At 28.4% G+C, this 60,906-nt stretch overlaps 3 protein-coding genes across 6 annotated transcripts; 2 read left to right on the top strand and 1 right to left on the bottom strand.

Annotated features, from left to right (window-relative positions):
• Positions 1-2,208: 2,208 nt before the first annotated feature.
• Positions 2,209-28,136, top strand: LOC135930094 (uncharacterized). The gene is made up of 16 exons (XM_065466880.1): positions 2,209-2,364; positions 8,424-8,605; positions 8,871-9,039; positions 9,479-9,610; positions 10,184-10,288; positions 10,487-10,865; positions 18,255-18,357; positions 18,842-19,037; positions 19,812-20,086; positions 20,185-20,459; positions 20,703-20,987; positions 21,134-21,589; positions 22,617-22,742; positions 24,321-24,437; positions 25,341-26,522; positions 27,248-28,136. The coding sequence occupies exons 1-16, from the start codon at positions 2,209-2,211 to the stop codon at positions 28,006-28,008; spliced, it is 4,899 nt and encodes a 1,632-aa protein (XP_065322952.1). The 3' UTR covers positions 28,009-28,136.
• A 1,869-nt stretch (positions 28,137-30,005) lies between these two features.
• On the bottom strand, positions 30,006-39,441 carry LOC135930546 (glyoxylate/hydroxypyruvate reductase A-like). 4 transcript variants are annotated; one of them, XR_010572806.1, is made up of 12 exons: positions 39,256-39,441; positions 39,074-39,208; positions 38,993-39,030; positions 38,817-38,950; positions 38,018-38,097; positions 36,380-36,470; positions 35,356-35,476; positions 33,032-33,099; positions 31,912-31,996; positions 31,115-31,159; positions 30,344-30,533; positions 30,006-30,185 (listed from the first exon to the last, which is right to left on the bottom strand). XR_010572806.1 is itself a non-coding variant. In XM_065467359.1 (11 exons), exons 1-11 carry the CDS (start codon positions 39,365-39,367, stop codon positions 30,099-30,101), a joined length of 996 nt encoding a protein of 331 aa, XP_065323431.1. In that variant the 5' UTR covers positions 39,368-39,440; the 3' UTR covers positions 30,006-30,098. The 4 variants fall into 4 exon arrangements, 2 of the variants coding, with proteins under 2 accessions (XP_065323431.1, XP_065323432.1); XR_010572807.1 differs by having other exon boundaries at positions 30,344-30,560; XM_065467359.1 differs by lacking the exon at positions 30,344-30,533 and having other exon boundaries at positions 39,256-39,440.
• An 8,659-nt stretch (positions 39,442-48,100) lies between these two features.
• On the top strand, positions 48,101-55,846 carry LOC135930096 (peroxidasin homolog). Its single transcript, XM_065466881.1, has 14 exons — positions 48,101-48,129; positions 49,023-49,222; positions 50,167-50,266; positions 50,638-50,876; positions 51,067-51,237; positions 51,288-51,452; positions 51,503-51,604; positions 51,676-51,798; positions 52,110-52,230; positions 52,808-53,020; positions 53,072-53,289; positions 54,079-54,241; positions 55,276-55,475; positions 55,737-55,846. Exons 1-14 carry the CDS (start codon positions 48,101-48,103, stop codon positions 55,844-55,846), a joined length of 2,154 nt encoding a protein of 717 aa, XP_065322953.1.
• The last annotated feature ends 5,060 nt before the right edge of the window (positions 55,847-60,906 follow it).

Raw genomic sequence — 60,906 nt, forward strand, 5'->3', positions numbered from 1 at the left:
GGGGTCTGGTACTCATTTAGAAAAGGGACTTCGCCTTTAAAAAGGTATTGTTGTCAGCGAAAATGAACGCTTTTTTATAAATTTAATTTTAAAAAATTAGCCTATTTCCTCCCGAAAATATTTGCCTGGATTTGCCAAGACCAACGATCTAGCTAAAACCCGATTAAAAACCGATATCTAAAGTCGGAATTCGACTTAAGTGTCCTATTTCAAATTACTGCCAGACAGATCTGGCATTCGCTAGACTTGGTCAACTCTCCCGCCAAGAAAATGATAGAAATTGTGATAATGGACGTCTTATTTTTATTATCTTTTTTAGGCATAAACAAGGATGATTGGGGTCAGCACCCAGCAGGAGTATCTATTATTACTCTCGAGCCTAGAATAGTGTTATTAAAATGCTCGATTCGAGCCGATTTTTTAAAACGGCTAACACGATATATTTACCCGGTAAAATATTGTCCAGGCTTTGAGATTTCTCTACTAAATACCCAAACTGTGCCATCTATGAACAAAATCTTCAGGCTTGCAGGCTCAAATCGAGTCTTAACAACAATAACCAAGAAGTATATGGTCGTAGTTTTTTTTCCTCGCTAATTTGCGTTAAGTGTTTATTAGATCGTAATTAAAGAAAAAATAAATATAATCTGCATACAATTATGAACATGGATTTATTTATAAAAACACATTTATGTTATATTATTTATCATTCTATATTAGTCAGTGAACTCGGAGGGAGTTCATTATAACAAATTTATACTTACCATCCGAAATCGCAAAATAAAAATAAATATTATTTTTTTGAGGCCTTCAAAAATATTAAGATTTAAAGACAGATCTTTTATATAGAAAGAAGGAATTAAGGATATATATAAATTCTAATAATTACTCTACTATTATCCCTTAGAATTTTTTTTTTTTTAAAAATATATATTTGAAAATTGATTTACTCGAAAGAGAAAAAAAATATTATATTCCAATGTAAATTATTCTTTTTTATCCTTGGAATTTCTTCAATTTTTAAATTTAAAAAAAAGATGTTTTTAATATACCTACAAAAATACAAATCGAATCGAATATTTTCACTATTCGTATTTTTGAATCGAATATTTCACTATTGATATTCTATTCCTAGGAATCGAATAATTCCTTATTTGTATTCGTACTTCGATTCGATTGGAAAATTAAATTCTTTAAAAAAAATATTTACAAAAATATTTTTGAATATTTTTTTTTGCCTTCCGATGAAGGTCGTCGTTGTAAATGGTTATTAAATTTATCATTCATTGATTAATTAAGAAATGTGGCTATTTTCAATCAATAGTTTTGCTATATCACATTTTTTTTAGATAAACGCTGCTCACCGTGGCTAAGCATAAGAATATGATTTGTTTTTTTATGGCTATTAATATTGCCTTAATTGTTCATTTAAATAGTTTGGACTCTTTTGATAATTAATAATATAATGAATCAAGTAGGAAGAAAGATATAATATTATCATTATTTCATTTTATGTGTTCAAAACTATTTTGAATAAAATTCCAAAGTGAATTATGTTTTTGAACATGTTTTTATTTTTAATATTTAAAATAGATTATTTAGAATTATTTTCATTAAAGATTTCGAAATTTTGTGAAATTTAATTTTTTTGATGTTTTTGGGCGGAACCTAAAAAGTAAGAAATTAATTATGTATTTTTATTCCCTCAGATTCGAATACCCCAAAAATGTAAAAAAAGAATATGGATTGGTCAGTTACTATTTTATACAAATAAACGGACCGAATACCTGCCAAACTAGTATCCGCACTACAATTTCTTAAACTCGGTGGCATTACCGGCCAAAACCCGAATACCGTCATTTATACCCGCTCTTATTCGTTATAGGTTATGCGCTAGTATCGCAACAGTGCTTACATTCTACCGTCAAACGATAACTGATTTTAAACTCCATCTCAAAAAATATATAAATAATGAGCGTTAAAAAGGCTCTACCCTCGGATGCCTTGTTGGTCATGGATAGTTACAACAGCTTATCGCTGCCGCGCAAGTTGGGCAGACTATGTTTGGGAGATCCCTTGCAATTCCTCCAGAGGATGAGGGGAGACGAACACCCTTCCCACTGTAAAAATAAGAAGAACGCCCAAAGCCCCAAGGGCAATAATCATTGTGCCACTGTAGATGGCTGCGGTAAAAAAAACGACGCGCCAATGTTGACGGGTAAAGGAAAGGACTATGATATTAATAACGATGTCACTCCCGTTACCGTTCTGACAGAAGAAATTGGCCAAAGGGGTTCCAAATTTCCTAGATTGCACGAATGCGCTCATTTTCATTACGACTACGTGGAAATCGGAGCCATACACGTGAGAAAAAAAATTTCAATTTTATTTGGGTTAAACGGGGGGAGTAGGGACCTTGCAAATTTTGCATACCTCGCCTCGAATTCGAGCTAACTGTGAATGACAGGGTGGTAAGTGAAATGGGATTTTTTTTTACCCCTTTCTCACTCTTATCGGAACCTTCTTATTTTGAAGTGTGAAATAAGTGACCATAGTTTGTTAGAGTTCGAACCTCGTATTTTCGCACTCTAAACCAGATTAGGTCATAATTCTTTTCCAGATTTTTTTTAAAAAGATATATCGATATCGGATATTTCACAATCATAGTGTCAAATATATCAAAATGGGCGATCAGAAATTTATTGAATTTATAGAGTTGAACCCATTTTAAGAAGATAAGGTACATTAGTTGAATCTAAATAAAAAAGGTTAATAGATTGAATAATGTAGGGTAATGGAGATTTGAAACAAAATAATAATAAAATTTATGTTTTCCTTTATTCATCTCCCATTAATTGTAAAATATACTAAATTAACATAAAAGATTATAATAAAAACTTATAAAAAAAATTAAAGTTGAAAAATAAAAATATATAAATAGAATCCTTTCCTAAAAATTGGAAAATATAATCATCTTTGAGATAAAAAAAACGAATAGTGTTGTTAAACGGCTCGATTTGAGCCGATATCTAAAAACAGCTAACTCAATATTTTAGCGTAAAATCTTAAGGCTTACAATAATATTTTTCTTGATAAAACATTGAGTTTAGCCGTTTTTAAAATCGGCTCAAAACGAGCCGACTAACAACACTAATCGTTATATATTATAAGCTTTTTATCAAAATTTGCATATTCATCCAAAATTATACGGAAACACAAAACTTATTTATTAATATATATACTTAAAAAATTATGAAATAAAACAAAAATATAAAAAATATGATAAAAACATCAAATTAGTATACAGAATTTATTATCACAAATGAGAAGACGTGGATTCTATGCGCTAGGAAACACATTTAAAATCGTTATAAAGAAAGGTTAAGAGGAGATTTTATGATAAGTAATAGCGATCGACCTCTATTTTTTTCCTCCATACTATTTTGTTGTTGATAATTAAAATAAAACGTCTGCCTACCACTTTTTCATTTTTAAGAGGTAAATTCTGAGAAATTTCCAGGAATGCACTGCACTTAAGTGGAAGTATATTCGTTAATATAGCAAAAAGGAGGTTTTCATCCACCTTTATCAAATTTTTGAAACTCTGGCTAAAAATTTTTTTAAAACACGCTCTACAGCTGAATCCTAGTTCGACTTATTACTAAATATAGCGCCAGTTTAGTTTTCACTAAATAGCCTAAAAAGTAATTTATTGAAAAAACTAAACAAAATTACGAAAAATAACAATGCCACCAAATACTTAAAACAAACCAAAATAGGGTGTCCTCTAGTTCAAAAGCTGTCTATTTTGTTTATTCGTTTTTTTCCAATATTTTAGTACCACTCACCATCCTTATGGGAAACATTAATTTGCCAATATTTTATTGCAAATTTTAAATATCACTTATCTAAAATATAATCTATCCATCGTTATTTCTAGCTCATTACCTTTTTATTTAATTTTTTTTGGATGCCCCCCCCCCTCTCCTTATTTTTACATTTGAAAAAACATTGTTTTACTTCCCTATAGTTATAAGATAACCAGGAAGATTGCCAAATCTCAATAATTGGTCGTAAATCTTGCGATTTAAAATATACCACATGTTTGCCTAATCTCATATTTTATTTTGATATTAAAATAAATGACACCTAATAAATTTACATCGATCAGAACCCGGAGTTATAACCGGCAAACGGGAGAAAACCTAATAAGTAGGTTTACACTGACTGTACTGTATACATATATTTTCCGCACAAATAACGGGTTAATATAGCCTAGTTTACGTTATTTCTTTTCCTTTATATTTGAAATTTTTTTTTCATATAAAAATTTATAAATATCTTTAGATAAAATAACTGTTTGCAATTAAGGTTTTTGTAAAAAAAAACATATTTTTACATTTTATTTAATGTTTTTAAAGATATGTTTAATGACTTTAATGTATTTGTATACATTAGAAAGACATATTCATGTTTTTAAGTTTTTAAAAATATGTTTAACTCGATAAAATAAATATATGAATCTGACGTTGGTCATGTATATTTTATTTACTTGCTGGAAAATAAATTAATACAAGTGACAAAACAAAAGGTTCATTATTGTTTTCAAAAAATGAACATCGCCATTTATATTATATTTCTATTATCTCAAAAATATTATGAATATATTTGATTTATATAAATTTGACGAAGAAATTTTTATGATGAAATTATAATTGTTGATATATTTTGAACAAGGTAAAAACACATAAATTAATATATATATATATATCGTAAGGGGATTCGGAATCTCTTGATTTTAAATCTTTGACCAGGGCGATTTAAAAAATTTTTAAAATCCGATTTAACCGGAAATGTATTTTAGCATGTGTAGAGTATTTACCCTATAAATTTCAGCCATATAAAAATTAATATAAATTAGGAGTAGTTCTAAAGTTTATGGCAAAATTGCCTGAAATTTTTAGGGTAAATAAATATACTCTACACATGCTAGAATATCGGATTTTAAATTTTTTTTAAATCGACCTTGGTAAAGGATTTAAAATCAATAGATTCCGAATCCCCGTGCCACAATGTATAATAATAATAATCTTAAATATTAAATAAATATTCTATATTTATAAGTAAATTTCTTTTTACATCACATTTCCTATCTTTTTTTTTTACTCCTCTTAAAATAGACTAACTTTATTTTTTGTTATTAAATAATGTATAATATACTTTATTATAAGTGCTATTATAATTGGTATAAATAAATTATTTATGATAAAAATATTATCCCAAATTATCATTTTTTTTTGTTCACTTAATAAAAATTTTAAAATTGAAATTTCATTCATTTATTTTGACTCGCCGATGCGGAACGCGTCATAAAATGATATAATTTTAAACAGCCTAGGCAGAATCAAGGCAGGAATTTATAAATAAATGTATTTTAACCAATTGAAATATTTTTTTTTCGATTTCCCTTTTGAACTCAATTACAAAACAGTGCCAAAATTATCTTAAAATAATCAAAATTTGAAAAACCCCGAACCGAAAAAAAAATATGGTCGAAGGTTTGAAGAAATTTTCTTGGAGCCGAGCTTGGCCTAAAAATACTACTTTAGTTATGGCACTCATTTCTATAAGAGGTGAGGGTATTAGGTTATGTTATAGTGTGCACAAATTGAGCGTCTACGTTTTGCCGTATTTTTTAAATAAAAAAACCTAACGTGTCCCTTGTTTAAATTGATGTTGTTTTTTTTATATTAATATCCGTCGATTCAAAATTTTAAATAAGTTCTAAAAAAAGGATTTGTCTTTGAAAATTATATTATCGTCTGCGTTCTTATTTCTTTAATTTCTAAATATTCCTTTTTAGTATAATAAGTAAGTTATTTATATTACATTTTAAATAATAATACAAAACGAAGAATAAAACAAATAATGAAAAAGCAACCCAGTTTGCGTTTTTTTTAATGGTTGCTAACGCCAAACCGTCATTTTGTTTGAAAGGCATTATTGGCGTTTGAAACGCTCAATTTGTTCGCAATATCATGCGGTAAAAATTATTATTAATTACTGGGTTTTTCCTTTACCCCGCATTTCACAGCTGTTAGCGCGAATTCGCCGCGAAGTGTACAATATTGTGTACCTCGTTTCGAATTCGCATTAACCGTGAACGCAGAATTAGGGACCAAATTTCACATCAAAGTTTTATTACGAAGATGGACTTTTGCCCATAATTCTTGTTTTTTTTTCCTGTTCTTCTTTCCGATAACTCCAAATTTTAATGTTTTGGGCATAATATTTGCGAATATTTTTAGTAAAATTTTATCATCATTTCATTGCAATGGCGCCCAACGTGGGCTTCTAATACCAAGACTACCCTCAGACATTTTTTTTTTAAAAACAGTACCTTCGCGGCTATTCAATTTGGAAACACTTTTGCCCAGCGTTACGCTAATTTCTCGTACGCAGCCTCCCATAAAAAAAATTTATGACTTAGTGTTATTAAATGGCTCCATTTTTAAAAACGGCTAACCAAATATTTTAGCCAAAAAAATATTATGCATGCCTTGGGAATTTTGTTCATAAAAGTTAGAAAGGTTTGAGGATCTATAATCGAAATCTTGAGGCTTTCGTAATTTTTTTGCCGAAAACCGTTTATGAAAATCGAGCCTTTTAGCAACACTATATATGGCTCCTTCTCAAAAAGTATTAATTTTTTTTCTACCCAATAACATTTTCTGTTTCCATTTCCATATAAAATAATTAACCTAATAACCGCCATTTAAATAATCATGTAAAAATTGATATTTATTATACCATAAATCATATATTATTTCTTTCTTTTTTTTTAGGACACACCGTTTTAAATTTTTCTTTGATTTCTCTACTTTTTTTTTTATATATATTAAAAAAAATCTTGATAAACTTTTCATAAGTTTTTCAATAAAATTCTCAATGAAAAAAATCAAAACAAACAAAAAAAATTAGTTAAATACAATTTAATAACAACTTTATATACTTTTTCTTATCATTTTTTAAAAGATCTCCCGAATCACTTGCGTTGCTAAAAAAGCCAGATTTGTGTCGATTTTAAGATTATAGCTCAAATAATATTAATTTCTACCAGCTATGAGCAAAATTGTAAGTCTTCCATAATGTTATTTTGGTTATATAATCTTATTTTTAACAACACTACTAATAACGCTAAGGCTGCACCGTGCCTTAGCTCTTCTCAATTCCGAAATCCACTCAGAAAAGCAACCTTGGTGGTCATCCTTTTTTTTAGTCTTAAATTAAATCACTTATTCAATTCAGTCGACTATTCAGAAATTTTTAAAAAGAAATTAGCCAAGATCTTCTTTTTAAAAAAAAATAAATAAGCAATATGTTCTATCTACATTTATTATTCTGATACTTTATCTCCCCTTCCTCTCACTCCTTACCTACTTTTACTTTTTGATTATCCCAAATTCAATTATATATATTTTAAAAACTCGAGATTTAGGAGTTGTGTGACATAAAGGTAGATCTAGATATCGTATATATAATACATTATAATAATAATTAAACAATTTTTTTCTTTTTTAAAAGCAAAGCAAAACTAGTTTTTGTTTTGAAAATTAGGTTATAAAACAAATCAAATATTTATATATATATATATATTTCTAAACCAAAAAAAAAAATTAATTTAAATTTAATTTCCTTAAAAAAAAAGTTTTAAAAACAAAAATCTTTGGGTACAATAATATTTTATTATATTTATATCACTGCTAACAAAAAAAAAGTTATAATTTTAAAGAATTATTATATTCTTAGCCGAGTAGGCAGCCAAAGTTTATATAAAGGTTAATAATTATAAAATAAAAAGAATAATAATATGCTATTCTTTATATAAGCATTAATGCATATGAAAATTTAAAATTCATTTTATGAAGAGGAAAAGATTCATGAAAAGTAACGAAATTTTAGGGAAAAAAAATATGATAAAAATGAAAATAATTTTAAAAAAAATAATAAAAGAAAAATAGGCGGTCAATATCATGGCACACAAATCAAAGATCCGCTAAGCCCGAATATAAATATCTGGCCGGGGCTTAGCCGGTTTGTGATTTTTCCTTCACAAAAAAAAGGATAATGCTGGCCATATCCCTTCTTTAAGTAAAAGTTGTAAGGTTTTTAAAATGAAGTTTTAATGACGGGTATTGTCTACTTCTCCTTTGCAGAGTTGTTATGATACTTAAATGCTGTATCTAGTTTAGATATATATGTATCGGTGATATCTTTATGTATTTAACAGATATAATTTTTTAATAATTAACCTATACAAAAATATAGTTCAGAATCGAGTATATACCTCTAGATAAATATAAAATGCGAATACTAATAATAGCAAAACCATTTTAAAATTATATATTTTTTTATATTTTCAGTTAAGTCTAATCGCGGACAACAAGTCAATCCACAAAAGCGAAAGGAACGAAGCCGATAATGTAACCGGCGCAATCGATTACGAGATTTTGGTCGTTTGCGGAGGTAGGTCATGGGTTCTCCGCCGAGATTTGAACCATCTCCACAAATTGGACCAAGATTTACACGTTTGCTCTTTCGATAGGTCAGTTCAATTTTTTTTTTGTAAAAAACATAATTTGTTAGAATCGAATTATAATCGCAAAAATTTATTTACCTTTGGGTTGTACTTTCTTTTTCCCTCCCGTCAATCACAATTTACTAGACCCATCCCGTGATGAAACATTTTCAGAAATCTTCTGCCCGGTCCATATAAATATTTTTGGAGGATTTGTCCTCTAGTTGCTATATCTCCAATGATTTGTTTTATCTTTAATCTTATTATATATATTTTTTCCCTCTTTTTATAGGCGTTACAGCGCTTTACCGCTAATCGGAGACATTTCTTCGGCAGCTGCCAATATCGGCGAGAATGGTCGCTCTAAATTTCGCCTTACCCTTAATCGATATTTTGGGAGATTATCTGTCATAGTCTGCGAAAACATCGTTAATTGCGTAAACGTGTTGAATTGGTTCGAAGTAATTAAAATGATTGATTTAGTATTTCATTCATTTGAGAAAATGTTATTTTGAAATGACTTATAAAATGTTAGCCGAAAATCGAGTTAATATTTGGCGCCATTTACGTTATTGGACACTAGTATGTGCGTCTACTTAGTCATTAACCGATAGAGATGTTATTTAATCTCTGCAACAGAATCTGGTAGTAGATCCACAAGAGGCATCGAAGCACCATAATTATGAGCTAACTGATCGCCACTCATGGGTCGGCTATAATATTTCCAATGTAATCATTGGATCCTCGCATTTTATGCCAAATATCTTTTCTGAAAGATGACAAGTTTTTAACCGCGCTTGTATAATTTAGGGTATTATACAATTCGCTTACATTCTTTTTTTTTCTTCCTCTCTATTTTTCTCATCTTTCAGATCTCTCTAATATCACTTATTTTTAAAGATGGACAACAAGGGAAATCACCTGCAAACGGTGAACGACATAAAATATCAACTTCTCAACACCCAGGCTATAGCGGCCGCCATCGTTACCAAAAGATACGCCGCCAAAAATTTCAAAGAATTGTCTCTCGAGGTTAATTACGATCCCACCCCCTTTTTTTGTGGCTTCTTTTAATGGCCGGTGCCTAAAATTTTTCCCTTCTTTTCCAAAAGATAGAATTCCTAGAAGGTAGTGCCAATATCTTTATGGCTAACGACCCAGTGCTTTATTTAGAAAAAACCTGTAAAACAAACTTTTCAAAATAAAATGTAATAGTAACTATACACAAAAGACAACGGTAAATATAACACAAGGGAAAACTATCCATGATACAATATAAATATTAATATAAAATTTCGTATTTATATGTAATGTAATAATAGCGGGGGGGGGGGGGTGGATTCTTACCATGAGGGAATTGCATTTTAAAACTATTAATTAAGTTTTAGCCAACATTTACGATTATCTTTACACTCGTCGTAATAGTAAAGTAATTAATCATTGGTTATAGTAGTCCACGTGGAACTGTTAGACACCATTACCTCCTCTAGGGTTTAAAAGCTGTTTGTTTTTGAACGTCAGTTTTTATTATTAAAATTATTTTCGAATTTTCCGTGAAAGATATTAAATTTTTTTTTTTATGTTGGTGAAAATAACATGCATTAGGTAGGCGATATAATTTCTATCACGGATATGAGTCTCGATTCATCCCGCCTGGCCGATTTGCGTGTTTACGACATTAACTGGTGGAAGGGGAAGAAAGGATTCAATGTATGTAAAAAAAAATGATACGCATAAATTATTAGTTTTACTTTTGCTAGAACCTGTTCCACTTTCTAGAAATTTTAAGAGGAGATTCTTGTTTCAGGTTTTAGATTTGACCGGTTTCCCAAACTTTTGCACCATAGTTTTTCGATAAACAAAAAAAAGGGAATTATAATTTTAAAACGTAAAAAAACTAATTACTAGGTTGGTTACTTCCCAAACCAATGCGTCCAGTTATACCCTCTACCACACGTAGACCCTTCTTACTCCGTCCGCATTCCGCATATCAAGCACAGGGGATCCTACGCGAACGACCATAACAATCCCTCCAACAAAACCAATCACGACCTCTACGAGATCTCCCCCCACAATTCCAGTCACACATCCATGAACATGAATATTGCCATGAACATGAATATCGGCGGCGTGAATACGAATAACGTGAGGTATCTGATGTCCCATTTTTTGCCTTACTTTTTGGAGGAGAGGCCAACCAAACCCCGGCTCAGGGCCGTGGGAATACTCAAGGAGAGAGTGTTTGGGTGCGATCTGGGAGAATACCTACTCAATAATGGGCATGATGGTTAGTTGGCTAGTTAAATAGTGTCATTTATTTCTATTTCTCTCTGAGTCTCTCTCTCTTTCATATTATTTGAATATCACTGGATATAGTTCCTTAGGCAACATTTATAGCACTGTTATCTATGCCTTATTTAACGCAGCGTTATTACAGCTGATTCAGTTTTAAAAACTAAAATTTAAGATAAAACTAAAATAGAGATAATTATTTTATATAATATCTAAGAAAAATGACATACCTTTTTATCGAATTCGCAATTATTTTTTTTTATCGGGGCATCTCAACATATGTTTTTCAAATTTTATAGCAGCGTTTTTTTCATCATAACACTTCATATTTATAAATTTACACCTATTTATTGGGCTTTATTGTAATAACGCAACGCGTGAACAAAACACGTCCTAAGTATAAGAAATCTGCAAAACCCGGTCCGCCCGAAATCTTAATCCACGGACCGGGCCGTTAATTTTTTAAAACGAATTAAAGCGGGTCGAGTCAAAATAATTTATAACAGGCTTTGGGGCAAGTCGAACATAAAGAAAAATTTGGGCGAAGCTTTCATATCATTTTTATGCACATGTTCTAATTATATAAGATTTCTTTATAAATTATAAAAACGATGGGTAAATTATAAATAAGCTATTTATTTCATGATATGATGAATTGAGAAGGGTGGAAAAAACTAGAAAGAAATGAATGGCACACAGCTTTTGCAATAGAATAATGATAAATAGATTGTATTAAAAAAGCAAACTATTTTATTGTATGATATGAGGTCCGTAAAGTTGACGGAACGACTTAAGGATTAATTGCCGAAACCTATGTCATTTTGTAACCCGTTAATTGATCTTGATATCGTAAACCGTCGAAATCAACCGTTAGTGACCTATAAGCCAAATAAAAGGTTCGCCTCTGCCAAAAACCGAAAATAAAAAGATCATATTTTGAAATCTCCGTGAAGTTGGTCGCACGATTGAAAGCAGTGCTTTGTTAGTGCTTCAATTCGTATAGTAGGCGAAGTTAAGGGGGAAAAAAGTTCTCTTAAAAGTCGATTGAAAGCAATAGTGACGAAACTTATATCATTCTTTAGTGCTCGGTTAGTAGAATAGTGCTTTAATCAGTTTAGTATTAATAAAGTAAACAAAAAAATATATGGAACTTTCTGAAATTCGAAAAAGAGAAGGGGTTTTTGATTTCATATAATGTCAATTTTATCATTTTTTTAATACTATTCATATTTTAATACCACCTAATATTTTGTAGTGTTAAAAAAAATTTGATTTTTTACCATAAAAATTTTTTTTAATTGCTGATAAGGTATTATTAAAATATTTTACTCCTAAACATGTACATATTATTAAGTGCTATTTACAATAAATTTGAATTTCTAAACATATCTGGTTTTTCCGCTGAACTGACAAGCCCCTTACCCCGACTCTAATCCTCGACTCCCCTATGATTCAATTTTTTGAAATAATATATATTAATTATTTGTAGAATTTTTCTTACGTTTAAAAAAAAAATTATTTATTTATTTTAAACTATAAGACCATATTTCTTTTTTTAAAAATAAATTAGGGCCAGGTTCGGTTGGACAAATAATTTGTATTTTGGATGGGAATTTTCGGCGGGATAAATGAATAAATCGTTAGAATTCATCCCGAACTAGATAAACTTTTAAATTACGGTCTTGGCTGGGATATAATTACCCAATGCGGATCCCTAATAGTAAAAAAAAAAGACAAAATTAAAAATATAAATATATATATACAATTTAGAGTAAAATCAGTATTTACAAAAAAAAACTTTTATATTAAATTTTGATAATTATAGTAGTTATTATTCGAATAAAGTTATACGATGTTTCTTACTCGTAACCGCGGAAGAATTAGTTTTTGGGCTCTAGTCTGGTGCTCAAAAATTTTAGCCTCTGGCTCACTCTTGTTATATTTGAATATCTTAAATATGTTAAAAGTTAGGTTATTTGTATATTATATTATTATAACTTTCCTACATTTAATATTATATTATGGAGGTCAAGCATAATATTAGAAGTTAAATTACATAATTATAAAATACTATATATATATAGGAAACAATTTAAAATAAAGTTACCGATTGTTTTGACTATGTATAATTGTAATTATGAAATGTATCTTACATTATTTTTTTCTGTAATATATATACCACGTCTTTATTACAATATCTGAACAAATGATATATGAAATATTTGATATTTTAATAATGATTTTTTAAATTTATTTTTGCATTATCCTTAGGAAAAATTCTCTGAGAATATGTCATCTGAATCAAGTGATTTTGTTGAAGGAAGTGGCAAAATAAAAAAAGATATATTTAAGATTTCCATGACAGGTGATGAATGGAATCAAATATATCCAAATGCCGATCAACCTCAGGATGAAAAGGGGATGGACCCATGTTTTCGAAAAATATATTTCGAATCAAATAAAAATACCTTGTTTGTGGGTATTTAAAAACCATTATGTTTATTCAAACTCAATATAACTAATAAAAATAAAAGCTATATGTAAACAATGTTCAGCTATGTTAATAATTAAAAAATTAAATACTTTGTGAAATATTAAATCTTAAAAATGAATTGCATAATAGTATTTATAAAAGACCGCTAAGTGGGATAAAAAGGGAAGAAGTGGCTAAGGAATTACAAACAGATTTAGCCTTAAACTGGCGTGTTAAAAAAGCCAATGAAATTATGAAATATGGTGAAGTAAAATCAATATATGCTTTGATAAATATTTTATGCACTACTGGTCACCAGAACAAATGATAATTTTTAATAAATATTGCCGATACTAAAGTATCTATACTACATACCAATAAAGATATAATGATTGATTGATTATGCTATCCGATTTAATGTTCGATTTATTTGAAACAGATTGTTGCACTTCTGTTGGACATACAAGGAATGTTCTAATTCACCATATTTCAAAGTTTCATTTGCTTTTTTAATACGCCAGTTTAAGGCTAAATCTGTTTGTAATTCATTAGCCACTTCTTCCCTTTTTATCCCACTTAGCTGTCTTTTATAAATACTATTATGCAATTCACTTTTAAAATATAATATTTCACATATAAATTATATATATGGTGAATTCCATATCAAATCAACCAAGGTTTCAACCCGACCCCTTTCAATTTTTTTTAAATTTTGCATACTGGTGGTATATACTATAACTAAGAAAAAAATGAAATTTTACCTCCCAAAAAGGCTTACCCGCTAAGATATGGGCGTTTAAGGCGCGGAAAAATGGTACATTTTTGACAAAAAGTGCCACATTTATTTTCAAATATCTCGAGAAATAATTAAGTTAGAAAAATAATTTAAATTTTATTATGTAGCTTAATAATAGTTCTTTAATATGACATAAAAATAAATATGATATAAATTTGATGAATGTCCAAAACCGGATGTATAAAACCGGAAATGGCCATAGAAAAAAAAAGGTATTTTTTTTTTCGAAATTTTTTTTCTATAGATAGATATAACACTGCTTTATATTTGTGCCAAATCCTAGCCTGGGATAAAAAAGGGTCTAGGAGTTATGACTCTTTATATGGCTTAAATTGATCAAAAATATCTTCATTTAATGAATACTTATGAAATAATGTTTTTTTAAAAATTATGTCTAAATGATAGGCCCTAACTTTTTTTTATTTTTAATTGTTAACATATTGTGAGTGAATAGATTTGCATTCTTACGACCCAAAAACTGTGTTTTAGCAGGTGGACCAGGTACACATACCATGTGTATCTGCACACTACACCAAAATTTTAAGCTTATTTTAATAGGGGGAAAATTAAAACAGCTTACAAACAATAATGATCATTATAATTATCCTCCAATAAACGATTATAAACATTGTATTGCACAAAGTCTTTGCAATCCTGCCCAGCCTGGATGTTACTTCAATAAATGTAAATTTTGTCCTGGATCATCCCAAATAAAAGAAAGACTTATTATATTATTTGATACGAATTCAATAGATTATATATCATTTAAACAATGGTTGGTAGTTGATAGAACTACGCTCGAAACGCTGACAAAATCAGCTTATAAATTCCTAGATTATTTAATTGAGAAATTAGACAATTTGATTCCACATTCATTTATAGCATCACAACAATCATTATTTCAAAACAATTTAAAATCTAATTTAAATGTTGGCGAATACTTAGTTATTGCTGACTTTTCGGAAAATTATGCATTTTTAGAATCAGTCCACTATTCACCCTTTTATCATTTTTTATCGTCAGGACAACACTATAAAACATATAAGTTTAGTGGTGATATCAGATTGCTTAAAGCACAATGCCTGTGCCTTTTATTTATTTCAAACTAAAATGACCTTATTTTTAAAAGAAAGATTTGATATATTGACCAAAATTTATTATTTTTCTGATTGGGGCCGTAATCCAATATAAAAAAAAAAAAATTTCATAAATCTCTATAATCATGAATGTGATTTTGGTATAAAGGCCGAGTGGCATTTTTTTGCTACAGCTCATGGAATAAGTCCGTGCGACAGTTTAGGAGGTATTACAAAACGGCTAGCAGCTCGAGCTAGTTTGCAACTGCCATATCAAAACCATATTTTGACACCAATGGATTTATTCGACTTTGCAACAAATAATATACATGGAGTAAATTACATTTTTGTAAGCAATAATGAATACAATAATATGGAAAATCATCTAGAAAGCAGATTTTTGAGAGCAAAAAGAATTCAGGGAACACAAAAATACCATGCTTATATTCCCCTTGATGAAAATAAAATTAAAGTCAAAATTTATACCAATTCTTTAGATAATTTAATATATGATATATTGTAAACATAATTATGAATTATTATATTATATGTAATTATGCATTTCAGAAAAATAAAGTTATAAATTGGTTTAGAATTATTTTGTCAAGTAATTTTCAGTCACAACATGTTAACAATTAAAAATAAAAAAAAGTTAGGGCCTATCATTTAGACATAATTTAAAAAAAAACATTATTTCATAAGTATTCATTAAATGAAGATATTTTTGATCAATTTAAGCCATATAAAGAGTCATAACTCCTAGACCCTTTTTCATCCCAGGCTAGGATTTGGCACAAATATAAAGCAGTGTTATATCTATCTACGGAAAAAAAATTTCGAAAAAAAAAATACCTTTTTTTTTCTATGGCCATTTCCGGTTTTATACATCCGGTTTTGGACATTCATCAAATTTATATCATATTTATTTTTATGTCATATTAAAGAACTATTATTAAGCTACATAATAAAATTTAAATTATTTTTCTAACTTAATTATTTCTCGAGATATTTGAAAATAAATGAAGCACATTTTGTCAAAAATGTACTATTTTTCCGCGCTTTAAACGCCCATATCTTAGCGAGTAAACCTTGTTGGGAGGTAAAATTTCATTTTTTTCTTAGTTATAGTTTATACTACCATTATGCAAAATTTAAGAAAAATTGAAGAGGGTCGGGTTGAGAATCGACTTTTTTTGGTTGATTTGATATGGAATTCACCATATATATTATTTAAAGTATTTAATTTTTTAATTAATAACACAGCTGAACATTGTTTACAAAAAGCCTTAATTTTTAATAAATATATATTAAAAGATACATAATGGTTTTTGAACACCCACAAACAAGGTATTTTTAATTGATTCGAAATATTTTTTTCGAAAACATGGGTCCATCCACTTTTCAGCCTGAGGTTGATCGGCATTTGGATATATTTGATTCCATTCATCACCTGTCATGGAAATTTCAAATATATCCTTTTTTATTTTGCCATTTTCTTCAAAAATCACTTGGCTCGGATGACATATTCTCAGAGAATTTTTCCTAAGAATAATATAAAAATAGATTTAAAAATCATTATTAAAATATTAAATATTTCGTATATCAATTGTTATAAAGACGTGGTATATTACAGAATAAAATAAATAATGTAATATATATTTCAATCGGGCCCAGCCCAAACCTAAAATTTTTTAAGCACCAGATGGATTCCAAAAACAAATTCTTCCACGTTACAAAAGTAAGAAACATCGTATACCTTTAATTCGAATGATAATCTACTATAGTTGTCAAAATTTAATGTGAAAAAATTTTTTATTTTTTGGTAAATACTGATTTTACTTCTAAATATCCTTTTCGTTCTTTTAGTTGCATATTTTTAATTTTATTTGTTTATTACTATTAGTGGTCCGCATTGGGTAATTATAGCCCGGCCAGGCCCGTAATTCAAATTTTATATTGTCCGAGACGATTTCTAACGATTCAATCATCCCGCCGAAAATTCCCACCCAAAAATACAAATTATTTGTCCAAAACCGACATGGCCCTAATTTTTTTTTAAAACGTAAGAAAAATTTTACAAATAAAAAAATAATGACCTCTTTTTTTTGCAAAAATTTAAATATATTATTTCGAAAAATTGAATCGTTGGGGAGACCAGAGTTAGTCGGCGTAAGGGGCTTGTCAGTTCAGCGGATTATATTAAAAAACCCGACATATTTAGAAATTTAAATTATGTAATAACACTGTTATAATTTGTATATGTTGAGGCGAAAAATATTTTAATACCCCCCAGCTATTTAAAATTTTTTTTATGATAAATGTGATTTTTTTATGGTAAAAATCAAAATTTTTTTAACACAACATTATTAGGTGGTAGTAAAATATGAATCGTTTAATAAAAAATAAAATTGACATTATATGAAATCAAAAACCCCGCTTTTCGAATTTCAGAAAGTCCTATAATTAGGGGAGACCAGGTATAGTCGGCGTATTATTTGTCAAAATCAACATAGGTCCCAAAATAATTGTATTTGAATAACCATGCGATGGCCCAAACATCTACCCAATCATATACAATAGTGGTTCAGGCTAGATACTCGGTCTACCTTTTCATCTATTTACTACATTTGTTACTAAGATTTATATTATCCCTGGAAGGGGGCGAAGGTGGTATTCCTCTTTACCTAGCATGAAAATACTGTAATCTTTTTTTTTAAAAAAAGAACACGTCAAATATTTTTAAAAGATTCTTTAAATTTCAGTCTCAATATCCACTTATATTCAGTAATATTGTCAGAGTTTGAAACCTTTATAATTTTTATAATCATCTAAATAATTTAAATTTAATATTTTTTCAATATGATCGTTTTAACTTTAAAAAATTAGTTAAAAAAATGAGTTTTTTTTTACGTTAAATAATTTTATATATAACCAAGTTCTGATATTTTCCCGAACCCCATACCTTTTTATTATATATATATGCGTTGCAGGGCTCTATAGTTTGAAGGTAAATCTTATTGTAAAATAAAATTATCGAAGTTCCCCCAATAGTTCAACATTGTTGTGATTGGATAGAAAGGCATGGCGTGATAGACGGCATATACAGGCTCTCGGGTGTGTCCTCTAACATCCAAAAATTGAGGTATTACTATTATATATATATATAAATTTGTCATTCAATTTCTTTCCTCTCTTATTGCTTATTTTTTATCTTTTACATCGTAACATTTTCAATTATAGACCCACTAATAATACGAATATAATAATTGCCTATATTCTTACAAATCGAATAGTTTATTATGCAGCATAGTATAAAAAAATATGCTGTATTTTTTGTACACTTCGCCGCGAATTCGCGCCAACTCTGAATGCATGGTTACTCTTCGAAAATTTATAACAAATTAATAATATGGGAATGTTTTTTTTAAAAACGAGGAATTAAATGCGATAGCACTTATACTTTTAGTTGTACGCATATCAAGATTTGCTCTGACATTAGCAAATCGAATGCTTTAATATTTTCGATGAATTCGATCCTAATAACGATTCTATCATCGCTTATTTTCTTTTGTTTATTATTTATCCTTTCTTTAAAAAAAAATTTTTTTTTCTCCTTCCAATCCCAGAAATTTGTTTGACGAAGAAAAAATTCCTCCTTCCTTAAGCACCGATCGCAAGAAAGATCCGAGTGGTGAGAGCGACGAGGGAGACTGCCAAGAATATTGTCAAGACATCATCCATTCATACGCTTCGGCCCTTAAAATGTACTTTAGGGAACTGCCTAATCCCTTGCTGACCTTCCAACTCTACAACCCCTTTTTGGTATAAATTAAAATACGCTTAAAAACCTATTGGAATTATCGATTTAAAGTTAAAAGATTTAAACTATCATGCCTTCATCAATTTGTAACTAGGGTTGTGAGAATTATCATTACGGTAACTTTCCCACTGGAATTTTTTGATAACCGGGAATCAACGGAAATTTATGGGAATTAATGATATTGCTTAAAAAATTTCATTTTTTATACTATATTTTATTATATTCAAGTAATAACAGATAAGTTTTGATGCGAATAATAAATATGATGAGAATATGCTTTAAATGTTTAGTAAAAATTATTAAAAACTCGATTTCACTTACTATCTGTCAGCAACCCTTTCAATACCATTATTCTGATATTTCAATTTCTGATGAACTATTTTCCTCAATGAATACGCCCGGGTTAAACAACCCTATTTGCAACCAAGAACTTTCTCAATTTTTAAATAATTTTTTAAGATATATAAATATAATTTAAATTGATAAATCTATCTCTATTTATAATTATGAATGGTTTGTTTCACAAATATCGATTTACAGTCAATATGCACTGCACTTATAATACTTTCATTTTTTTTGACTTTGTTTATTCATACAAAATCGGTCATTTTGATAACTTAGTTAACTAAAGTAATTTGGCATGATAAAGAAGAGGTGCCTCTATAGTTTTATTGGACTATTTGATCTCGAAAACAGTTTACAGTGGGAAACAGTAAAAAAATAATAATTTTTTTTATGGGATTCATATAACTAGTAAATTAAATATTAAATTTAAGGAAACGGTCCAGAAACTTGTGACAGACACTTTCGATAAAAACTTACCAAAAGAGATTTGCCATGACAACCATTCCTTCCAATCCTCTGCCAGAAATCATAACGCGTCGTCTGAATTGGTGGGAAAGCTTAAAAGCTTGACCCTTCAGTTACCCCCACCTCATTTTAGGGCCGCTAAATATTTATTCGACCATTTGCACGCTATGGCTCAAATGTCTGGATCCACCAATATGCATTGCAAGAATCTGGCCATAGTCTGGGCCCCCAATTTGTTGAGGTACTATTTTATTTTTTGTTTTTGTGTATCAAAATGGCGATGAATGGAAAAACTATAAATTACGTCATATTACTTTAATCTATAAAAAAAATATGAAGGTCCAGAGACATGCCTCCTTACAACGCTTCCGCTAAGATGCCTCATAACAATCTCCGCCGATCTGTCAATACACTGGGCGCAAATAACACTATGACGCGTGATATTTTACGAGGGGCCAGCGGACAAGCCCTTGTTATTGAATACCTGATCAAGTATTGCCACCAAGTATTTATACACGAAGAAGATTGCAATGGTAAAAAGAAGAGCCATTGCATCGAAGGGAATGGGATCTCAAACGAGAACAATGGGAATGGCGAGATGCGATATACCTCTAGTGAGATATTTTTATGTAGCTATTAACATTTTTTGGTGTATATCATTTTGGAACTTGTAAATCAAACTTATAGCAAAGTATCACATGGAACTTGATATGTTTATTTTATTGTAAATATAGATAGAAAGAAGGAAAGAAAGAAGAGGAAAGAGGAATATGCTTTACTAGTTGAAATGTGTTAGCTTATAAAATTAGATTCATTCATACTTGTATTTCATTTATATATATATATTTTTTATTTAGAATTATTGATTACTTATAATCGCGACGTAAACCCATTGCAGAACGGGAACCTCCATAGCGTCGTTACGAAGTCTCTAAAAATTGATCAAGATAATTCTCCTTTAGAGGTTCTACCCCGAAACTCCGAAATTGTTTGTGAAAAGATAAACCATTATGAGGATAATGGGGACGCCGATCACCGGCTTACTTCAAAAAATGTAAATGGGGATTCTTCCAATTCAGAGTCAATAAATAATAATGATGACTCGAATATCGTGAATAGCAACCTTCTGGAGGATGATGAAAGTAAATTTTTTTTCTTCTTATAGATTTAACTGAAGAAAGAAGGAAAAGTAAAGAAAGAGAGAGAGAAATTATTTTTATCCTAAACCCGGAGCTAAAATATTTAGCCCATATTAGAATGTGACTTTTATTTTGTTCTTTCTATAAAGTAAAAGATACTGCTGAAATTATTCCGTACGCAAATGACAAAGTCACGAAACAAGTAGATGACCACAAATCGATTGAAAACGATGAAGCGCGCATGTTACAAAATGGCGACAACTTCCGGAACAAAAGGATATACATAACCTTGAAAGATGTGGGTGGAGGGATCAAGGCGTTACCAAAAGATTTTCACACGGTCATCCAATCGGATCCTGCTAGAAAATTATTGCGCGACGTCAATAATAGTGATGGTTATCGTCGTCAACACAACGGACAACACGTGTTCGTAGATGATAAAAGAAGAAAGCATCATCATCAGCTGATACTACCCAGGCGAAAATCGGCTACTTTCTTCGACAATGACCCCGTTAATCGTGTCAATAATTTAAGCGGCTCGGGCAATTTGAAAAATCCACGCCATTCCGAATATGGTAGGGGTGAAAATGGAATAAGAGATACAGGTATATTATTTACATTTATCCCTCCAATTTTAATAAATATTCAAAACGTCTATTATTACCCTATATTTACCACAAACACGTAGTAGTTTATTATTCAAGTTAAAAAAACTCTCCCCCTTTAAAAATTCCTTTTCTCTCAGAAGAATTTACGGCCGATGGTTGGGAACCGTGATCACGGAGAGACATTTGTGGATCAGGTCTTCCAAAAAAAATATTCTGGTCCCCAAAAACGGAAATTATAATTTTTATTTTTTGAAATTTTATGCCCATTTGCACAAGCATTTATTTTAAAAGATAATATAACAAATTTTTTTTTTTAAGTTTATTTATTAAAATTATTCATAAATCTTACTTAATTCATATTCTACCACTTTCCCGAATCCAAATTTTTAATATGATGAACTTAGTATTATAAACATATGAGAAAAGATTACAGCATAAATATGATCGAAAAAAAATGCACTCCCACAAAACAAATTGTTATGGCCCTTCCTTTTGCCAAAAAATTGATATTATTAATCATATAAGTAAGAAGGGTAGCAAAGCATAAATAGGATGAATTGTTTATAAAAGACAAGAATCTTTAAAATGTTTTCTTGTGGAATAAATATCTTAAAGTCGGAAGGAAGGGAAGGACCAAGGTAAATATAATTTTTTTTTTCAATATATATTTTCTAGAATCACAGAAAAATGTCCTGGGACAAAAAGCACCCCGAACATGAAGACGTCGAATAAAAATATCCCAATTTTTCATCAAAATATTAAACTCCTTGAAAAGTTGAACATAATTTAAAATAATTACTCTCTTTTAAGCATTTAAATTTTTTAAAAATTAGGGTATTTTTATCCGGAGTGCTTTTGTCTAGAATACTTCTCTCCTGGTCTCTTTGTCTAGGACATTTTTGTCCGTGATTCATTTTTTTCTGGGATTATTATAAAAATAAGAACTATCGGAGTATTATTTCTTTTTGTTTTTAAAAGGAATATTAAAAAATATATTTTTTTTGTCACTATTTTCTTCTATCAGAAAATTGGTTGCCTTTAAAGCCACGAAATCATATAATACTGGAAGACATCTTGGGACAACCATACATTGCCTACAGCAATAAATTATCTCCGGTGGCCACAACGAATTTTAGCAATACCCAAACAAGTATTATTATTTTTTATTATCATGTCTATATTTACTCTTATAAAGAAAGTATACACTTTCTTTACTTTACTTATTTCATTATATTACATGATCTCAAAAATTCGTTTAAAATTATTTATACCTTTTAAGAGTTGTGTGTGTTAGAGAAAGAACTACTAGGTCGAGAGTAATTAATTTATTTAAAGATAATATATAATAATTCTAATTAATGTAAAACACAATTGATTAATAAATTTATTTTAGATATAAAATTAAAAATTTCGTATAAAAAACATAATGGTGATTTTTTGATTTTTATCGTGCTTTATATATCTATTAATAAAATATAATCTTTTTCTCAAATTTGAATAATAATCTTTCATGCTTGTATATTACAAAAATATAATTTTTATGCTTGTTCATATTACAATTCATAAAATACAATCCTTTTTCTTATTTTTGAATAATATTCTAAGCTACATCTAATAAAATATAAATTTTTTTGCTTGAATATTACAAAATAATAATTTGCATAATACAACACCCACGCACTTAAGCAAGTCCTCCACCTCTTTCTTAGTCTTTATCAAGGATTATATTACTGCCTCCTGTCTCTGACGATAATGATAACAAAGCATTATTATTAGTCACATAAATATTAGGGCATACGCGCATCATATGGTTTCCTCCACATGACCAGCATTCTATCTTTCTTTTCTTCACCATTTCTGAGTTCCACCTTTTATCGACCATCATTCGTTTTGTTGGTTCCTGTAAAATTTCTCCATATCTATGTTGAGCCTCTTCACGCGGCATTCAACCAATTCCTGTATTCTACTGAACCATCGATTCCTCTAATCTCTATTTTTATAATCCTATTTCCTACTCCAAAATAGGAAGCCATCTAAAACAGAATTAAACTTACCACATATTATCTTTAAACCTAAATCTGATTTTCTTTTAAAATTTAATCTTTATAAACTCTCTACATCTATGATTCTCATAATTCTTTCAGATTTGTTAAAACAAAAACAAATCCATTATGTATATCATTACCATTTATAATTCTGATTCTCATTATTGTCACTATATAATGGATTTGTGGATTAACAAGTGAAAATAATGAAAATCATGATAAAAAATCACCATTATGTTTTTTATACAAAATTTTTAATTTTATATCTAAAATAAATTTATTAAGTGTTTTACATTAATTAGAATTATTATATATTATCTTTAAATAAATAAATTACTTTCAACCTAATAGTACTTTCTCTAACACATACGACTCTTAAAAGTGGTGCTGGAGAGAGGAAAATATAAAATAATAATTTACATAAAACAACAATACCTTAAATTTTTTCAAAAAATAAATAAAATTTGATATAAATCACCACGTTTTCACATTATCGTTTCCCTGATAAAATTATTACAATTACATTTTTTCTCATAACACCCATCTGACTAAAGCAAAAAAAATTGACCACTATAGGAATGCATGGGTCATTTAAATATATTTATTTTTAGGTTAAAGTGAATGATAAAATGAACCCTAACCAATTAATTGAATTATATTCATCTCCTTAATTTGGCTTATAGAGAACGAGAAAAAGTCGCATTACAGACACAAGTCGGACGATTTTGACATCGTTTTCTTAGCGAAGAGATTGGCACGTAACAATATCATCCATCCCATCACTTCCGACACCGTTAATGGTATGACAAATAATACTTATTAGGAAAAGAAAATTTTTTAGGTCGTGTCCTATTTCGGCTTAAATTGGATACTTAATTGCTTTTTAGTATGGGCTAAAAAGTATTTGATCGAGGACACCGTTTATTTTAAGTATTTAATGGCATTTCTATTTTTCGTATTTTATTCTCGTTTTTTTTCTTTTTTTTCCTTTCTTTTTGTTGTTTTTTTTTTTTTAAATTTTGCATTTTGGCTATAGCCGATACCTAAAAGCGGCTAAATAGCCAGCTATTAAATATTAAGCCTACACAGCCTTAACCCTTCCTAAAAATAAAATTATACATTCTGTGAATTTGGTTATTAATTAAATTATAGTTACAATATTTTCGCTTTATTTTCTTTTCGATTTATGATACATAAATAATATCAAAATATCTAATTATATTTAATATGTAAAATGTAACAAATAAATTTTTTTATATATATTTGCTAATATAAGAACAGGTTTTACAAAATAAATCTTATATCGATAATAATCTTAAATCTTTTATATTTTAAAAGTTGGAAAGAAAGTGGAAATTAAAAGTTTAAAAAGATAATTGCCTGATGGAGGGAAGATATTAGATAAAAAACAATTGAAATTGCCCTTAAGGGTTTCCGTTTAAATTTTGATTTTTTGACGTTGAAAGGTTGGAGAGTCAAGAGAAAAGGGTTGCTAATATTTTTTTAAGCACAAGAGAGAAGGAAAGAAAGATCATTAGTTGCAACACTGCTCATCATTATGATATGTCACCTTTAAAATTATTGTAAATTTTTAAGTTAATCGTTTTTTTTCTATGCAGAATAGAATGCTCAATAAATATATATATATTCTTTTTTAAAAGAGACATTAATTGAATTATTTCTAAAATTTATGCATATCTTAGTCGGAAACCCACCGTTGGGAATAATCAAGGAAGAAAGAACACCCTTGCGTGACGACAATGATAAGAAAGACATTCTCGATATTAATAATGGCCAAAATTTAGTAGCCAAGAACTTCACCTTTGAGAATTCTATCCCATCTAAACTCATAGACTCAGCTTGCCAAACCGATGAAAATATGGCTTACTACCCCGATGGCAATAATACCGAGGACAAACACATTGATAGATATGGTCATCATAATGACAAAACCCATAAAGATAATATGGTTCTCAATAAATCTCGAAAACTTAATAAAGATGTCGACTTATTACGCAAATACAAAAGTTTGGAAAATTTTAACACGATAATAGTACAAGTTCCCCATCCCGAAAAGGTGGAACTAGATGGTGGGCTAAATATTGAAAACTTAGTAATACCCGTTCTCAGCGAGAAGAAGAAAAACGAAAAAGAAATAATGATATGTTATGTCGACAACCCAAACCAAGTCACTACAATTGGCGATAAAATACCTGACTCCACAATTGCCCATTTTACTTTGGAGGAACAAAGTACCGTGAACCAAGATTTCAATAATTCAACGGGTCATGAAAATGATGGTGATTGTAAAGTAATAACTATACCCGTTAGGCCTCCTTCCCCATGCATTCACTCCCTTGTGGGGGATTTTGGTTGCGAAAATTGCCTCTCTGATCAGAAATATTTGAATGACCGGGAAGCGAAATCCTTGAATACCTTTACTCATAATGACTACCATGATGACGATAAAAATTTGTTAGATCAATGTAGTGACGATAACCCTTTAAAATCCAGTTCCTTCGCTAACCTAGCTCTAGATCAGGCCTTCAAAACTCTCTCTAGAGTCAAGTTTGTTAGGAAATCGATTGATTCACTGCGAATCGCCGATAAAGCAGGAGTCATAACTGATTTTAGCTGCTTAAATCGTATTTCGCCTAATAACAGATCTTGCATAGTTAACAGTATTCCTAGAAGACGTATCAAGCAAAGACCCAATCTGATGTGGCCTAGCGTTAATGAAAATATAGCTGTCAAACAAAACGGAGATAATGTCGATTTGGGACTGACAGGAAATGGGGAAAGTTGTGGTTATAGGGTTGTGATGGAACGCAATGCGCCTGTCAGCGGCATCTTGAAGAAAAATCAAGGAGTGGATGATAAAACAAGTTTGAATATTTTGTTGCTGAGTATTTTTGTTTTTATAAATGATAGCGGGCAGATGATTCATTAAATTTATTAGGGCCTAGTCTTCTTAAACCCTTCAGTTACCCTTGTCAAAAAAATGACGCGAACGCTCTTTTGATGATCTGTCAGATCTTAATTTTAAATTGATGCTCCATTTCTATTCCTTATTTTTATTTTGACAATCATAAATCAGACCTTAAACTTTATAAAAACTTTTATTATCCTTATATAAAAATTGAGGATTTATATATAACCAACGCCAAAATTTTCTAATTAAAAAGGTAATTTTTTTAACTTTAAATATTAATTTAAAAAAAATATTAGTCGATATTAAAATTTAGATATTTAATAAATTTAATTTATTCTTTAAAATAATATTAAGTACTCTTGTGGGGTGTGACAGACACAAATCCCTCACAAATGACTTATTTAAAAACTACTTAAAATCGATAAAACTTTAGATATATTTTATAAAATTTAATGAATCTACTGAAGATTTGAGATAATAATAAAATAAAGGTTTCAATTAATATTAATTTTAACACGCCTTAGAGCCTCTAGACTACACGAGACGGGAGTTAATATCGTTTCTCGTATAAATTTGTATTTATGTAATGCGCATTGTATTAATATGGTAGATAAACTTGTTTGAAAATGTTATTTTTTTTAAATATTATCTAGAATATGCTCCTTTTTTTAAATAAAGATTTTAGAAATTTATTAAACGCAAATCAACGCAATTCTCTCCACGATCCCGAAAAACAAATAAATCATTTTCCTCATAAGAGGAAAGTCGAATTTCTCATGTCCGATGGCAGTTCTACCCCGAAAAGTCAGTCATCCAAAAATTTGAGCCCGAATGATAATTTAACGCTACGCCGGGCTCACATAACCATTACCGATGATTGTCAGAGCCTTTTAGACCAAAGACTTCCCTTCCATTCAGATTCACCTTCGATTTCGTCTCCACCTCCTTCAGTACTGGAGGATGATTTAATCGGGCAAAACCGCAACACTGATGAAGACACAAACCTGGACATGGATCCATCGTTTCCCTCCAAGAACCAACGTGTGCCTTGTAGAGTTAAAAGTCTGAAAGAAAAGTTTGAACAAAAATCTGTTCTTCCTCCATCTTCGTCTACTAATAATTATCGTTCTCCCATAAACCCTCGGCCACCAGAAATATACGGGCCCATGTACAGGTTAAAACCTAATCGCTCTTTCCCTTCCCCTTCCTTCAAGGGCTGTTACGACGATAAAAATCTCGCTCATTATGGTAATCACCAAAAAATACTATATAACAACCACGCCCACACGAACGGTCACCGCAGTCCTATCAAATTGGGCGTGGGAAACGTTTACCGGAACAATAACGGAACCTTTACGAAGCCCGCCATCTTTAGCAAACCAAATTTCAATAATAGCCGTAACTTACAAGGTCTCAAACAAATCTCGGAATTTAGATGATGGACAAACACTTCTATAATTATAGCGAATTAATGAAAATGTGATGTTATAATTTTATATTGATTTTCGAAGACGCTATCGTAAATTTTTAAACCTTTTATAAAAAAAGAAATTCTTTTAAAATTTAATCTAGGTTTTACCAAAAAAAAAATATATGTAATGTTTTATACATATATATGTACTACTACTAGATTAGCGATTCATTCATTAAATACATTTAAAGGTGCCAATGCATAGAAGTCAGCTGTAGCATCATTTTGTGGTTTGCTGCTTAACTGGCATTCTTATAATGGTCAGAAAAGGATCAGTCGGCATGCAAACCACAAAATCGCGCTGCATCTGACTCATGTATGCACACTTTTAATTACCGCCAATTTACTGGTGTATATATATATATCATTCGTTTACAAAATATGTAATCTATATAATATAATGCATTTAAAAAAAAAAACAAAACCATCTGTCTAGTATTATATTTTTTATATTTATTATTGAATGTGTCGTTTAATTTATATTGTAATTTTTTTTTTGTATTTAAATATTTTTTTTTTCATAGTAAATAATAACTTTTTTGGATAATATTTATTTTTCCGTTTTGTTTATCAAATGATTTATAAATATTTGATAAAAAAAATGGTCGAGTCTAGTTATTACATAATGAAATTTTAGTTTTTATTTTACTAAAAATTAACTTTATTTAAATTATTTTTTTCAAAAACCTGCAGGCCCGGCCCGGTTTTTTAATTTACCCGCGCCGGGCCTGAAATTTTTTTAAAAAATATATCCAACCAAATATTTGAAATCGTCATTTTTAGCTGTAAAACTCAAAAATATTTTTAAAAAACTCGCGCCAGGCCAAAAAATTTGTTAAAAAATCCAGGCCATACAAATGGTACCTCTGCAGTTCTCTGATTTTTTTACAAATGTTAATTTGTGAAGCACGAATTTAATCTATAATTGTTTATTATGAACTTAACATAAAATAGGAATAAGAGGTGGGCACGGCCCTTGAAAATCCCCATAATTCATGGGGTCACACCGTGAACATGAATAAATTTTAAATTTCTTACGGTGATTGGACATGTCGAGCTTTTTCAAAAAAATCTCTGGGCATAATTAGAAATTTTTGCGCGAATCATGGCAAGTTCTAAAAAAGTAATATCTTTAAAAACTTCACCCCTCTTTTATTTTATAACAAGATTTTCCCCAAAAAATTACTCTTCCGATTTTATATCAAAAAACGGATTATTTTTATTAAAATTCAAGAATTTTCACAATTTTAAAAAATTTTAACATATTTTTTTTATTAAAGTTTTAGAAATTTGAATCTTTTATTTTTTCAAAAAAAAGTAGCTAGTAAAATTTTGTCAGTTTCAGCCAGTTCGGGTTTCCAGTGTATTTTCTATAGCCAATAATAGTTTGTTAGAAGACGAATGCAATTGAAATAAAAATATTGATTCAACTTTTAAATAAAAATATTGATTTATAAATTGACTTGATTAATAAACTCTATTGCAAATATATATAAAAAGATTTGTCAGATTGAATTTTGAAAAAAGAATCGAAGCTTATTAAAAAGTCAAATTAATTTTGACATCTTTTATTTTTTTAAATATATTAGTTAATTAATGATTCAATTGTTATTAATATTTCATAAATTACAATGGCCAATATAAAAATTAATAGCTTACGAGTCAATAGTTGTATTAGAAAAGTAAAATACCAATAGCCTCAAAATTCTTATAAATTTTGGTTCTGGGCGATTCCGTGGAAATAATTTTTTGAAATCTCCCTTATTTATTTTGCAAATTTCTATCATTTTTAATATAAGAACGAAAGATCTGAACCGATATCATTAAAGTATACGAGCATCTTGTTAAATCCTTTCCATATATTTTTTAATCAGAGAAGTCGTGTAAATAAGAACATTAAAATTGGAAGTTCTCAAGTCTTTTTTTTAAAATCGATATCCATTTAAATTTATCAAAAAATTAATATAAATGATAATAATGGTATATTGCAAATATAACAATAATATATTAAATTTAAATAAATTTCTATATAAAAAAATAATTATTATTTTTATTTCTTCAATATTGCTTATCGAAATCTACCAATCCCAGCAAAGGCTGATTTTGTTCGTACCTACTTAAGTTCTCTTGAAAAACTTTAGCTATCTAAACAAATATTAAATTTTTAAAAAATAAAATAATTTTGATATAAAAGATTAATTTATCTTATTTGACACTATAATGGCATCGCCGGATTTTATGATAAAATGCTCAAATTCAATTAGGATCATATAAATTGATGAATAGAAAAGTATATCTTAAACGTGGTCAATTTGTTGTGATGTAACGCTGATGTTCTTGTAAACAACCAAATTTTATCTAAAAAATCTTCTGACATTGAAACATATCTAAGCCACTAGCTTTGGTTATTGGTCAAAAGGCCCAAACTTTCTATCATATGCGAAATCTTGAGGCGTGGGTGATCTTTTTTTGGCTAAAATATTGATACCGCCTCTAAATTGATGTTTTTTATAACACTCGCTTATAGTATTTTTTTTTAAAAAAATAACTCTTATGGGAAGAAGAAAAAAGAAAGTTGCTAGACAATTTATGCCCATTCTCAATTGAATAGCAACAGCAAGATTAACAGATGTAATTATGAATATTATACAACGAATGTTAGTGTGATTACCGTATTTGTAATCCCTGGGGTATAATCATAATTGAAATTTTCTTTCTTATAAAAACATTTAGTGTTGTTAAACGGCTTGAACCGATTTTTCAAAACGGCTAACTCAATATTTTAGCCAGAAAAATATTGCCTATGCCTCAAGATTTTAATAATATTGTCTAAACCTTTGTTCCTACTATGAGCAAAATCTTCAGGCTAGCGTTCTGAGGGAAATACTGAATTAGCCATTTAAAATCGGCTCAAAACGAGCCGTTAAAAATATTTATAGTTATCTTGAAAATCAAATATTATGGAAGAAATGCGTCGATAAATGGAATAGTTAATCAAATGAAGATACAAAAATCATGTTTTTAATATAACTTAAAAATGATTTTAGGTTTTTCGATATATTATTTGACTTAACTAATGAAGGCATGCATGTAGCGGAAATGTGAGGGGTTATGGTGATCTAGTAAATAAAAAAATATAGAAAAATTTATATAAGGATATTGGTTAGTTTAAAAAAATAATAATATTTTTACACCCTATTTAATTAACAGCACGAAACAGTCAGAAAGAGACTAAGGGACTCAACAGATACAGATACGTTCATACCACTATTTATCTTGATATTGTAAAATAGTTTCCTATAAACATATTAAGAAATTTTCCTTTTTGAGTGCCTGTGACAGCCATCAGAGAAATTATAACTTAATATTTCTTTTCTTCTTATTTAAAAGGAAGTAGAAAAACCAAGCCATAAAACCTCCCAAACAAAGAAAGATCTCATCAAGCTTAGTCATTCTTTTCTCTTCGTCCCCCCCACTCCTCCAAATAAACGCTATTTTTGTTTTGAGCACAGTTTTGGGATTCGAACTAAAAAAGGGTTCGGTTGAATATTATTCAAAGAGAGATTATATTTCCGATTGAGATGTTTCTAGTATTTTTTAAAATATTTTATCCGGGTTTAAAGTTTCCGAGGGATCATAAAAGTTTTGAAACAATATACAAATTTGTTGTTACTATTGTTATATAACTTCTATTGAATTCGAGGGGAATTCTGGCTCCCGTAAATTGTAAGAGGAGGTTGTTGTGGTTCTTAAGTTTGAGTCAACGGTTATATTTTTTTTTGGTTTTCCCCCCAAAAATTCTGATTTTAAAGCGTTAATCATTGCGGTCTTAAAATAAAATGGATATTCAAAATAGAGCTCGCGTTATAACCTGAGGCATATCCCATAATTTGCTCGTGGGCGTTAACGGTTCTTCCTCGAAAACGTCCAATATGGCTCCAGATATCCAATTCTCACTTGATATATAAGAAAAAAAATGAGATTCGAAATTTTTTAATTATGTATATTTGTTTGTTAAATTCGGGGTTTTGAACCGAACCGCTAATCCGGAACGAGACGTTATAATTTTTTGACCCGTAACCGAACGGTTATATAGTAATATAAAAATAGCGAACCGAACTGTTATACATATTTTGAGCATTTAACCAGGTTCATAAAATTATTATCCTTTAATTTGAATTTGAATTTTCCTTGGGAGCAATTTAAAGTGATTTCCTTTCTGGGCAAATAGAGGTCCAAACCTTTCTACCAACTATACATGTAAAATATTTACATTATTAATTGAAATTGATAGATACTCAATAATTTATTTGAAATTACTAAGCCTTAAAGGAATTATCTACTAATTCTACAGAAAATCTTCACGAAGGAGTGGCCGGGCAACCCCATTTTGGTTTTTATTAACGATATCGAAAAGAGCATTAAGGAACTAAAAGGGAAATAGATAAAGTAACTAATTTAAGATGTATTTTTAATTATTATTATAAAGATTTATAAAAAAATATAATTATTATTCGCAATAACACGATATTTCTCTCTGTTTAGTCATAAATGCATTTTATAAACTCATATTTAATATAAAAAAAAAATTTAGAATATTTTTCTTTATTTAAGCGGTCAACACCCTCCCATAAACTTATATGGTTAGTGCAAGTGTAATGCAAGACAAAAGATGAGTAGGTAAAGAGTTGCTTGATGGAAGTAGTGGAGGATCAAGACCTCGAGGAAGGTCTAAGATGACGTGGTTTAAGGTGATAGAGATGGATATGAGAAAAATGAATCTTAACGAATATTGATGCTCAGGACCGTCAAAAGTGGAAAAAGAAAATTTAGTAGGGAAACTGACTAACCTGGAAATCGCCATTAAATGGAGAAGTAGAATATTAAGCGGTCAAAATAATATCTCGTAGATTTAAATTAAAAGAAAAATATATAGTTATATAATAATGATATAATCACGATTTTTATTGTTTAAATATCTTTTATCTTACTCGATGGCCCTTATAATTTCGTCTTCGGACACGATGTCTCCTCTTCCCAAATTGATAAATGTTGGTTTCTGAGAAGAAGAAGATGAAAAAAAAAATGTATTTAAAATTTCAAGATGTCTAATCGCGTTTTTGTTTATATTATATTAAATGACATTAGCGCCCTGGAAAACCCCCCCTACATAGGCCAAGCCCAGCTTTGTTTTACATTTTATGGGAGACGATAGAATAGATATGTATATATTCTGTAGTAAAATTAAGCTGAAAATGGTATAAACCCTTTTTAGTCACCTGCCCTTTAAGTTGCTATTTTATTAACACATAAGTGTCCTAATATTTAGTATGGCTATTGAATTAGCAAAATTCTTCAGGACCAATATCTATCTAATATCATCCACTTACGAGGTTATGGTTAAAGCCAGCCATAAGAGAAAGGGATTAGGGTAAATATTATATTTTCTTATATTTAAAATAATAGCTCAGCTACAACACACTTACCGCGTAAAATAATCAAAAAAAAATGCAGTGACCACACTTAATTGCAATTTTTTTTTCTACTTTTAAAAAAATTTACATAGCCTGTTCTTTATAGGGTTAATACCTAAAAGGAAACGGGCACAAGGGGAGGGGGTTTAAAATAGTATCCATTTACATACCAGGAAGAGCCAGGCCCTGTTTAACGACGCTATGCAGGGGCCTACCTGCTAGGTCTCTCTATATATACACACCAAAAAAATAATATATACATGAGGTTCGTTAGAGGCGGGGGAACGGTTGAGTTCTATACCCCTTAGAAAAACATTGGGGAGCCCCTGTAAATTTTTTTTAAAGCCCTCAAATTACTGAATAAATAAGGTATCCAAAATTTATTTATAAAATAAAAGGCATTAATTAATTTGTTGTAATTGAGGACAATTTAAAATTGCTTGTGGTTATGTCAGAGACCTGCAGAGGTACCATTTGCACGGCCCTGATTAAAATTTTCGGCCAAACCCGGCCCAGATTAAAATTTTTATAATTTTTTACGGCCCGGCCCAGGTTTAAAAATTTTAGGCCCGGCCCAGATATTAGTAAAAAATATTTTGAGGGCCCGGCATAGATTTAAAAAAAAAAATTTTTTAGGCCCGGCTTGGAATTTTTTAAAATTATATTCGACCTGGTATACACAAAAAATTCCTCTATTTAATATTTTATCATATTTTCGGCGAGTATATGTTGTTAAACGGTTCATTTTAAGCCGATTTTTAAAAACGGCTAACTCAAAATCTCAATACTATATGTCTAGACCTTTGCTCCATCTATGAGCAAAATTTTCAGACTTGCATAATATTTTTCTGGATAAAAAACTGAGTTAGCCGTTTTTAAAAATCGGTTCAAAACGAGCCGTTTAACAACAGTAATTATTTTTTTTTATTCTAAACAGATATTTAGTATATTACAAATTGATACTATAAAAAATTTGTGATATTTTGAGAATATACTATATTAATTGTATTTATAAAAAAAAACTGATATTTTAATTAATAAAAAATATAACATATATGATATAATAATGTATTTAATCCTTTGCGTATTTATTCCATGGCAGGAAAACTATAATTATATTATGTAATAGATACTATGAGTGTTAGCTAGTGTTAACTTTCACCCAACATTATATTAATCATAACTTTATATAATCATTATAAACATATATAATTGACGAATATAATTCATGTTGTATATTTTAAAAAAATACGGCCCAGCCCGGGTATTTTAAAAAAAAAATTTTCAGACCCGTCCCTGGTACCCGGGAGAGGTCTCTGGGTTATGTTTTATAATTAGCAAATATATAAATTGGTCAATTATCATTTTTATTTGAAGGATTTTCTTATAGTATGTAAATTTTATTTTGTTTAAAATTAATAAAAATAGTGATACTAAAAATGTTTTTTAAAAAAAGGATTGAAAATGAAATTATTATTAAAGTTTTTTTCGTTTTTATGATAAAATAAAAATTTTTTAATTTTTGTAAATTCTGTTTCTTTTGATAATATATTAAATATTAATTAAAAGTTTTGTGATTTTAATTTAAAAATTAATTATTTATAATTATTTTAGTGAAATATATATCTTTAAAACTCTTTGTTGGCAAAGCGTGTCATATATTACAAAAATAATTGAAATTTTAAACTTATTCTTGAATCCATGTTTTGTTTGGCTTTGATAAAATACAAAAATTTAAAGTTTTTTTTTTAAAAAAAAAACAAATAATTTTGAGAAAAATCTTAATAAATATCCTTATGCAAATTTAATACTCAATTAATGGAGGGGAAATAAAAAAAAACCTTGGCTTTGGCGTGACTTAAGATCCCTCCATTCAACATTCCCTTGGTTAAAGGGGTACTAGGCAAAATCGATATGATATAATCGCAGTGGGACAAGAAGACAGGCAAATCCTTGGTAAATCTGAAGTGAACGAATATATTAAATTAAAAAATACATTTAATATAATGCGGTTTGGATATTTAAAATTTGATTTCTTTCTTTCTAAAGAGCCACACTAAATAAAAAAAAATACTAGTCAGTAAATTAAAAGACCTATTGCTACCACAGTTACGTTTAATCGGAATTAGCGTTTAACGCGATACCGCAAATAGTAAGGCGTTTCGTTACTTTCCAAAAACAAAAAAGTAACGCTCTTACTGATAACTTGCACTTTAGACATTGTATTTTAAATAAGTTACTTTTACTTTTTTTTAATTAATTTTTTCTGGAAAATTAATTAAAAATCTTGTTTTTTGTTCTTTTTTTTCCCCATTAATGTTGAAGGCTAAAATGAAAATTAAAACAATCTTACATAAGCTAACATATTTTAAAAAAAAAATCTTTTTGTAATTAATCATCGTTAACCCTGTAACTTAAGAAAAACAAACTAAAAAGGAAAAGGGAAGAAAAATGCTTATATGCTTAAAAAAATAAAATTATTTAAATGTTATTTGATCCTACGTTTACGATGTGCTAGAGGCTAACCCATATTACATTCGTGTTAGTCGGTTATTAAAAAAATAATTAATTTGTTTGGATATAAAAATTATGAAGTTTTTGTGATTATAATAATCATTTTATTTTTTATTCCAAAGTAAGAATCACATAATTAAACCAGGAGTCAGAAGTTCCCTTAAAGAGAGATTTACTTAAATAAGACTAACCAACTACCAAATCTAAAATGATCTAGTAATTGTCGTATATCGTAATAAGCGAATCATCAAAGTGAGAGGGTTTGGAAAAGGATAGGTAGGGGAGGATGGGGTGATGTTCATTTATTTTAAAATAAATACTTTATAAGTATAAATAGTAGAGTACTTTTACGTGATATCATAGCAAAATTTATTTTCTGTAGGCCTGTCTGATCGCACCAAGACAACTATTTTAGAACCGAAGACCATGCAAAGCTCTGCGACTAAACAAAAAAAAATTTTTTTCAAAATTTAAAGCAAAAAAATATTCATTACCCCCCCCCCCCCTTTAACCTTCTACGTTTATTATTTTAAAAAATGAAATAACTTTTCCATCTATTATATACATATTTAATATTAAATGTCTGCATCGGTTCACTACTGCCCGTTATGTTGCGCAAGTTGCCTGGCCCGTTAATTTTTTTAAAAAATTTTGACCGGTCCGGCTTGAAAAAGGAAAAAGTCAAATTCAGCCCCTGCTCATTAAATTTTTGTTTTGTACGTATTTTCTGACGATCACATTTTTAATGTCTATAACTAATTTTTCCCCAATGTCAATTAAAGTTCCTATACCCCTCCCCCCTATGGCAATCTTTTTCTACGACAGCAATTCTTATAAATCAATTGGGTTTGAAATTTGTAATTGGAATCATATCAGAAATAAATTTAGTAATTTAATAAGACAGTTCTTAAAATTTCAAAAAAACAAATTTATTTTTAAATAGCAAAAATCCGGGGCCTGGCATTAGACATTTGCGAAACTGCGTAATTTTTTTCTATGTACAAACCTACTTTCATAATCTAAAGCGAATTCGCGACGAAGTATAGGAAATATGATTTATACTTAGTCCAATGACACATAATAATAATACCTAGACTGACGATGCACTCTTTAAAAATGTACATCAATGAAAACAGCTGGGGACGCCATTTTGGTTACCCATATCATTATTAAAAAAATTTTAAATGAGAGGCCAATTTATTCCTGTATCTGACGTAAACTTTATTAAAGAAATGCTTGATTGTCGAGATAATAAGGAAGCAAGTTATCAATTTAATAGCAGTTTTTAACATGAGAATAATTATTATATTATGGGTTAACAAAATGGCGGGTCCAGCTGATCTGCATTCAACGACGATTTCAAGTGCATTATTATGAATGCATCGTCAAGCCCCGAATTTGCGCTAAATGTGAATGCAGGGTAAGTTGTCAGGCCTGGCTCTTATTCTCATGCATGAATTGTCCGACCCGTTAAATATTTTGCCCTGACAGGCCCGTTTAAAAAAAATTTTTGCGAATTTAATATTTATCGTTTATTATTATATCATAATCATGTTTAAAAAAAATGGCGTAAATTAAGATTACATTTATATATGGTGTTATTAAAAAAAAAGGATTTATATTAAAAATAGATGGCGTTAGAGAATATTTTTTTCCCCATTTTCGTTATTTTCTCAAATTTTGAGAATAACTGCATCAAGTATTCAGCCCTTAATTATTAAGTTTTTTTCTCAGTCTTGAGCAAATAGGGGAGTTGTTGGTATGGATTTTAATTTTTTTGAATAATTTTATCTAAACCATGTGAAATTTGATTTATCATTAAATTCTTTTTGTATTACAAATTAGGTAAGTTAAATATTTTTAGATAGAACAATATAAATAATTAAGCATCGAATTAAAAAAATATGAATTTCTTACTACTATTTTTTTAAATATAAAATAATGTGACAAATTCTTTTTTTTTTAAATATAATATTTTTTTAAATCTACCCGTTTTCCCGATATCACCAAAGCCCATTAACCCAATAGTTAGATCTGACATAATTCTGTAACCCCATCCATTTTTGGACCTATTTTACCAACAAAGAATATTTTATTAAGTAAAATTTATCATAATAAAATTGGCCTAAACTGACAATATATTATTGATATGAGAAAACCATGTAAGTTTTTGATTTAACAAAATTATATCTTATATCATCTATGATTTTATATATATAAATAAATTTTTAACAATCAACATATTGTTTGATAAAAAAAATGTGTAAAATATAATCCAATTTTAAAAAAATTATTAAAATATATGAAATATTTAAAGATATAATTATTTTTGCTAAGGCAATTAATTAGAAGAAAATATTTAAATTTCAAAAATGGCCTTGAATAGTTAATTTTAAATAAATGAAAGTAAATAATTATAAAATGGTAAGTTAAGACTAATGAACAATTGTCAGAATTTTAGGAAACAAATTTTAATAAGAATCAAAAGTACATCAACTAAATTTTAAGCTCTATAAGCATTTTATTATAATTTATAACAATAATAGCCTCTATATATGTGGATCTTATGACATATATATTGCAGCTATATGCAGTACACTGTAGCAAATTAAAATTATGCTATCTAATCATTAATTTAAGATTTGATAGTGACAATTTTATAGTAAAAAATAAAATGTTCATTCTAATGAGCTTATACTGGATACATCGAAGAACCTCGAAAATGGTATGACAGTGATTAATTTAAAAAATATGAAAATGAATTAAAATATACAATCGATTAATATACCATTTATGTTGCAATTGGTTGTCATGCATTTTAAAATAGTGTCGTTCATTTCCAATAATTTGTGATATTACATATTCAGCCATAATTTTTCCATAAATTCCAATCATACGTGTGAATATAAGATTTTTAGGGATCTTTATAAATAATATATGATATTATAAGATAGTAAATATTACTCTATCTCTATTAATATTATCAAAAAATCCATCTACCCCTATAAAATGAGTGTGAATTATATCTTTCTCAAATTTTAGTACCAGCTGATATACATTGTATCCATTTTAGTTTGGGCATAAAGGGTATCAAATGTGCAGCAATAGTGGGGTCTGCTACCATATACATATAATCTTTGATGATATCTATAGTTTCACCGTTTAATAAAGGCAATTTTCCTATTTTATTGTAATATTATCTAATAATTCATCAAAAAATAAAATACCTTCCAAAGGAATTGTATAAAAGTTAACTTGGGAAAATGTTCTTATTATATATTCGTTAGCACCTGGCACCCATACCGCAATAATGGCTTTCTGAACTGTATTCGAATTCATATAAATTCAAAAATTTCGTTAAAAAAATTGGAAATTCAAAAAATGACCAATGAATCTACTAAAGAAATAGAAAAACTAACTAAATGACAGATGCCAACTTTTGACATCATAAAAATAATCTACATATAGAACTTATAAGCAGTAGCATAGCTAGAATTTATCCATAGGGGGTGGGGAGGTTTAAAATATCTCTTTTCCCTTCGACCATCGGCCTGATCCATAAAAATATTATATAATATTAATTTTTAAGTAATTATTTTTATATCATAGTTGGCTGAACAATTAAAAATACTTTCTAAAATTTTCCAATATATTGTACTTTATTAGTGTCTAACCACTAAAGGATAAATATAAAAGAAAAATAAATAATAACAAAATTTTGGCCAAATTTATGATTAATAAGTGACTGATTATTCTGAAATTTTATCAAAGTTTAGTGATAAATTGTAAATTAATTCAATCCATTCGGTGTGGAATGAGAAAAAAATTACCGCCCAAGACTCCCATTTTTTATGATCACTCAATATATCTTATTCTATGTTAAAAATAATTATTTTAATTAAATTTTTGTATATAACATCATGTTATTAATTTATAATTGTTTTTTAAAAAATATCTTTCTAGTATGCAGATAATATTTTTTCTCCATCCTCGGGTCTACAATACCTGAAATATTTACAATATATCTTTATAGCCACACCCCTCCTTATTATTTAATATTTTGGTAAATATAATTTTTAATTTAAACCATATGATTATTTAAATTGGAAATTATTATATGTTTTTTTATATATTTCATTTTCATATTTTACATATTATTTATTTCCATTTTATAAATAAAATTATTCCCAATAAAAAAGGGGGGGGGGGGGGGGGTTCAACCCCAAGTCCCCCTCCCCTTGACTACGTCACTGTTTATAAAGAATGAAAAACAAGTCCAGACCATGCCTGTGCCCTCAAATTGGTTTAATTAAACTTTCCTTTAATATCTTATTAGATTTAAGACTAAATTTTTGGAAAATTATACCCTTTACTTTTGTTACATAGACATATCTTATTATATTATAAAATTTTAATCAAATATACAAGATTTAAACTATTTATAATGCTATTTATAAATATAAATTTTGGTCTAAATGGACTTTGTAATACTTTAAAAACAGTAAACAAACCGTAGCTTTCATGATATCCTCACACAAATTACAACATTTATTCCCTAAACCATATCATATATAATTGTGAGGGGTTTACCTAATTTTAAGGAAAATAATAATGAAGCAAAATTACATTTTATTAGACGAAATTTGTAAATAAATTAGCTATGCACCCCCCCCCCTAAAAATGTATAGATTATTCATATTCGTTTCTTTTTATAAATGTACAAATATTTAATTATAATAAAATATTATTAAATTTTAAAAAATTAGAAAATTAGAAAATAAGAAAATTTCTGTAAAAAACTCCTTAATTCCTATTTTCATTTGAAGGGATTAATTCTTACTTCTGATTAGACTTGCCATTCGTCCCGCTTTAAGTTGCACAGTTCCGCTAAATGAATTTCCGTCCCACAAATAAATAACACGAACATATGTCCCGCGAAAGTTCAGCAAAATGAATAAATTAAAAAATCCAGCTATAAATTCCGCTAAATTTATAAATCTTAAAATTTCATAAATCTCTAATTTATTCACAAAATTTAGTATAAAAAATATTAATAATAAAACAGCTATAAATTTTATCATGTGTTATCAAATTTCTTTATTTTAAGGCTAATTTTGAAATGGGATTTTTCCGTTGCGAGTGGATGCTAATATAAAAGTCATATTAATTGCACTAGAATATTGAAATTTTGAACATCTTATTTTACAAGAAGTTAAATAATATATATTAAATTTTGTTCTTTTAGGATTAATAGTAATGAACATTAAATCATTTCAATATCGATAGTAATCATTTAAGACTTACACTAAGGAATTTAAACTTAAATTCAGCCACCTCACACACTTAAAGTAATTAAATTATGCTTAAGTTCTCGGCCCTTTTCTTTTCTTAACCTATGGACGTTTAAATGGCAGTTCTCGGACTGTTGTGCGTACAAGTACGTGCGGCTTGCCCACAAACGTGTAGAGGGCTACTAATTTTTAATTATTCATCCAACTTAATTTAATCCAGTTAGATGGAAATGACGAATACCTAGCGAAGCTCTGTTGAACCTTTAAAGGTAGAAGGCATAAGTATTATAAATCATCTATCACATAATTTTGAAATGAATAACTTGAAAAATATTAAGATTGTATATTTATACCATGTAAACTCTACATCAAGTTGCGAAGAAAACGAAACCTATGTTTATGTTCATTTATATAATATAATTTCTTAAATTTATTTTAATAATATATATATTTTAATTTGCTATAATGAGTGTGTTCCTAAAAAACAAGTATAATTATGTTTTAAAGATTCAAGTTGAAGTTATTGTTTAAAAAATATAGATTCGCGGTATTCGTTTGTTATTTTAAATATTTTCCCCGATAAAATTTTAAAAAAAGATATGTTGACTGGGAAAAATTGCCGTTAGTTGATATGACTATTGGCTGAAATATAAAATTATTGATATTTGAATATTTGTTAATTTTTTTATTTTTCCCGGTAGAGGGTTAGAATTAATTGAGGAAGGAAAGGAAGAACGCAGGTTGCGTCCCAAATAAGAGATTTGCCGTTGGACCAGGGGGTACAGGTTAAACCGTCGGGTCCGAGTCCATCCTGTAATGAATGATTAGTTTATTGGAGGATGTTGGGAATTTTTGCCTTATTAAATGCGTTATGGATGATTTTGTTGATTCTTTATCGTTGGATTGTAATAATTGTATGTCGTTAATATCAATAGGATTATAGTTTGTAGGTTCTTTATTAGGGGTACAATAATAGATTTGTTGGATATTTCGGTTGGAAATGTAAAACCGTCTGAGGTAAGTTATTTCAACGTTCGATTGCGGTTAAAAGATCATGATTGGGTGTTATAAATGATGAGATCGCTGAATTGAGGGATAGGCGATTTGAGAAAAATAAAGATACGGATAATAGTTCTAAAGGAATCATGTCGATACAATCTAGTTTAGCAGGTAATTGGTCAAGGTGCCAATAAAGTCCGCTAATTAGAGGATTCTTTCTACAAAGGTTTTTAAGCGAATATCATGTTGATTGAAAAATTTTGAGGCGGTAAATGAGGAGGATGAGTGGAAAAGATGCGAGATTTTAGATAGATAAAAACATTTTTTTTTAATAAATAAAAAAGTTGGTGTGAGGGAATTAGGTTAATAAATCAAGGTTTTGCATCTCAGAAAATATTTTAGCGATAATATTTTCCGATATATTATTATTTATTAATGGGGAGCCTAAGAGTTGGATATATTCTTTTTCAATAATAGTGTAATCTTTAAAAAAATCCGTGGGTATCTCCGGGTTGAGGAAACATGTTTCTGTTTTGGTTTTGTTTAATTGTTAACTGATGCATTTTATTTTGAGATGGCTAAGAGCATTGATTATCTGATGTGAATTACCGCATAGTGTGCCATGATCTAGGTACCACTAATTAAGGTCGAAATCTAATCTAAGTACTTTCATCATGTTGTGAATAACTAAGCAGAAGAGAATATGGCTGAGGGGGTCACCCTGTTGTATTCCCCATTCGGAAAAAAAAATGTTACCATTAAAAATGAGGGGAAAGCTATTGTTATAGCAAATGTCTAAGGAGCACTAATATTAAGGGAAATTATCGTAAAAAGATTTGAGTGGCGAGGAACGTGAAATTGTATTGAAGGCATTCTTGAAATCGATTTTGCATAACAAGGAGTGGATGTTGAAGGTAAATTCGTAGGCAATGAGAGACTTTATCTATTGCCTCCTTTAGTTCCTCATCCTAATTGGTATTTGATCAGAAGGGACTGAGAGTCGGATTTTATTTTTTTTATAATAATTTTGGCAGAGGTCTGAAAAGTGAACCGATTGCAATTTGGCGGATGCCTATAATAGGTTTTTCGAAAGTAATCAAGTTAGCACCAAACTGATGAACTAATGTAGGTATATCTTTAGTAGTCATATAATCAAGTAAGTGAGTTAAAAGGATTATGGAATTATGAGAATTTAGAAATGTTTGGAAGTAAGATGGTCTATAGCCAACCAGGTCTGCTGCTGAAAATTTATTAAATTTCTTATAGTTTCGCAAATATCTTGGTTTGTGATTATGAAAGGTGGGATATTGAACGGTGAGTTTGGTAAGCTTGTATAAGAGGTGCGTGAATAAAAGGATTTTAGGTTGTCAAGGGTGTCGTCTTTGGAGATAGTTTAGTTTGTGAGATATTAATTTTCGCGCGCCGAATAGGTCGTCTTTATTTATTTTTTGGGATATTTTATTGTAGGTTTTACTGAAACTTGCATTATGATTAATGCGATTTTAATGTATTCTAATTGTGTTAAGTTTTCCAGATTTTTGAGTCTGTCTTTTATTAGGTTAGGTTGTGAGATAGTTTGTTGTCTTTTAGGATTGAGAGGCATTTGAAAAGGAATGTGAAGAGATTATTAAATAGATCTGGTAATTAACACTAGATGGGATATGTTTTATTGTTGAGATTTTTTTGATAAAGATAAATCCTTCTAGAGATTTGTTATTTACCTATGTGTGTTTAGTATTAACTGGGGGTTCTATTAATTTTGTGCAAAGTCCTCATTAATAAAAGATTTTCCTATATTTTATAGTTTAAAAGTAAAATATTAACTGAATATTTTATTTTATATGTTTGTACCTTATTTTACTATTTTTGGAATTACGATCTTCATTATATCACCTTGCTTTACCTATTTTCGGAAGTCCAATACATTTTATTTTCATATAATATATTTTATAATTTAAATCTTGTTGCAATCAAATTAAGAATTATTGATTGTCGATGTTTTCACAAATGTTAATTATATCCATTAATAACCATTTATTAATATTTGATTCATTAATTCGGATTACAAATTTTATAATGATCCTGAATATGTAAAAATTTTAAAATCTTTTCCTTTATTGTCTTTCTTTCGCATAGTAAATAAAATGCATGGTCATCTACATGTCCATTTACATTTTCATGAGTCTCAAGTAGTATGAAAAGTTGACTAGAAAGTCCTGTACTATTACCCTATTTTTCTATTAGATGAGGAATTTTTATAAATATCTTAGTTATCTACCTACAAAATGTAAATAATGACTTCTAATCAGAATTAGCTCTATTCAATAATTTTCAAGAATTTATGATTGCGACATCAATAAAATGTATAAAAATGGGTAGCCACCATTTTTATTCTTATATATTTATTGTATTTGGTGACATTTATATATCTCCTAGATTGCCATTCTATGGGAATTATATGAATGCATCAGGTCAAATTAATTTGAGGAATCTAACGAGAGAATCTTAAACATTCAGTATGTTGTAACAATCGCTATCATTTTGGCCCTTATCTCTTTCATCATAACTTTTGTGGACTAGGGGGTTGAAAACTTTTCCCTTATACTTCCAATTATGAAAAATCTAAGAAGTTTTAGATGAAATAAAATTTTACAGATGCATTAGAATAGGAGATATGATTATTGCATTCCGTTTCATTTACTATGCCTTTCCCAACAAAACTGAAATAGGCACATCGTTTATTCCGTTTCATCATATTCTAGGGTCTTCCCAGAAAAGCTGAAATAGGTCTTTATCAACTATTAGTAGTCTATTCTCCATAATTGATTGTTGTATTTTTAATTCTTAATAATTTGTAGACAATTTTTCCTTTTATCGAGATTTTATAAAGAATATTGGATATATTGAATTTCTATAGAAAAAATTTATCGAATATTAAAATCTATTTATAAATCTGAGAGTATAAAGTAACGGGCTAAGTTCATATAGAATTAAGGCATCTATATAAATATATTTGTATTAATTGCATTATAAATAAATTTATTCTCTGACAATGCATTTTTAAATATTTCAACAAAAATAATACGGGGAAAAATTTTATCATATAGGCAACATTGACCATATTTATTTTTCTACAATAATGAAAATTTGTTATTTCTATTCAAGAATGTTATTATAATGCTTAATAAATGAACATATTTTAAAAACACATAACGCCCCCTTGCGAATTAATTTTAAGCATTTTAACTATTTTTATTACTAATTATTTTGTTTTAATTATAACTTTATAAAAAATATGCTATATGATTTTCATTCTATAAATATATGTATTTTATTATAATTTAATAATGTGATTAATAATTATTTAATTAAATGTTTCATATATACAGCATCAAAATTAAATATCTACTTAAACTATTATATAATAAAATAGAAATATAAGGCTTGAATATTTAATCTAAAATGGTTGTTATAATAAATTGGTATTTTATTTGTATATATTCAAAAAGAAAAAAATACAAGCAATTTTTTAAAATGAAAATATATATTCTTTATATATATATAATTTGTTGCCTTGAGATATACAAATAAATTTCACTGAACTTTAAATATAAATTATTTAAGTGTTTAAATATATAATAGTTTAACTGAACTTTAAATATAAATAAGTATTTAAATATATAATAGCGCACATGCAACATTATATATAATAATATCTCCACCATGATACTAGAGGGGTATTTTTGCACCAAGATTTGGTCGATATAATTGTAAAACCCTTCTTACTTAAAGTTTATTCTTTTTTTTCGTTTGGGTTTTACTTTTACTCTTTATTTTATTTGCTAATTTTTTCTTATATAGAAACAATATATTTTTTACCGTTTTATTTGTGAAGACAGATATAATAATATTTTTATAAACAAATTTATAACAAGAAAAAAAATTAATAATAATAAAAATACATCGTTTTCCAAGCTTTTATATATTTATTTACAATCTTATTATTATTTATTTATGGTCGACATCACATGTCAATCTTCTTTATTTATTTATTTATTTACTTTTCATGTATTTAAAAAAATAATCTCCGTTCGGTTTAAGTCGGGCTTAAGATTTTTCTAAAAAAATTTGGGCTGGGTCGAAGAGAATAGGGCTTAAATTTTTAAATAAGATATTATTCTATTTTGGAAATAAATTGATATATTTTAAAATTGTTGCAAAAAACGAGTCGCCAATATTTTTTGTTTGTAGTATCTTTTCTTTTTTACAATTAATATAATACGAAACTTTTCTATTATTAATTAAATTCGGGCCAGACAGGGCACTGATGGGCTTTTCGAAAGAAATAAAAAAAAATTTGTTCAGAATCAGGCCGACCTGGAAAGTTTTAAAAAAAAAATTTGTTAAAAAATTAAGCCAGATGCACTTCACTAATATCGATTTTTCAGAAATTATCTAAAATTTATTGGGTAGCTACTCCACAGGCTAGAATTTAAAGTAAAAGTCAGACCTTTTAAATCAAAAATTGCTCACAATAAATTTAAAATGAGAGGTTCAGAATATCACCAAAGAGGATTCTGGGAGTACTTTATCCAAATTAACTTAACACATATACATTTATAACAAAAAATTTTTCTAAAAGATACCTACATAAATTATATTATAAAAATCCTAATAACTTCATCCAGGCCCTTACACATTTTTTCAGGAAAATTTACGTTCGTTTAATATATTAACTAATGGTTTTAAATTAGTTTTCTTTATAGCAGTTACCTAGACAAGTAAATACTTTTTTTGAACGATTAAGTGGCGACTGAGAAACAATCTAAAATAATTTCTCTGATTGGGATCTATTGGAAGATTTTTGTTTATCACCTTAAAATGATTCGTAATAAAATATCCAATCAATTAATCGCCCATATTAATGATTACGTCTATATATCTATCCTCGAACAAAATATAATCGAATAAATTAGATCAGATTTTTAAAAACTGACCCGTTTTTTTTGTTCGGTTACTAGCAGCAGACCCTAGGTTTCACGAGCTAAATATCGTAAATTGTTATTGAAATAATAACACTTTATTGACATTATAACAATTATACTATACAATTAAAATATTTATCAATACTATATATATACACACACATTTATTACACTTTAAGAGAATAAATTATTAAAATAACTCCAATAAATGAAATAAAGGAATTCACTTACAGATGACCACTGTCTTTATAATTCATGAGCATTGACAATATATTGATGCTACATGTATATCATATAATATTGTCATAAGATATTATATATAATCTACAAATTTACATTTATATATTGTCTGATTGACATTTGTATTATATAGAATTACATATATATATAAATGTTGTAATACAAATTACAACAGTATTCTTAAAGAAAAAAAATGTTACTCTCAAATTCATTTTTCATGTTATTATGCAATAGAATTATTGTGTTACGAAGATTCGGAACAAATGTTAGCATGTTAGAGAAATGATTGCTAAGCAAATTATATCTTAAAAAATTTGAAGATAATAATCTAACCAATACTCAGGTTAAAAAAATGAAAGATTTAGAACAATAATGTTACTTATTGAAGAAAAATTAGAATTTCGAGACTCTAGAAATAAATAAATTAGGGGTCCTGGCTACCAAAAGCTCCCAGTGGCTTTTCAGTCGCTGGGCTTATTATAAATTTAAGAAAATCCTTGCCGCCTTATATTAATGCCGACGTGTGCCTCAACGATCGCCTATAATTCTTAAGTAAAATGCCACCCGTTTTTTTATTAGCGTTTAGGTATAATTGTTTCCCCTTAAAATCCTTGTAAAAAGGATATTTTATATGGGTGGTTACACGTTACCCAGTTTATTTCAACCAATCCTAGTTTTTTTTTTGGGGGAGAAGCGAAATAAAAAATTATAATTATCTTTTTAGTAAAGTTACTATTTCGAGATATTAGTCAATATTTTTTTTTGTTAATATTCAACAGATTTTTATTAGGTTGTTATACAAAATCTAGATCGATGTATTCAGGTCTACCTTGTGTTCAAACTTTATTTTAAAACATTGCGATACCATGCCCCAATTCTTTTCACGACTTATTCTATTTAACATAATTTAAATCACATAAATAACATTATTTTATTTTTTTTAAATGAATTGCATGCTAAACCATACAAAATGATCTTTTCTTTTTATTTAAAAATTATTAACCGAAACGATAAAAAATATTAAATATTTTCCCATAATTTAAAATATCAATGATAATATGATTAAGATTATTATTTTTGTCATAATTTTGGGGAAAAATAAATTTTTTTTTATACACCCTTTCTTAGAAAAATCAATTTTTTTTTGTATAAAACCTTAAATATATAAAGAAATATATTATACATGAATATATGAATAATTATATAGTGTCAAAGATTAGCCCTATAAAAATTGAATTTGAAAAGATTGTTTTATTTATTCGCTTTTAAAATTAAAAACAAAAGGTCAAAATAATGAATTTTAAATGACAATTTTTTTTTAAGAAGAACTTATATTATATTTTATGGAGAAAAATAAATTAATATAATGTAATCGTTTAAATTAACTAATGATAAGAGTTCAAACTACTGTTTCATAATAATAAAACAATTATTATTAATGACGTATTTGATTTATTTTATACTGCTATTTAATCAAAGAATATCTGTGTATGGTCAATTAGAAATTCTGGTTTATTTGGATGAAAGTGAAACTGACTTTCATTCTCCAAAGAGCGTGATAAACGTCGATGATAGAGAATTCAAGTTATCTAGAAGAGACATCATGAGGGTTCTTGATAATTCAATGCGAAGGGTAGAGGAAATGCGCCGGAAAGAGCTCAGAGCTGTATTGTTAACAAGTAAGATCATATTTACAGATTTCACTAAGACATATGGGGATCCAAAAAACATGTTATATTTAATATCTAATAATATTCTTCATCTACATGAAATCACTGAAGGAAAACACTCTAAAATTTACCTCTCCTCTTCCCCCGCTTATTTTTCCTTCCAGCCATTATTACTGTAGTAAATCGATGATGTTAATATAAAAAAAAATCCTTTATTTTAACAAATATTTACAGAGTATATGAATATATATAACCCTCTATCCAATAAAATATTGATCCAAAGCATGTTAGACGTCGTAATTTATGATCATTTTTTTAACAAATGGTCGGTGATAATCAGCTGGTTGTTATTAACTTTAATCGAAAAATTAGTCACGAGCATGTAAAAAGTCAAACCGTGTTAAATTATATGGGTAAATGTTGGCTAATCTCAATCTTCACAGACACTTGATGGAGAAAATCCGTTTACAATAAGGCCTTTTAATTTATATTAGTTGCTTCCAAATCGAGCTGCCATCTTTTTTAAAAACTTCCAAGACCAAAATGATAGTTTTCCGTTAAAAAATTGGCTAAGCGGCTATAAATATAATAATTACTCAATTTTAGTTAAAATTGAAATTGAAATATATGTATAACTATAATAAAATTAGAATTTTATTTACCAATTATTTTGCCCTTAATTAATAAATATTGTTTTATTTTTCATATCCTACCCCATTGGATATCTAGCCCCCTTCCCCTTACAAGTCTAAAAAAATGGCTCATACACTTCTTTATCAGAAGTCTGCAAATGTAAAAATATCCTAGTCAGGCTCGACCGATAGGAATTTAGTTTTTCCCCAGCCCGACCAAATTTATATACTAAACCGGCTCCATTTTTTACTGGTTGTCTTACTCGATCCGACCCTGCCCGGTTTTTGAAATTTTGAATAACTTTTCTTTTATTTATAAAGAGAACCCAAATCCCGAAGGATCCGAATTTATTGAGAACATGAAAATAAAAATGGGATTCGTATCAACGATGGCTGCCGATAGTCTCAAAAACTTAATGCAGTTTATAGAATTATATTTTTCTTAAATAAATTTATGTACTATGTATTTGCAGGGTTTTCCATTCAAAAAAATAAAGGGAAACGTCATGAATCAAAAAAAAAGGGAAAGTGACAATCAAAAAAGGAAAGAGTATCAATCATTTTTTAAAAAAAGGAAAAGAAAAACAAGGAGGTTCATATAAGTCATCTGATAAGTGTCTAGGACAATCGATGTTTAATACAAGTATCAATTGGTTCCTCAGTTTAACATGTGAGCCTCCTTATATCCTTGAAAAACACTTGAGATTTCGGGAAAAGGGTCAATAAATTTGTTTCAATCATTGAGGGGAACCTTGTTCATATTTGCTATTTTATTTATTTACATATTGACAGCCAACACAGGAAAACCAAAAAACATAAAATAGCTCAATATTTGCATTCTTTAGACCTTAACCATACAGTAATGGGGAGCGAATGCCCATATAATTATGACCCAAATAAAAATGATAGGACGTGTAGATTAGATAACCCTTACAGGGAAATAGACGGGTTTTGCAACAATTTAAAATATCCCTACAGAGGCACATCTCATTATCCAGCTCAAAGATTTATTCCAGCTGATTATGGAGATGGTATAATTAATTAAATAAATATTATTTCAAATGAAACATAAGATTTTTTCGTGTTGTATTAAAAAAAATGAATAATAATCATACATGGTATTGGTATCATATTAATTTAAAATGAATATTTGTTCATTAATTTTATAAATATATCTCGGGAATTTCTACTAAAATTCTTATAATGGTTCTTGTTGTAAAGGTTTAAATGAACCCAGGCGATCTATAAGGGGTGAGGAATTGCCAAATGGCAGAATTATTAGCAATTCTGTCTTGCCATCCACAACTAAAGATCATTCTACAGTGACCAATATGATGATGGTTTTTGGACAACTGATGGATCACGAATTCGCATTAGCTTCTAGTCCTACAGGTTTTTAATCGTCATCATATGGAATATGTGATAATTCCGTCTTTTATTAGGATTTATGTTTGGAAAATTAAAGTGCTGTGATCCCAAAAATGTAGTTCATCCTTTGTGTATGAACGTGAATTTCCCCAAAAACGACAAATTTTTTAGTCAGTTCCGGCTGACGTGCATGGAAATGGTTAGGTCTTTACCCGCTATAGATGTTGACTGCAGATTCGGTTTTTTAGAGTTTTTTTGGAGGATTAAATGTTCATAGAATCTTCTTTAGGTCCTAGAAATCAAAATAACGAAGTAACTTCCTATATTGACGCTTCCCCAATATATGGATCTACACAAGAAGTGGGTAATAGACTTAGATCCTTTTCGATGGGTAAAAAAAAATTATTATTTAATAAGGATAGGTATATGGAAGCACATTTTAATTTTGTAATATTTGAATAGGCGAACTAAAAATTCAACAAAACCCTACGAACCCAAGATTAAAACCATTAATGCCCATAGCTAATATATCAAATTCAATGCAATGCGAAATCCGATCAGGGCCTTTCAAATGTTTTGCCGCGGGTATGCATATAACATTTTGAGCATGCATTTCCTATAATTATTTTCGTTTTATTTACATATTCTAAGATTTCTGGGTGAAAGGAAGGAACGCATCCCATAATTATGAATGATTTTTTCAGAGCCACCCCTGATTGCTTAAATATATTTATTTTGCTTTTATCTGTAGTATAAATAAGGTTTGTTGATATTGTCAAAAAAAAATAGGAATAATTATGCGAGGAAGAGGGTGTGCATAATTCACGTGAGGCTCCTAATAAGGTAGGTCCTAGATTAAATTATTATATTTTAATAAATTTATGTAATTTACGAAGGAGATACAAGAGCTAATGAGAATTCTTTGTTGATTGTCATCCACACCTTATTCGTTCGAGAACATAATAGGATCGCACAAGGTTTACAAATAATTAATCCTCAATGGGATGATGAAAGATTGTAAGTTTATATAATAATATTTCACACGATATTTTTCTAATAATTCATAATATTTTCACAAAAAGTAACATATCACTAGAAAAAACATATAAAATTGATAAATGACATTACAAGATATTTTAAAACATTGATTAATTTTTTTTAAAAAATACGTTTTTTTCTCTATCATTGCAAATATATTTTTACAACTTGTATTTTATCCGTATATATTGATTATAAATTTATTGGATAAATGAATGGTTTTCTAATTAATAACCAATTTTTATTGTCTCTACATGTAATAATTTATTTTAACTAATAAAAAGTTAAATATTAGAGGGCACCTACTATTATTTTTGTATGTTATACCCATAAAAATATTAATATAGTAATTTTATTCATATTTTTTTTAAATATTTCCACGCCCTATAACATAATTAATCATTTACTTGTAATATAAATTTGCAAAACAAAATGAGTAACCTTTCAATTTCATAATAATATATAATATAAAATTACAATTAGGGTAACTATTTATCTGCACTTTTTTATATAAACACTTTGCTAACTATTTCCATTTTAATTGATTTATTGATAGGTATCAAGAGGCTAGAAAAATTGTAGGAGCAGAAATTCAGCACATATGTTTCAAGGAATTTCTACCAATATTGATAGGTCAAAATAACTTGAAAAAATTTGGGCTTGAACTTAAAGATACTGGATATTTTATAGGGTATAACCCAGAAACAGATGCATCGGTGGATCACGGGTTTGTAACAGCAGCGTTTAGATTTGGGCACAGCTTGATTAAGTTTGAATTTGCATTATATATTTTCCTAAGATATTTTATTGAAACATTTAGCAAGGACATGTTTAGAATCACCAACCAGAGTAGTTCCATGTCTACTCTCAGTCTTAAAAAAGATTTCTTTCAACCCCAACACGTTTATAGGGATATTCCGCCCGAGGGAATGGATCCACTTTTAAGAGGAATTTTTTACCAGCACGCTCAGAACATGGACAATCATGTAGTTGAAGATGTTCGTAACCATCTCTTCCAACTTCCTCACGAAAAATTTGGTTAGTTAATAATCCTAAAATAGGGAATTATTTATTATAAATTTTCTCTTATTCAATGTCTACATGACAGGATTTTTACTGGATGCAAACCCCCTTCAAAAATCTTTGCCTACCCCCCTTGAAAATTCCCACGGCCTTCGGCGGCGGTGTCTCTTTATCATTATTTTCACCTGTTTATTTATTGGTACTCTTTTCAAAGAATTTATAAAGGATAACTTAAATTAATCTATCTCTACTACCAACTATCGATATTTTGTGAATATAAAGAATTTATTTTTTAGATAATAAATTCAATTAAAACCTCCATTATTTACAATGAATTAATTATTATGGCATTGTGAGCTTGCTGAAATATCTAAACCTTTTAAATGTAATTTAAAAGGATAGTTTATTTGGAAAACAATGTGTATGATTGTTTGCAATATATAGATTTGGTCGATGAATTGTATTATAATAATACTATAACAAAAGTTTTGATTTTTAAAGCAATAAATTTTGTCCTATTTCATCTCAAAATTTAACAGAAAAATTTATCCTATCCCCATTAAAGCAGCTTACCCCCTACCCCCTCAAAAAAATAGGATGCAAACTGTTCCTACCCCCTTCCCCGCTCATGTAGACGCTGGTGGTCATGATAATATATAATTTTACCAAGTATACATAATATATTTGTATTGAAACATTCCCTAATTAACATTTCTAACTTTCATTTACATTAAAATAATTAATATACTGCTATTATTAATTTATGGATATTCTAATAATAAAAATTTTTATAATATATATTAGGAATGGATCTGATGGTATTAAATATTATGCGAGCCAGAGAACAGGGTGTGCCCAGTTACAATGAATGGAGAGAGTATTGTGGTTTGACAAGATACAGGAATTGGAATGATATGAAGGGACACGTGATTCTATCGGCAATTGATGGGATGAGAGCAGTATATAAGTTTTAAAAAAAATGAATGAAAGCCATAATCAGAAAATAAAATTTAACACCTTATTTTCTTCTAAAACAATTTTGACCAGGAAGAGAGAAAACCAAAAAATAAATGATTCAAGCCAAAATTAAGAGATTACATATACTTCAATTATAAATAGCAGCATTGAAGGTATACCAATTACATAACAGTTAGATAATGGTAAAATATGTGAGATATTTATGGTTAATGCTAAACAGTGGCGTAGCTACGTGGCGATTTTCGGGTTTGGACCTCCCCTACCCAGAGCAATTTTTTTTAGATTATACGTTCAAAAGACTCAAAAGTGACTTTGTATCAAATAAATACCATAAATATTTATATTTTTCTGGTTTTGATGTTTGTGGAAGGATATTATATTACTATTGAAATTATTCTGGATAGTAATATTATAAAGTCATTGAGAATAATCTACTAAATTATAATAACATATTATTGATGCATTTAAAAAATATATTTATTACATATTATCTAATGATCAATATAGGACTTTTATATTATAGGAAAAACAAATATATTTTTAAGATAAACCCGGCCGAAGGCCCGTTAAAGGGGGGTCTGGGGGGTTAAGCCTCCCTAGCTTTTATATGTATGGACCCCCTCTAAGGAAAATTTTTAGCTACGCCACATGCTAAATGTATCAGAAGTAGAACATATTAGCTATCTTTAAAACAATACCCAAATTATATAAAAAAATATTTTTTATCATGCTATTACCCTATACCCTTTTAAACTTACCTTAGCTCCTCCCTAATCTATGTTGATTTCTGAAAATTTTTTTTACCAAGTGCCTCTAGGTCTCCCTTTTAAAGTATTACAGCGATTAATAACTCAAAATTTTAATATTTAACATAGACCGAGATAATTATGGTTTAAATTTTAATATAACCAACAATTTAATAATAAAAAGAAGAATAATAAGTATGTGTGATCTCTCACATTAGACACCAAAAAAACAACAATGAGAATGTTATAAACATATTGTTTTTTTTTCCAAACATAGGAATGTTAACGACGTAGATATATTCGTCGGAGGAATTTCGGAGATAATCCTTAAAAACAATGGCGAAAAGGAGAGTGACGGTATACTAGGCCCTACATTTTCCTGCATGATTGGAAACCAGTTCAGAAATTTTCGGTACGGCGACAGATATTGGTATGAAAACGAGAATTCTAAGTTCATTAGCCACGCTTTTCAGCCAAGTATATAGAGATATTTTTATTTGCTCTTTAATATAGGTACTTCGGATTTAATAAAAACATTTCATAAAATTATTCCTAATTTTTTAAATCCTAATTTGTTTTTATATTAAAATATTTTTTATTTAAAATTTAAAAAAAAATAAATATTTCTAAACTTAATAATAAATTATTTTAGATATTTATGTTTTTTTATGTTTTTGTCTCGTTTTTTTATTATTGAATAGCCAATTCAACATTATTCTTTTTCAATATGAAATTTAGAACAATTGCAAGAAATACGTAAAGTGCGGTTAAGTAGAGTGATTTGCGATAATTCCGATTCAATTGATTTAATCTCAATAAACGTCTTCATCGAACCTAGTTTCGAGTAAAATTTATTATTTTATTTTATTTTTTAAAGTTTTCCTGGTTAATTAAAAAATAATATTCTCTTATAAAATAAAGATATATAAATTTCAAAAAAAATAAAATAAAATAACTAGAAATCCTGTCCTTTATTGCAGAGATTTTCAAAAAATGGACTTTCGACATTGGCAGGAATAATTGGGAGATCTTTCATGTTTGATAGAGAGGAAATATGATCAGGGACAAATAAATTCACCCAAAAATCTCAAATAATTAAAAATTAAAATAATATATGAATTCTATGGGCGCACGAAATAACTCGAAATAACTTAAGAAATATAATAATTGTTATATTAAATCAATATATTATAATATAAGACTGTGGAAAAGCATATTGTATTTTTATATTTTAGAAGGAATATAATTTCCTTTTCAATCCTCCCCCCCCCCCACCCTCTCTCCCCCACTTCTAACTTGAATATATCAATATATTTATTTAATTATGATTGATTTGCCATGCATATATAATTTAGTGAGTTCAGTAATACATACAATTTATAAACCTCAGACACGATATGCTAGTAAATATGCAACCTTTACTTAAATATGAGCTAATTGAAAATAATTGAGACTAATCTTGTAAAATCTTATATTTCATATATTTTTAAATTTGTACTAAGTAGAGTTAGGTTGTAATTTATTGTTGAGTGTTGAAATATAATTTCTATTTTTGCGATTTATTAGGTTATTTTTTACTGGTGTTTAGAACAGATATTTTATTAGAAAAAATATTATGCGAGCCTTAAGATTTTGCTCACAGATGACAAGGTTAGAACATATAAAGCTAGAAAAACGCGCTATTAGGAAGATATTGGATCAATGATTTTCATTTTAAATAATTTTGGTGGAAATAAATTATGAAGAAAAAAGTAAAGAACTTATAAAAAAATTGTGAATCAAAGATGAGCAATAAACCAATTAACAAAGCTAATATTAGCTCTTTTTAAAAAAGATACTCAACCTAAAATAATACCTCCAAGATGTATTCTATATTCAAGAATTGTCATATGTGTGCAAAGAACTTAATAAATGGATACAAGATAAAAATTTTGAGCGGTAAAAGTCAATGGGCAAGCCCGCTAACCTGTATATATAAAGAAGCATAAGGCTTTATGCCGAATTCAAAGTTAGAATTATATCTAATTTTGTAAAAATATATTCATGCAGGATAACATTAGATATTTAGGCCATGAAATGCACCAGAATCGTGATAAAATTAAAACCGCAATATATATGCCAGAACCAAAATTAACTAATAAACTTTCCACATTTTTATGAATGTTTATATATAAAACTTTTAAACATTTTCGCAGACATTGCTACCACCAACACTCTAATCCAGATTTGCTTACAGGGATTGTAGCAGATTCATCTAAGATTGTGAGCTATGTATTTTCATACAGAAAAAGATGGGAGAGAAAATTCAAAAGCTTTCGCATCAAGAACTTAAATAAAATCAGTTAATTATACAAATATAGAATGTGAAGCTCTTGCCATTATGTTTGCTATTAAAAGATTTCAAGAATATTTAATAGGAACTAAATTTAGAATATAAATCGGACCCCCTTTGATTTGATAGAAGGAGAATCTAAACTGGTATCAGGATTTAAATTTGAGTTTTATTCAGAATTTCGCTTTAATTTTTGTAACAGAATATATTTCGATTACACTGTTCTCATTACTTGTGAGAATCATATGTAATGAACAAGAATAAATAATATAGAATAAATTGTGGGCGATTTTATTGAATAACTACGGAAGATTGAAGGTTAAGAATATATCATCAATTGTAGAATGTGGAATCCGAGAAGAGGAATATTAATAATTTAGTTCTTTATTTTCAACTAAGATCAAATAAAAACAAAAAAGTGAAAGTAAACATGATTATTTAAGTATATATACATCAATTTAATATTAATATAAAAATCATTTATAACTTTTCAAAACATTAATTTAATATTAAATATAATATAATATATCGTTTTAAGCCTTAAGTCTTCTACAATACAAAATCCATTAATAAACAATGTTACTTGTATTTAACAATATGATTATCACAAGCAATGAAAATAAGAGTTGTAGGTAGTTCAGGAATAGTTATTTTTATTTCAAAATGATCCTCTCGCTTATTTTTGTTTATTCATGTTCGTGAATACGATATGATAATTTAATAAAATTTTTGGGGGAGAGTTATTACCTTATATTATAATTATGAAATTATGAATCTTAATAGTTTGATAGATCGCAGGATACTATAAGTTTTTTGATAGAAAACTTTGGTTATAATTAACTTAAATTAGGGGGATAAGAGAAAAATTACATTATTTTGAAAAATTTTAAACTATCCAAAAATTAGATTGCAAATCTTATATTATTGATCGCTTCAGCAGATAGTACTTTTAAGAGGAAAAGATGCCAGAAGGTAAAGGTTAGCCGGAAAAAATAATTTAATGACCCTTTGGTAAAAAATTAGATTGCAAATCTTATATTGCTGATAGTTTCAGCAGATTGTTTTAATTTAGTTTGAGTTAAATAAAATTATTGTTTATATATTTACACTCTTAAATAAAAAATTAATTTTTTTAGAGGTGAAATAAATTAAACACTTTTTAATTAAGGTTTAGTGGATATAACTCCTAAAAAGCTTTTGCCAGCATTAGCGGTTATACATACTTGATTTTGGTAAAAATTCTTCTGGGTTTAAAATTCGGAATTTTTATAAGCTTTGTTAAAAACTAGAATTAGATACCTTATTATTATAAGTTAGATATATTTACCTAAATAATTGAAATATTTGGCAGTGGATTGTTCTGACTAAAGGATTTAGCTTTTTAAGTTAATAGTACGCTTTTAACCTTGTCTAAATTTTTCTTTATGTATTAGGGTATATATTTTTTTGTTAAAAAATTAAAAACAATAAATTAATGGCAGCGGTAATTAGACCTGCGAAAATCACTTACAATAGTTTGCTAGGATAATCGGTAAGAATTATTATAAGCTATAATAGTTAATAAAATTTGAATTTAATTTTTAGGTGAAAAATCTATAAATAAAAAGAAGGAAAGACCCTAGGAACTCATGTAAAATTAATTAGTTGGGGCAAATCGGGCTAAAGTTAAAATTATTCTAAATATGTGTAATATATATGATATATTTTAGAAAAATCTAATTTTATATTGATACTTAGAAAAAGTTACCTCAGAGTTAACTGCGGAATATAAAGTAGATCTTATAATTTGTAATGTTTGCGACCTCAATGTTGAATTATTTTTAATTAAAATGCAGTAGTTTTAATAGATGTTATGTTTGAATATTAAATTTGTCCATGATTTAAGTTCGGATCGGCGAGAGCCAGGAAAGGAAGAATTCTCTTCTCTTCTCTTCTCTTCTCTTCTCTTCTCTTCTCTCTCTCTCTTCTCTTCTCTTCTCTCTCTTCTTCTTCTCTTCTCTTCTTCTTCTCTTCTCTTCTTCTCTTCTCTTCTTCTTCTTCTTCTTCTTCTTCTTCTTCTTCTTCTTCTTCTTCTCTTCTTCTCTTCTCTCTTCTCTTAAAGGACCATTTTAAATTTAATATCATAATATTTTTATATTAAATTTAGGAATTTAGAAGCACATTTTGTTTAAAATTCATTACTAGGATAATCTAAGGTATTTTAGAGTTGAAATATATATAAATAATTTATGAGATGTTGACCTGCTTTCAAGGCAGGCATAATTTACTCATATAGCAGCTACGATAAAAAATAAAGAGAAATAAATAATACCAAGTGTTTGACCTATGAAGATAAGGGGAGCTTCAACCACTTGGGACCCAAGGCTTTAAATATTTAGGGTATTCACGTACATTTTATACACCATATTTTCACTTAGCAGCGGGAGTTTCGTATTTAAATGTTATCGATCAAAAATAATTTTTTAACCAATTTTTATCAAACTTTTTTAGTGTTTTTACCTGAGTCAAATATACTTTTCTATAATTTATAATATTATATGAGACACCATGTCTAGGCTATCGATTAGAGAAAGTTTTTACCTCAAACTGATAATTTATTACAGCAGCATTTGCAAAATCACTACCACAGGGGCTAAATGATAAGACGTTGAATGGCAAATAATCACAGCACTTCCATAGAGAAAATAATTATTATAATCTAAAAACGTTAAAAAAATTAAATTTGTGCAAAGTGTGTCAAAAGTTAAAACAGTAGTAAAAAACGCGAAAACTGGATAAAGTGTACCAAATATCATGAATGTACACATTCAAATTGTACCAGAAATGATCCATTTTATGCTTGCCTATATTGTGAAGATTAGTTTATTTTAAAAATATTTATAATTGTGAATAATATGTGTTCGTTATAACAATTAATTCAAAAAATTTGTGGTTTGTGTTTAATTTTATATTTCTCATCTTACCTTAAGGGTCTAGCCATCTTACTTAGGTTGTCGGTAAATAGTAAAAAGTCCAACTTTTACCAAACCTTTATAGCGCCAATACTAAAGGTAAGATGCTCGGGTATTTTTTGTTATGTGGTCTAATGATGAGGATATCCAATGATAATTAGTTTTATCTTCTAAAAAAATAAAATTACATAGTAAAAGAGCCACCTATTGGATAGCCCTGTCTCCCCTAGAATCCTTTAAATTTTTTATAAAATTATGGATATCACTCCTATTAATAATAAAATAATAATTTCATAAATTTAAGATGTGATGACAATATTTATCACAGTCTATCTACAATATACCTTGTATTATATTATTAGGCCTCATTTGCAGAAACTGCGATTATGGCTAAGGGCATCGGTGTACGATAGCAAAGTTCTATTATTTAACCTTATATATTTTGTAATTTTAATCATCCACAATTGTTACGTTATTTTAGTGATAACTGTAAACGAGGCCAAAGAATCAAAATATTACTTCCATTTGAAATATATTTCTTCATTTTATTAAATAAATAAGTTATTAAGACTAAGGATACGAGTAAATATATATATTATTTTTTTTAAATCCATTTCATAAATAC

The sequence above is a fragment of the Gordionus sp. m RMFG-2023 genome, chromosome 5 (genome assembly GCF_954871325.1).
Source record: "Gordionus sp. m RMFG-2023 chromosome 5, tfGorSpeb1-WG-v2, whole genome shotgun sequence".
Classification (NCBI taxonomy): Eukaryota; Metazoa; Nematomorpha; class Gordioida; order Chordodea; family Parachordodidae; genus Gordionus; species Gordionus sp. m RMFG-2023.

What these genes read in the sequence shown, in the direction of transcription:
- LOC135930096 (XM_065466881.1), top strand. Translation starts at nt 48,101, where the DNA reads ATGCCACCCGTTTTTTTATTAGCGTTTAG. An exon ending in GTTTTTTTATTAGCGTTTAG is followed by an intron (nt 48,130 to 49,022) that starts GTATAATTGTTT and finishes ATTTAATCAAAG; the next exon opens with AATATCTGTGTATGGTCAAT. An exon ending in TAGCCACGCTTTTCAGCCAA is followed by an intron (nt 55,476 to 55,736) that starts GTATATAGAGAT and finishes TATGAAATTTAG; the next exon opens with AACAATTGCAAGAAATACGT.
- LOC135930546 (XM_065467359.1), bottom strand. Translation starts at nt 39,367, where the DNA reads ATGAATTCGAATACAGTTCAGAAAGCCATTATTGCGGTATGGGTGCCA. An exon ending in TTATACAATTCCTTTGGAAG is followed by an intron (nt 39,209 to 39,255) that starts GTATTTTATTTT and finishes ACAATAAAATAG; the next exon opens with GAAAATTGCCTTTATTAAAC. An exon ending in AACCAATTGCAACATAAATG is followed by an intron (nt 38,098 to 38,816) that starts GTATATTAATCG and finishes TTGGTAAAATAG; the next exon opens with GTCCAAAAATGGATGGGGTT.
- LOC135930094 (XM_065466880.1), top strand. Translation starts at nt 2,209, where the DNA reads ATGTTGACGGGTAAAGGAAAGGACTATGATATTAATAACGATGTCACT. An exon ending in AACTCTACAACCCCTTTTTG is followed by an intron (nt 19,038 to 19,811) that starts GTATAAATTAAA and finishes ATTAAATTTAAG; the next exon opens with GAAACGGTCCAGAAACTTGT. An exon ending in AAATGGAATAAGAGATACAG is followed by an intron (nt 21,590 to 22,616) that starts GTATATTATTTA and finishes TTCTTCTATCAG; the next exon opens with AAAATTGGTTGCCTTTAAAG.